Source organism: Cupressus sempervirens, chromosome 3 (genome assembly GCF_028749045.1).
Source record: "Cupressus sempervirens isolate cs-2001-9-10 chromosome 3, ASM2874904v1, whole genome shotgun sequence".
NCBI classification, from domain to species: domain Eukaryota; kingdom Viridiplantae; phylum Streptophyta; class Pinopsida; order Cupressales; family Cupressaceae; genus Cupressus; species Cupressus sempervirens.
In genome coordinates this window covers 4,231,364-4,303,452 of record NC_143120.1, presented here as the reverse complement: position 1 = coordinate 4,303,452, position 72,089 = coordinate 4,231,364, and the positions used below count along the sequence as shown (strand labels likewise).

Sequence of the window (72,089 nt, the reverse complement as noted above, 5' to 3'; positions counted from 1 at the left end):
AACTTAATAGCTTTGGGAGATTAGTGGCAAGTTATCTCAAAAAAGTTTGTCCTAAATCTAATGGAGGAAATTTTGACACCTAGAACATGGAGCTTCTTGGTAAGAGATCAGAATTGTGTATAGATCTGAGCATTGAGTTTCTAGATAGAGGCACAAGTAAAGATAGATCTAGATAATAAGAAGACATAAAGATAAAGGATGGTATTGATCTACTTATGAAAAGAGGAAAAGAAGGTATGGAAAATTTTGTTTGTTAGACATGTAAAGAGTTTGGTCATTTTTCAAGTAAATGTCCTAAGAGATTGAGAAAAGTTAGAAAAAATCTACTTTCTGATAAAGTTGAAGAATTTAGAGAAAGTATTGAAAGATCCCTAAAAGATTGTGTGAATAAGTCTAGATTGGTTAATGAAAAGCTCACATCAGAGGAAACAACTTTGGTGACTATTATGGAAAGTGCAAATGTGAGAATTGATAAGAAATTCAAAAAACAAAAGAGAATAGTTGATTACAATTTAGATGATGATTTTGTTACTAAGCTAAGGAATGATGTGGTATTTCTTGAGACTAAAAATGATTTTTAGAATGAAGGAGAGATAAGGTAGGAAGAAAGCTCAAAACCTTTAGTAGAACCAAGAGTTGAGGCAACAACTCCTACTTCAAGAAAGAATATGATAAAGAATCACCCATCCAAGAAAATCATCAGAAGAAAAGACAAAGATGTTATGAAAAGACATAGAGTCAATGAAGAACTATGCTTGATATCTCAAGTTGAGCCTAAGATTGGAGATGAAGCATGTAAAGATGATTATTGGAAACAATCCATGAAAGAGGAATTGGATCAGATAGTAAAAAATGAGACATGGGAAGTAGTGTCAAGAATTGTGTTCTCATGATATGTTGTGTTAGATTGAATAATCTCTCATGGTTGTTTTGTGTCCATAGAGGCCAACGGAATGGTAAGTTCATAGTCTCAGTTTTGGGATGTGAATCATCCGTAGGGAGTACGACATTGATTCATATAAAGGATTGTTCATCCAAACTATTTGACTAAATACTCACAAAAGGAATTCCAAATGATAAAGTCTTCAATATAACAAACTATTATTAATAAACAGTGACTACAAGAAAGATGTTTGACAAAATGCCCGAACGATGGGAAGGTGTTAGAAAAAGTCAGCATACATGTTACTCATATTAATTATTATTATCATCATCTCTATACTTCTAATTCTTTCCATTAGATCTATTATCTTGTGTCCTTTGATGATATTGTTTTCTTTTCATTACAAATGTTTGAGATTCACAATCAACAATAGAGGATTCTCTTTCTTTTATTTGATGTTTTTCTTCTTGAATTAACTTAGCACACAACTCATCAGATTTAATGGCTTTTAATTTATCAGCAGTGTCAAGTCCCCTTATAATTGATTATTTTTAAACATCACACATTAAGAACAATACATTAAACGATTGATTAGATTATATAGCTCTGTGGTGAGAGATATAATCCATACATCACCTGAATTTAGATACAAACTTTTCAGGATCTTCTATACTTGCACTCCACTTCTTTCATTTCAAACTTTTGGAAAAAATTCTTTTGAAAGTGTTAACTTTATCAAAGTTGTTGCCTTCTTGTCTCTCCTATCCCAATCATCACATTCTTTTCCAGAACCTGTTGGTGTCTACTCACTAGCATTAGCAAAATCATAACAATTTTTTAGAGTTAGAGAAATTTCAATTTGTGAAACCCAATCATTGTAATTCTTTCAATCTAAGAGGGTAGAGGAACACCAAGAGAATCCATTAATCAACTTCTCTTCTTTTTGAAAAGAAAATAGAACTTTTAGCACCTCAGAGTTAACAAGAACATGAAATTCTTACCAAACTTGTGTAGAGAATAGACATAGTGTTGCTCAACCAATGTTCAGCTTGCAACAAAGAAGATTAGATATTTTCTACAAAAAGGCACTTCCCAAAAATTAGATCTGCTTTGATAAAATGTAGAAAAATATAAATAAATCTAAGAGCAAAGAATAGCAACAGAAAGTAGATTGAAAGAAGGAAACATTTTATTGATTATGCTTTTTTTAAAACATATGTTATAGTTCCTTTATATAGAGATCTCTCATTTGGCAAAGAATTTTGGATGTAGTTGGAACTGATTGTTATCATAACTAGCTTCCACCACCTGGCTAAAGGGAAGGTGATGAAGGAAATAGTGTACTGAATATCATTGACAACACTGAATGTTTTATTTAAATATTCATAACAAACTGACAACAAAACATGAGTTCAACTGTAATAAATTTTTGATATGTATGCTGACTTTTTCTAACAGAAGGTAAATGCTCATAACTTGGCATATTTGCTGACAAATGCTCCCCTGGCTAACCTGACCAGCCTTGTCCTACTCGACCCTTTCCTTTTCTCTTATTTCTTCTCCTTCTCACACCAACAACTTCTTGGTAAAAAGATTTGTTCTTTTCGATTTTGATTCTTAGATGCCCTAATTTGTGAACAATATCTTATTATAATAGTTGGAAAGTTGCTTCTAAGAAAACTAACTTGCCTCTAAATTATTAGGTATAACTCTCCATTGCAAATTTGTAATGAATTTCGTTTGTTCCTAAATCTAATAGGGTGTGTTCTTAACCCAAAATTAGGAGAGGTAAACCGAGCTAAAACTACACAAGATTTAACTCGAGTAAGGAATGATTTCAAAATATTAACTAAGTTTATGAATTCACACATCCTATGAGCTCATAAGACTGAAAGATTCAATATTGCATGACAAAAAATGCTAATGAAATCAACGAGAAACTCAAAAGATGGAGGAAGGAAGATTAATTATGGGGGAACATCCTAAAGATATTTTTTGAGCCTATGATGACAATACTTATTAATCTTAGCTCACTGCCTCAAAAGAAGGGATGGAATTTTGTTCATTCCTTGTTTTAATTCAGATAAAAGAGAACAAGGAAACAAACAATTAACAACTACTACAATGAATACCCTTTAACTGACTTTGCAACATCCATTATGTCACACCAAAATTTGTTGACCTTTTATTAATTGTACATATAAGGTTTTGAAATGACTTACAAAGGAAGTTCAATCGGTTCATCTCCTCAAAAATAACAAATGGCAAGGAGTGAGTTTGTCTATTACACTGATTACATAAAAGGAATTGAAAGAGGCAGAATATGAATCACTTCACCTTCTTTCCTTTTTTTTCCATTTCCCTATAGGCCTTGGTGGAAACAATGATTGGGATTAGCTCTTTGTGTTTATGGATGTGTATGTTAGTGTATCTCAAGAGCCACTCAGAATGCTCTCGGGCTAGATCCTTGACAACACCAAACCAGTCTCATAACTCTTCCATGGCCATGTGCACACATCCACCCAAATTCTAAAGTTCAAAGACTCTATTTGGGCGACCAAAAGCTATTCTTGATAGAGCATCTATGAAATTGGAGAAATTTGTTTGCATGACAGCTACTTCAATGATCACTTTTTCTTTCCCACTAGACTATGAATCTATGTGCAAACCTTTTAATAGCTCATAAAGTTTATCTTGGTCCTTCTTCACTTTGGCTTCAATATTTTTAAATCCCTCTTCTTTCGCCATGATCATTTCAGACTTGAACTACATGCTTTGGAACCACTCGACTAAGGGTTCATCTCCTTTAGGCAGGATTTTTGCTTCAATAGCCTCCTTTTCTTTCATGTGGATGATCATCTTCAACAAGGAAACACAATCATCACTCTTGATTTTTTTTGCGGCCAAGGTGGCTCTATTTTTTTATATGTTATCTTTCTCTGTTTCCAATCTCAATATAGCATTGCCAATATGCTCTATTATAGAGTGTCCTTCTTCCTTGACTTTCCTGCTTCACTCTCTACTGATGTGTGCAAAATGCTTATCCTCCTAGAGTTGGGAGATAAGTGCCTGAACATCTGCAGTGGTGGGATCACTAGTAATGGGATCCCATACATGCTTGCAAATAGGGTGACCAACTGCCTGATGAAGCCATTCAATTTTTGTATTTCCTCTTTGGTCAAAACCTTTGATAATGTAAGGCTCTCCAATTGTCCTGCAATCACCTCATTTTTTGACTTCCACAAGCCAACTTTAGTATCATGTCTAGCCTCCCCAAGATCCAATGAATGCAAAATGAAATCGTTAGTAGACATATCCTTAATCCTTCTCTCCTTGGTAGGCTTTGCTATCTCCATTGTTTGATACCCTATTTTAGGGTCTTGTTTGAGGATGGACAAGGTCTTTTTCTTCTTAACCTTACTTGATGCAGACCCAAAGTGAACCACAAGAGATAAGGTATCATTTTTTGGGGCACCTTCATCCTTCCTCTTTCTCTTCCTATCTATAGTATCCTCCAACCATAAATCTATTCTTATCACTTTGGAGGCCATCCCTAGAGAATCTATACTAAAAAAAAATCTTTTGACCAGTGTGATTGCTTTCACGGCCGAGGAGAAGGGATTATTTTGGGCCTATGAAATGAGCTTTGAAGACTCTTGGCCTTCTTCAACCTTCAAAGTCTTCTTGGTTCCCTCATTACATTCAATGGATTCACTATCATTGGTTCCTCCATCTCCCAAATCTACTACTTGCACTTGAGGACTACTTGGCTGGAGAAGTGCAACACTAGCATATGGAACTGGACTACTATGAGATGAGGGGACTGGAGTAGCCACAACATCTTTAGGTTATTTTTCTTTCTTCTTCTCGGATTATATTTCAGTTCTAATGACTAGGAGGGAGCCATCATGGCAAGTTTTAGCCAAAGGAATATTCTTGTTAGAAGGTTGATCACCTCTACTTGATGCTTGAGCCGATCCCTGAGTTATAGCTAGGGTCACACCTGATGTACCTCCTTAAGAAGAAGGGGTAATTGTAGCTATTAGAGAAGCTTGAGAGAATGTACTTTTACTTTGACTTCTTCTAGCTATGGTCCATTCAACCCACTTTCCATTTCTTTTTATAATCTAGGCCATCATGATCTCTAGCTCTTCTCCATTATCTTCATAAGGTTCTAAGCTAATAGGAGTATTCCTTAGCTTGGTTAGATAGGTACTACTGTAGATATTTTATCCATCATCTTCCACTCCCTCAAAATTGATATCAACTTTATACATCTTCACTTGATCTACTATGAGTTTGGTGAATGCACGATCATGGCTTTCAAATTCATCACTATAGTAAACCTAGTAGTCTTCAATCATAGTGATGTGTTTGATAATGCTTCCAATCTGTAACAGCTCCCTTACATATCCATTAGGATCAAACATTGTTCTTAAAACCTCAAAAATCTCTAATTTATATTTTTATTCGAACTCGTTTAGTATGTTCTTTGCATTCGAACAAGATTCAAAATTGTAAGCTCCCACATTCATGGGGAGCTCATACCCTTTCTTCTTCAAATTGTTGCTCAGCACGTTCAACTAGATTTCCTACTACATGATCTTGCTCAATGTGATCATATCACTAGGATATCTCAATAGCTTCAAGGGAAAGCCATCAAATGTTGCAAGATGCAATTTTGAAAAGGATGATAACTTAATGAAATAACTCCCAAATTGGCTAATGGACACCATAGCTTCAGGACTATATTTCCTCCTAGACATCCCTGGAGTTCCCTACAAATTCTCATGCTGAATACATCACTAACTCTAATATATTCTGTATAACTATTTTCCAATTGTAAATATGGGTAGAATTCATAAGACTTTACATTATCAGGGAAGTTTTCCACTCTTGGGAGGCTTGGCCATAATTGTAAAGAAGATAACATGTAAATTAGGAAAGAGGACATGTAGAATGCAATGTAGAATTTTGCAGCACTAAGAGCATTGGATAGAATCTCACTTAGCTCATAGGACCAATCAATATATTGGGTATTAGAACATATGACTTGCACCAAAAAGAAATATTACTCAACAAAGTTTAAAGCTTCAACCTTACCTTTCAATCTATGTAAGAGGACTATGATGTCAACAATCTCAGGTTTGAGATTTGTCCCAAATAGGATTTTAGGAACCTTACTCTTGGCACCCTATGGTTTTTGGAACCATGATTGCATGATCTTTTTTGTCCAAATCATCTTCTTCATGGAGAACTCAAAAAAAGTTCCTCCAATTGTCAAGCCTAAAAATTCTTCCTACTCTAGGACTCAGAGAAAATTGACCACTGTTTGTTTATCAATGGAGATCAACACTTTGTCATCTAACAATACAATCTATCTGGTGTCTGGCTCGTAATGGTTGGTGCATTCATAGATTAATTTCAGAGCCTAGACTACAATAGGAAAACTACTTGCCTCCACAAGGTCGTATCCTTGGAGCTTCTAAATAATGGGATGTATTGACTCTAATCTCAATCTATTCTAAAAATATTACATGTCATAGAAAGAGAGAGAAGTATTCATGAAATTTTTTAGTGAGGACTTAATTCCATTCAAATCATCAAAACTCATGAATCTAGTTGCCATTTTTGTTTGAGAGTGAATTTTGAATCCAAAGAAATAGAAAGAATAGCAAATGCATAGATATTAGTTTTTTGACAATTTTTGCAATTTTAATAGAACAACAATTCAAGAAAGAGCGGTGGTTTTGTAACTACTCATGTTTCTACCTATATAGGAAACTTAATTCATCCATTAGTACTTAGGATTCATGCCACATGAGTGAATTAAAGGAGTGATCCATTGAGGTAGTAAATGCATGGTTTCAACAGATATCTTGGTGTCTTTTCACTGTTCTGTTGGCCCAATGGTAACTTCCTATTTTCTCATACTTACTTTCCTGTTTTCCTTTAATTTTTGGGAAGTTGCAAATAGAGTACTTCATGGAAAAATTTCTGCTGAGTCAAATTCTTCCTAATAACTCTTTCCCATGATAGTTAGAATGTTTCCTATCCTCATCTTGAGAAATTTTGTCCATAAATTTTGGGTTCAATCTATTCACAACTTGATTTTCTTTAAAATCCAGAAAATAGTCATTAAGGAAAAGGGAAGTGATCATAAAGCACTTCACTATGGCCTTATTTTGACCCATATGCATCAGCTGAAACTCTTTGCGAAAAATTGTCTTCATGGGTTGAAAACTTGCCAAGGAGAAAACAATGTCTAGATTTCCATAGGCTTCTATTTTACATTGAATAAACAACAATTCATAAGTACAATAACTTTGAAAATCATCTGTGCATGAGCAATGTGAGTTTTCATTGGATTAGGTGCTAAGCTACCCACAAAATCTCAACTTCGAAAAGGAAAACCACCTGACTGTGAAATTTAGGGAAGGGGAGAATGGAAAATTTGATGAAAACTCATTCCACCTAGGGGGCTTAGATCTAGACTCAAACACCTATGACTTTACTGAAACACAAATTTCTACTTTACTAATCAGGTAGAAGAAGAAAAGTGGGGGCAACACAACTATCGTTGTGGCTGCCTATATAGTAGTAAGTCCCACAAAACCACCAAGTGGTATTACATAAACTATGTGCTAAAACCATGTGCTACTTACCTAACCTATGGACCCCTCATTTAATATTAGAAATTTAATTATTTTTTGCAATATTAAATAATGACCTAAAATAGTTCCGCAATGTTACAATACAAGTCATCAAGAATATCACGTGAGAATCTTTACATGTTGCACATCCATCTAGGTGCAGTATTCCATAGTAAAATATAATAAAATTATGCAATGTATGTAACACCCATAATCTCAACAATCTACCACTTGTATACATTGGATAGGGTAGATTTGTAGCCACATAAATGACCAAAGGGACAATCCCTCCCAGGAAATCCACCATCATGAATCAAAGTACACCATGCGCTCCATCCTAGTACCCCAAAAAAATCAAAGTATCCAATATCTCAAACATGAATGATCTCACCTTCTATTATTCCATTGCCACTAGACATACATAAAGCCATCCAAAGAGAAAGCCACCCAACCTATCACATTAAAAAATCATAAAATCTTATAATAACTAAAATGCCAAGCACAAAAGACCTGATCCAAAGGTAATCACATGTATCCATAGTTGTCAAAATATCTATAGTTGAAATAACACCCACATTAAGTGCTAAACCCATCCAACTATCCATACCTCCAAATGTATACCAAGTGAATCTCACATCATCAAGATATCCAATCTATAACTTGTAATCACAAGCCTCAAGAGCAATACCTGCCACATATATACCAAGAAGCTCCCACTACAAAAGATAATGCAAAATCTATAACCAATCCACTCACAACATCTCAAAGAAGTAAATCCATATAGTCTCAATGACATCCACAACACATAAATCAATAACTTGCAAGAGAAACTCTCATAAAAAAATCTCCAATAGTCTCCCAAGCTCTCCACCACCAACAGAGGAAAGAGATAAAGGAAAAACCATGTCATCCTTTACATGACATATATGAACACAAAATAGTGATCACAATCTCTAACCAATCTCAAATACAATGTAAGTGAAAATCTAATGCAAAATATAATGCAAAATCTATAACCAATCTAATGCAAAATATAATCTAATGCAAAATATAATGCAAAATCTATAACCAATCCACTCACAACATCTCAAAGAAGTAAATCCATATAGTCTCAATGAAATCCACAACACATAAATCAATAACTTGCAAGAGAAACTCTCATAAAAAAATCTCCAATAGTCTCCCAAGCTCTCCACCACCAACAGAGGAAAGAGATAAAGGAAAAACCATGTCATCCTTTACATGACATATATGAACACAAAATAGTGATCACAATCTCTAACCAATCTCAAATACAATGTAAGTGAAAATTGAACATCCTAGAAGATAACCAAGAGCAAAGAGAAACTATGCACATCATAATCTATATCATGTCCTTCTACACACACCTCTTGATGTAAACTGTGCAAGTAGAATCTCCTCCATAAAACCCCAACCAAGATGATAAAACAACACCCAAACCATACCATATAACTAATCATGGATGTAAGCCTCTCACAAGAAGAAAAAAAATCATTAAACCATTCCTAAATCAAGGAATATTCCAATATAAACCATCTCCTAAACTCAACTAGCATAACAACAACATCTGCACATGGAGATAACCAATGCTATACCATCTCTTAAATGAACTCTCTAGAACTAATTGATGTTTTGTAGCTCAAGATCCATATCCATGTAAGAAAAGCATAAGCATAATGGACCTGAGAGAAACAATAGGCTATACCTCTCAAGTAGCAAACTGTCAAGTAGACCAAGAGTGGGGAATGAGAATGCTCATCAAGATATCCAAGTCTCCAACCAAGACTCATCTATGAGCAATCTAGTCTCAAGTATATATTAGGTGACTGCCCCCTAGACTTCCTACTAAAACCAAACAACTATCCATTACCACCCTTTCTAAGTATCCATGATCCTCTAATGAATTAATCCACACCAACTCCAAATGTAGCATAGCATTATCAGGAAGTATCCAGCTTATGATCAATGTACTCAACACCAAGAAACTAAACCAAGATCAACATCAAAGTTCCAACCATGGCCTCAGGAACATGAACATGACAACATGATCTAACCATCTCAAGCAAAGAGATAGCATGCTCCATATGAACATACTATAACATGTCAAAACTCTAAACATATATCAAGAATATATTATGACATAAAAATGAAACCATCCTCACACCAAGGATAACATGTCAAATCAAAGCATAAACCACACCTTTACCAGGAACCTCATGAGTCCTCAAGATGCAACCATCTCCACACACCATGAAGATAATTGAGAATCCCATGAGTCCTCAAGATCTAACCATATTCACACAGTATGAAGATAACCAAATGCACCATACAAATGTTAAAGATGTTTCTATAGAAATAGGATCTAAGACAAATCTCCAACATTTTCAAATTCTAAATAAATACATCGATGGAAATAACTCCCACTCAACTATGGTACCAAGTCACATATGGCATCATAAAATCCATCTTCTACATAAAGATCCTCTAGGTTTATACTCACACAACCAAAGTGTCAGTACTAAGTGAAACCAAGATCTCCAAACCCATCTTTATAGCCAATCACTTTCATAAACTTGAACTCCTTCTGCTTGTTCGATCTAAAATCCTAAGGCACCTGTGTTGAATCTTTCCATTAATAGCTGCATAAGATGAGGAACCTATTCCACTTCATGTGTCCAACCTCTGTATCTTCGACCTTTGTCTTCTCTCCAACTACCCTATCCTTCCTGGCATAAAACCAAGTGATCCAAATGATCAAATGTTTGAAACTTTTTCATATTATTTTACAAATTTTTCTAGGCATTTTTAATGGGTTTTTCAGAGGTCTTCTACTCAAAATTTCAGGTTTAAACTTTCATTGATCCCTAAAATTAGGTAGCCGAAGACTCACTATTTTAGGGGCTGAAATTAGATCTTCAATTCTTCTTTCCAAGGATGTAAGTGGTTCTGAATTCTGAGCTTCAAGTCAAAAGTTATGACCTCGACAAGTTGAGGATACCTTTTTTACCTAGAAAAAGAAGCAAACATTAGTCCAAAGAGATGAAAAAATACTTAATTTAAGGCAAACCTTAATGACACCAGAATAAAAAAAACTAAAAAATTAGTTGCGCGGTGCATTGTGGCATGTGCGGCGCATTTGACGTGCATGCATAGCTCAAATGAAGTGCACATGGTCTTGGTGTGCATGTGTAGGATGAATGAAGCACACATGCGGCACGTGTGGCACATTTTGGCATGCACACTGGGCCTTTTCGTGTGGACTATGTCTTTTGGCGGGCACACTGTGCATTTTCGTGCGTGCGACGCTTTTGGCCATGCGCACATTTGAAGCGTGTGCAGCACCTTTTCATAGGCGCAGTGCATTCTTGTGCATGTGGTGCTTTTTGGTGTGCACACGATGCTTTTTGGAGTTTTTTTCTTTTCTTTTTTGTATTTTTTTTATTTTATTTATTTTATTTTTTGACTCTAAAATTCTAACTTCTAACCAAATTTTCTTCTCCTGACTCCTAAACTATTAGTCCGAGAGTCAAAAAAAGTAGGGGATCCCCATTCCTAGTGAGGAATGGGGTGTGTGTTGTGGACACCACAACAAGTTTCCACATTAAATCTGGTGTCTCTTTTGTTCATTTTATTTAACCTTTGCATGCATATTAATAATTATGAATGCTAGATGATCAGTAACTAGTTAATCTACCGAGTTATAGCAATCTTATAGTGTTTACCGAGTATCAATAGTAAATATGTATTCAAGACATCTAAGGGATCTGTGGAATTTTTTTTGTGGTAACTGATTCACCCCCCTCTCCCCCCTCTCAGTTACTCCATCTATAATTCCAAAAATTGGTATCAGAGCTTTTGGTGCTTGTAGGAAAAGATTTCAAGGATCTAAGCCAAAGGTCAAGATGTCTTATAAAAGGGAAATTCCAAGACTTAATAGGGACAACTTCTCAGCAAGGCAGGGGTTGATGAGACTTCATCTGGCTTCTATTGGTGATACAAGGTTGAATTAACTTGATGAAAAATATGTAGAACCTTCTGGCACATTTTCTATCAATGATATTGCTGAAAAGAAGACTCACAACAACATGATGATAGATATAGCATCTCTTTTGAGTTATGAAGAATTTGATGACATCAAAGATTGCAAAACTGCCTTTGAAATGTGGGACAAGCTGAAAGAGATCTATGGAGGAGATGATAATGTGAGAAGAGCCAAAGCAAAAAGTTTGAGAGGATAGTTTGATCAAATGAGGATGAGAGAGGATGAAAACATTGCAAAATATGTTGAAAGAGTTAAAGCATGTGTTAGTGCAATAAAAGCATCTGGAGGAGATATCAAGGAGGAGACAGTCATAAGTAAAGTTTTTAGAACTCTACTTCCCATTTATGCAATCAGACTCTCTACAATTCAAGAAAGAAGATGTGAAGCAAATCATAAAATAAATTTAGAGGCCATAGTTGGAAGATTGACTACATTTGAGCTAGACAACTATGAAAATTATGTTCCAGCTGCCAAGAACATTGAATTAGCATTTGAAGCCAAGCTTTCACTCAAAGAAAAAGGCAAAAAGTTAAAGGATCCTCAATCAGACAGTAATGAAGAATCAGAACAGAGTTTAGATAGTGATCTTGAAGTGGTTGAAGCTCTGCTAGCAAAGAAATATTCAAGAGGCAAAGGAAAATAAAAAGGTAAGGTTCTTCTAATCTATTTTTCTTGTGAAGAAATTGGACATATTACTGCTAGGTGCTCAAATAAGCAGAACAAGGATGAGAAGAAAGGTCACAAGTGCAATGACAAGAAAGACTTCAAATCATTCAAGGATAAAGGTAGGAAAACATGTTTCATGGCTAAAGACTCTAATGATTTTGATGATGAAAAAGAAGATGAAATTGTCTACATTGTTGTAAAAGAATAGTTTGGTAATGATGAAGAAATGACACTTATTTCTCCTATGAGCATAAATGATACATGGATTATAGATAGTGGCTGTTCTCATCACATGACTGGTGATAAAACTAAGTTTGAACATTTTGAAGACTATGATGGTGGTAGTGTAAGATTTGGTAACAATGAACCTTGATGCATAAAAGGAAAATGAAGAATCTCTCTGACTAAGGAACTTGTATGTGATAATGCATATTAGGTAGAAAGACTAAAGCACAATCTATTGAGTGTGGCACAACTACTCAATAATGGATTTAAAGTAGAATTCATGCAAGGAAAAGCAAGATTGTTGAATGAAAAAGGTAAGCTAATTGGATCAGGAACTCAAACAAAAGGTAACTTGTTTTATCTTGAATTTGGTGAATGTTCATGTTTTATTGCTCAAATTAAAGAGAGTTGGTTATGGCATAGGAGGTTATGTCATGTAAACTTTGACAACTTGATAAAAATCAGTAAATTTAGGAAAGTAAGAGGCATTCCTAACATAAAGAAACCTGAGGTTGGTCTATGCAAGAATTGTCAAATTGGCAAAATGGAAAAAACTAGTTTTAGAAGCAAGAACTATCAGATTGAAGAAGTTCTAAAAATTGTGCATACTAATTTGTGTGGACCTATTGGCATTGAAAGTTATACTGATGAGAAATTCTCATTCTTTTTGTTGATAATTATTCAAGAATGATGACTGTCATTTACCTAAGAGAGAAATCAGAAGCATTTGAAAAGTTCAAATGGTATTTGGCCAAAGTGGAAAAGGAAACAGGCAAAAGACTAAAATGTTTAAGGTCTAATAGAGGTGGTGAATTTATTTCACATGAATTCAATAACTTTTGCATTGAAAGGGGAATCAAAAGACAACTTTCAGCACTTGGAACTCCTGAACAAAATGGAATAGCAGAAAGAAGGAACAGACCTATCATGGATTGTGCAAGAACCTTAATGATTGAGAAGAGCATTTCTATCAAATACTGGAAGAAAGCTATTAGCATTGTAGTTCATACCTTGAACTGAGTAAAGCTAAAAAAGGACTCATTCAAGACCCCCTATGAGTTATGGTATGGCTACAAACCCAATATAAGTTACCTAAAAGTATTTCGAAGAAAATGTTACATTTTGAAAGAATCTAGAAAAGGAAAATTTGATGTAAAAGGTGATGAAGGAATATTTTTGAGATACTCTTGCAAAAGCAAAGCATATAGATGTTTGAATTTATCTACTCACAAAGTCATAGAAAGTGTACATGTGAAAGTTGATGAGTTTGCAAAAAGAATTGAAGAAGAAAGAAAAAGGGAACTTGAAGATTACAGAAGATTTGTTTACATTAAATTTGATACAATGCCAAATACACCTGTCAATCAGGAATCTTCAACTCCTGAGTCTTTAGTAACTGAGTCACAAGAAGTTCAAACTGAGATAATACCTGCTAAGTTGAAAGAACTTGAGTTGCAAATAGAAGCTACTAAGTCAGCATCTACCGAGCCTGAGCAACCAGAATCAGAACCAGAAGTTGAGACACAGAAGGATAACAATGCAAGTCATTCAAAAGGCAAGGAGCCTATGTTAGCCAAGTATGTCAAGAAGCATCATGCACCAGATTAGGTCATTGGAGATAAATTAGAAGGAAAAATGATAAGAAGTAAGTTGAAAAGCCCTTGTTTACTTACTGATTTTGAACCTAGAAATGTTAAAGATGCATTAGAAAATGAATGTTGGATTGAAGCAATGAATGAAGAGATAGACCAAATAGAGAAAAATAAAACATGGACTCTTGTACCTAGACCTAAAGACAAAAATGTAATTGGAACTAAATGGGTATTCAGAAACAAGTTAAATGAAGATGGTAAGGTGTCAAAGAACAAAGCTAGACTGGTATGCAAAGGATACTCTCAAGAAGAAGGTGTAGACTATTGAGAAAATTTTGCCCTTGTTGCAAGATTGGAAGGTGTCAGAACCTTACTTGCATATGTTGCATTAAAAAGATTCAAAGTTTATCAGATGGATGTCAAGTCAACATTTCTCAATGGCATATTGGATGAAGAGGTTTGCATTGAACAACCTGAAGGTTTTGTTGATTCAAACAAGAAGGATATGGTCTGCAAATTGCACAAAGCATTATATGGTCTAAAACAAGCCCCTAGAGCACAGTATGAAAGATTGCATAACTATCTTATTCAAATTAGTTTTCAAAGAACTAATGATAATAGTAGTTTGTAAATAAAGGAAGGACCATATAATAAGATTATTTTAGCAGAGATTTTTGTAGATGATACTTTGTTCACAGGAAATGATGATCTTTGCAAAGAATTTTCAAAACAAATGAACAAGGAATTTGAAATGTCAATGTTTGGTGAAATCATATTCTTTGTTGGTCTTCAAATTCAATAGAGTAAGAATGGCATCTACATAACTCAATCTAAATACATCAAGGAGATACTGAAAATTTTTGGTATGGAAGACTGCAAACTAGTTGGGACTCCTATGTGTACTGGATTGAAGCTTGCCAAAGATGATGAATCAAAGGAAGTAGATCAGACATTGTATAGATCTATGATTGGAAAGTTGCAGTATGTAGTGCATACAAGACCAAACATTGCTCTTGTAGTGGGAATTGTAGCAAGATTCTCAGCAAAACCAAAAGAAAATCACATGATGGCAATCAAAAGAATCATGAGATACTTAAAATGAACTAAAGATTATGGATTATGGTATAAACTTGGAGGAAATCTGAATTTAAAGGTGTTCACTAATGCAGATTGGGCAAAGAATGTTGATGACAGAAAGAGCACAAGTGGAGGAGCTTTCTTTCTTGGAAAGAGGTTAGTTTCTTGGACAAGTAAAAAGTAGAACTATACATCTCAATCCACACTAGAGGCTGAATATGTTGCAGCAGTAGTAAACTACTCAAACATTGTGTGGTTCAAACAATTATTGGAAGGTATGAAGCATGAAATAAAAGAACCTATTGTTATGTTTTGTGACAACACAAGTGCAATAAACATATCCAAGAATCCAGTAATGCATTCAAAGACCAAACATATTGATATAAAGTATCACTTTGTTAGAGAATTGGTATAAGAAAAGGAAATCAAATTGGAATAGTCCATACAAAGGAACAAATTGCTGACATATTCACAAAGCCTTTACCTAAGGATGATTTCTTGTATCTAAGAGGTAAGTTAGGGGTAATCCTCTATCTGAAGCTCACTAAAATATAGTTTTAGTGATGCATCAACAGAAATAGAATTGAAGATCTATCAGTTGATGCAGCAAAGTAATGAATACATTTCATATGAATTAGTACATCAGGTACAATGCTATTCATTTGATTGTCGTTGTCTTTGGCATGTGTTGTCAAAGAGGGAGAGTATGTTGTCATATCTTTTGAAATTTGCAATATAATAAGAGTTTGTGTAAGAGGGAGAGATTATTATGAAAGAGGGAGTTTGCTATGTTTGAAGAAGAAAGTGAAGTATTCTATTAGTAAAGACTTGTTTTCAAATTTCATTCTTAAATGACATATTGTGTTGCCATCAATGCTAAAGAGGGAGATTGTTGGATACAATTGTTCAATTGTGTGTTGTCTTTGATGTTACACAAATGTCATATCAGTAATCAGACAGGGCCTACCGAGCTTAGATGGTTAGCAAGGAAAAAGATAGAGTCTATTGAGCTCAAATGGTCAACAAAGCAAACGATAGAGTCTACTGAGCTCAGATGGTTAAGTAGAAGGTTAGTAAAGAAAAGTTGTAGTGTCTATCGAGTAGATAGTTGTTATTGAGCTTTCATGGTTAAACAAATGAAATTCAATTGTTACCAAGCTCACTCAGTCATCAAAGGGAAATATGGAATAAATAGTTCTTATCGAGCTCTCACAAATAATGAAAGAATTTAGTTCTTATCGAGTAAACTCAGTAGCCAAAGGATATTGCAGATGTTGCAATGTTAACCGTGTCAAGATGATGAACTCAAGAAATTTTTGGAAGGAGTATTTACTAAGGAGGGTCGGCCAGTGAAGGATTTCATTGATTTAAGAAATATTGTTTATTTGTCTAAAGTAATATTTGTAGCTGACTGATGTATGGTTTATTGATAAATGTAACATGTGAATGAGCTGACTTGATAATCTGAATGGTATAAATAAGAGGTCAAGTTGTGAATTCTAAGTGTGGTAGTGAAATTGATGTGATATAAGGTCTGATTATTGTGTATGCGAATTTGAAGGATGATCAGAGATCATTGAGGAGTAGCAAAGCCATATTTGATCAAGAAGGATCTAATGATGTAGAACAGAGACCTATAATCAGCAATTCAGTTGCATCTTGTTCAGGTCAATTCATTGTTGTTTTCTAACAATTGTAGTAGTGATTTCAAATCTCTTAACAAATTTGGTTTAACAGCCATTTTGTAAATCCTCTAACAAGGTGACAGTTCAGTTGAATTGTTCTAAAGACCTCTAGCAAGGCCACTCCTAACAGGGTGATTAAATCCTCTAATAGGGTCACACCTAATAGTTTGTATTATAACCTTTAATAGGGTTGGCTCCTAATAGGGCTCACTTCAAAAGAGTGAAAAATTGGTAGCTAGTTACTTGGTGATGTTTCCCATATTGGGTTTCCATGTTAAATCTAGTGTCTCTTGTGTTCATTTTATTTAACCTTTTCATGCATATTAATAATTATGAATGCTAGATGATTAGTAACTAGTTAATCTATTGAGTTACAATAATCTTACAGTGTTTACCAAGTATCAGCAATAAATAGGTATTTAAGACATCTAAGGGATTTGTGGATTTGTTTTTATGGTAACTGATTCACCACCCTCTTCACCCCCCACCCACCCCCCCCCCCCCTCCCCCCCCTCAGTTACTCCATATATAATTCCAACAAGTTGATCATGTAGCTGATCCGTGCATTATCAATTGGGCAATTCTTCAAATTAAACACATTCATCTATGATATTAGTGACATATTTCACACACCCAAATATTACATCTATCTTATCACTTTGTGAATCAGACATCGGTGTTCATAAAGACCTCATTCTTATGAAGTATCTTTCTCAAATAACTAGCCACCTTGTCAAACACATCAAGCATTTACTTAGCCCTTTTTTCTAATAGCAAAATATATCAAACATATGACTTTAAGGGGATGCAAATGGGTCTCAGTTCTCTATACTTAAACCATATAAGAGTGTAGATTACAGAGATGGGAGATGAAAATCAAAATGAAACTAAGAAATTTCTTTTTATTTGTATTCATTTCTTTGAAACTATGCCTTCAGATGCATGAAATTAAAACATAGAAATGTCTAACAAATCAAAACTATCTATATTATCTTCACTACTACTATTCATATAAGAGAAAATATTCTAAAGAATGTGGTGTTATAGTGATGAGAACACATCAAAATTGGAACCTAGTTTCACAAATTTGAGAAATCTCAAGATTGGAACACACATGGTATCACAGTAATGAGTAATTTTTCTCCAAAACTAGAACCAACACTTACAATGAATGAGAAAGAAGAAGATATAGACAAGGAATGAATTCTCAAATCTGATCTAAAAATGACATGTGTCCACTTGATTCTCCATTCGTTACTATTGTAAGACATCTCTCCTCTTTCTACCCCTAAAATCTGATTTAGTTTTCATCATTATTTTGCTACCAACTTGGAAATATCTCTTATGAATGATGAAAACCCTTGTGTCACCAAAATATCTGGGATGCATCATGAAAATGTTGATAAAATCTAGATTTAACTAACTTGAAGGTGACCAAACTCATCCATAGCTACATTTATAGTGTCTTTTATGTTCATTTTTTTCGTCATTATACTAGAAATTAGATCTAAACTACCTCAAATGAACAAATTTGTAAATCAAGTACTTGAAAAAAATCCCTACATAACTTGAACCAGTGGCCTCCTATAAAAATGAAAACTCTAGAAACAGAAAGTTTGTCTTCTCCCGATTCTGGAGATATATAATACTCCTATATTAGCCTATCAGAAATGCCTAAAATACCATTTTGAAAAATATACCTTTAGCAACTGTCTCTGCTTTGCACTTGGTTACAAATATTCAAACTTCTTCAAAGTTCCAACTATAGGTTTAAAACAAATTTTATTTAAAAATAATCCTATATGCATCAGCCAAGAGAAAAAATTAAAATATTAACTTTTTAAGCTTTTTGAAAATTTCCCTCTGGTTTTCATTCTAGGTCAAACCTATTTGACTGTCATTACTACATGTCATGCCCCAATTGGTTAGATTTTTGTAGAGTCACCATCCACTTGAGTGCTACATGGCACCCTTCGACAAACTGACATGTTAGCACCACGTGTTAGCATTTCATTCATTCTCAAACAACTCTATCACTACCACATCATCATGCTCATTGTGGCTTGTTGCCATGTGTTAGCTAGGCACTTTGCTACATTATAGTCAGTAGGCTGCTGACTGGGATGTGCCTTTGTGACACGTATCCCCTATGCCACATCAGCACACTAGAGTTTGCACCTAGTTGGAGTCTTCTTCACCACTTGTCATCTCATGACTAGTTCTTAGGTAACATGTCAAATTTGGATTCGTTCTTGGGTTCCACATCATCTGATGATGTCAACACTCTATTTTGCATCTTTGTTCAAAATTTGCATTATTGTTTCCAGCTGGCTAGTATCCATGGGTCCCACATGTGAAACCTTGGCTTATAAAAGCCAATTATCTTTAGAACATCTTACTAACTATGGGCTCATGTATTTAAATACATGAAAAAGGCTCACCACAATGAATGTGGGATAATGTTTTTTCATTGTTTTCTCTCTAGACCAAGTTGCTTATGGTGTTCTTTGTGTTGTAGAGGACGAGCTGATAAAATGCTTTCCCAAGACCATCTCTACTGCTCTGCAATCACTCAAATCAAAATTCACCAACGTTTTTGCTTTTTGGAAGAGAGTAAAGAGTGCGGTTTGATTGTTGAGTAGGTTTCTCAAGTGGATGTTTTGACCCGTTCTTCTGTCACTTCCTCCTCCCGTCATTTTCTTGCAAAGAATACAAACATCTCCCTGTTATTTCAACGACCTCTCTTCAATGGGCTTCATCCACTATTTTAATGTGGAATTCCTTTGCAACATTATGGAATGGGGGTAGTATTCCTCTTCACATGCAGCCTCTAGTATTGTGGGCCTCTGCCTTTGGTGTGGCTACCCAACTCTTCCTATCGTCTCCAACTCTCTCCCACATGCAATATGCATTATTGCTTCATCTGGTGGCCTTCTTCCCTGTCGTGAGTAAACTCCAAGGCGGCTCCCCCTATAAGGGTTCATTATATGATGCCTCCCCTACGGATTCTACTCTTTTGCCACTATTGTGATGATCTTCCCCTTTACATGAGAGCTTCCATCTTTCATGCTGCAACCTCTTGTTAGCATTAGATATATGAAACACTTGGTTATGTCTCAAATTTATAATGGTGTTGGAGAACAACCCATGCTTTGAACAGCTATAGTCACAGGCATGTTTTTGAATACTACTTTGGAGCTTTTTTTTCATTCTTCCTCTTTTGTTGGGTGTGAAAGACTTTTAGCCCTTAGACAGAGTTTTCTATTTATGAAGTATCAATATTCTATCGTTAATAGGCGAGCCATCTATTTTGAGAGTCGTATTCATAGGCATTTGGAGTCTTTAAAAACTTACTATAGATTTTATATAAAGTGTTGACCCTGGATTAAGGAAATCAATGAATTAACTCTCTGTCCTGGTACGCTAGACTAGAAATGACCCCACGTTAGGCTCTACCACTCCATCCTTTCAAACATCAACTATTTGTCTACAATCGCACATCAATCTGCAGCAAGAGCAATTTCTTCTACTCAAAACATGGTCAAGATGACTTTGACTTTAACTCTCTTCAGTTAACATATAGAGGAAATATATGCCTCCCATGTGGTCTTAATCCATTCATTTCTTGCTTCACACGGAGGTCATTGAGGAGCTCACAACCTTTTTCGCAAAGGTTTAGCCAGCAAGCTTCATAGCCATGCCTGCAATCGATGTCTTCCCCACCTTTTTTGTTTAAGTCTTTCACAAAGAGTCGATGAGTAATGTCATCTTTGCATTCATTAAATTTTAGTTCCCTCCGTTCTTTATTAAAGTACGTTGACTTGTGCATTCAACACATTAAGTGAAGACATGGACATTTTTAACACATTCGAGTCAATTTTGAAACTATTTTGATTCTTTTAACTTTAAGCATTATGGGTATGTCATTCTTATAAGGATAATTGACTCTACAGGTAAAATCTCTCGATTTGGTATAATGTACTTCACCAAACCCTCATATTTTATATGTTTCACTCTAAAATCACATTGAAAAAATCGATGTGACCTATTTTCTTTGAAAAACACAAAATTCATTTTGATTGTCCTCATGATACATAAAATCAGACATTGATTTGATCTTGGTTGATAGAAAACATATTGAAGACTTATAACGATAGGAAACATTATAATCCTTTTCTACGATCTTTAGTTTGATACCATTTAGTTGGGCCCCAATGTGTATCTAACTAAAAAAAAATCATTTTCAAACAACTAAACTATCACATTGATCCATTAATCATCTGATACAAATCCAAATCAAAATCCATCACTGAACTACCAATTAAAACTCATTTTATCACTTCCTTGTGAATTGTCAACTTTGTGCTAGGAGGTTCTTTTAATGGCTTTAAAAACTAACTGAAACACCTATCCAAGCTCTGAAATCTAACACACTAATTTTATGTTCCACATATTTTTACCCTGTTGAATATCAACTCATAAAAGATTCTTAGTCAAAAGATATTGATAGTCAAAGTTGTCCTCTCAGAACTACCTCCAAGAAAATGTGTTTGAAAACCATAAAACGCATTGGATTTGGCTTTGAAAATAGGGCAAACTGACACTTGGGGAAACAAAAACTGGGGCATTAGTTCACTATCATGAGGAGAATATGAATCTTTGATTAGGGATCATGACTAATAACAGGGCAAGAATAGTGAATGGTCAAAGTAGGCTGCTCAAAATTTGCAAACTAGAAACACTGGCAGAAAAGTGACTTTTTGCACATAGAATGGACCTGGAAAATTGTGTAGATGGATTCGTCAAGACTTGCAAACTAGCACACTTAAAGTATTTTTAGAGCAAAATATAGTGGTACAATCCATTCAATCCCACGTATCACGAATTCAAATATATGACATCATGAACAAGGGTACTGACAACTCCGCACTTCTTGACACCAGTGAAAAGTTATAAATTGCATATAGAATCGCATTCAAAAACTGATCAAATGGATTTGTCATAAGCTCAAAATTAAAACATAACATGTATCCGACCTCTAGAATGCAATGCAAAATGAATTTTCTCATTTTGGTCAATTAAGTCAAAGTTATAATTGGTCAAACAAGGCCTCCCAGAATTCTAAACAATTTGCATCAGCATAACAACAATAAATGACCAACTTTGAAGGATTCAAAACCTAGTCAAAACATATCAAAATAACTTCAAATCTGAAACATAGGCTCTCTAGTATAGACATTAAATACTCTCAAAGTGGTGAGTCATAAAACATTATTAGGTGCAAGATATTAGAGTGGTGAGTCATGAAATATTACTGGGTGTGAGATATTCAAATGCAAACAAGGCCTCTTGTTGCTATTTGACACTTAGGCAAAAATGCAAATTTGGTCATTGCTCAAAATGGAACCTCACAGAATGACTTGGAATGGAAATTTATCTTTATAGGATGAGTAGAATTCAAGGTGTTAGAAACATCAAACACCTCTTAGGCCTCAAATGGATAGCTAGGTACACATGCATTAAAAAGTGCTTGTAGGGTTTGATTTTTTAGATGGTACTCAAAATGAGGACTTAATAGATCTTCTGAATTTGGTTCTGATTCTCATCTAGTCAATTGGTGTAATAAAAATAGTCTTCAACTTTGTTCATCTTTTTTATCCTCATCTACATTTGTCATGTAACAATCTTCAACTCCCTCTTTCTTTATGATCTTCATCAACATTAGTGTTTATCTCCCTCTTTGAAAACAATGTCAAACACACCTTAGTCACCATAAAAAACCATAAAAACATCAGGAACATTGTGATACATCTTCTTCATGTAGACATCATCAATCTCACTTGTATATTATTTGCCTCTATCATCAGGTTGATCTTCAAAATCAACACTTTACATCATTTCATGGCTTTAGTCAGATCCCAACGTGTGATCTTCTACATCAATGTGTATGATATTCTAATAATAATATTTGATGCATTTACACATTCCTCCTTAGTCATCCTTAGAGAGGGTAATGACCCCTAACTTGTCTCTCAAATACTCATGTGCTTCCTTTGCTAATATCTTAGTAAATATGTTAGCTATCTATTCCTTATTGTTCACATATTCAAGCCTCTTTTTTGTGTCTTGTACCAACTCTCTTAGGTAATGATAAAGTGAATATGTTTTTTCTTAGTATGCATCATAGGTTTCTTTGAAATATTTAGAGCACTATATTTTCATAATAGATTACTACAGGATTAGTAATATCTTCCTTCATACATTGTAACAATTTTTTGATCCAAAAAATATTAGAACAATTTACTGCTACAACAACATATTCAGCTTCTTCTTTGGATTGAGAAATGTATTTTTGTTTCTTGCTTGTCCAAGAAATCATCCTCTTTCCAAGAAATAAAGCACCTCTACTAGTAATTTTCCTATCATCAACATTTTCAGCCCAATCTACATCGCTATAAACCTTCAGCTCAAATTTGTCATTCTTCTTATGCCATAGGCCATGGTCTTCTATTCCTTTCAGATATCTTAGTATCCTTTTCATAGGAACCATCTGATTCTCCTTAGGATTAGCTTGCAACTATTCCAACTGCTAATGTAAAGTTAGGTCTACTATGAACTGCATACTACAATTTTCCAATCATTGACCTGTACAATGTCTAGTTCACCTCTTTAGAATCATCATTCTTTGAAATTTTATGTCTAGTATTCATGAGAGTTCCAACTGGTCTTAAATATTCCATACCAAAATTTTTAAGTATCTCCTTGATATATTTGGATTGTGTAATATAGATACCTTTCTTTATCTGATATACTTACAAGCCAACAAAGAATTTGATCTCTCCTAACATAGACGTTTCAAATTCTTTGTTCATTTCATCAACAAATTATTTACACAATTCATCTTTTCCTCTAAATACGATGTCATCCACACAAAAATTCAGCCAACAATATCTTGCTCTCAAATTTTTTTTTCAAGTATATATTATTGTTGTCATTTGTCTTTGCAAAACTAATTTTCACCAAGTATGCATGGAGTTTGAAGAATTTGAGAAAATAAATTCAAAACAAATCCATAAAGACCTCAAATACCTGCATGTAGAAAACCTACCACAAAGAAGAATAAGACAAAAGGAGGCAAGGGTTAACTCTGAAAAATATGAAAATGTATTCTCAGATAAAGAAAAGATGTAGATTATTACAAAAGATCAATCCTTATAAAAGAAGATCAAAACTCAAAAGGGTAACCTAAAAATTTACAAAGGATAACCTAAAAGGTAAAAGCTATTTAATAATTACTAATTAATTATTAAATAGAGATGCAGAAGATTCATAAAGTGAAATCTTAGGAAGGGAATAAAGAAAATTTTAAAAAGTAATTTAAATTAATGCTTTACTCTAACACCCCCTTTAAGATGAGCAACAATGCAACTACAAACAATGTAGAGAGAGCAAGGAAACTACAATAAAATGCTAAAAGCAAACTTGGGTCCCGACAACAAGGCCTGATGAGGTAGCCAATCACAACCAAATCTTTATGAAATGGAGAAATAGAGAAAACTCAGTGGGAAAAACTCTACTCCAAAAAGATATAGCTAAAAACCTAGTGAAGGACTATGGAAGCCTCCAACTAGAGGATTGTTCTAGAAAATAGGAACAAAGAAAAATCATGAAGAAAACCAATGAAGCATGTAGAAGTTGCAAAGCTCTATCAAAAGTAACTCTTGATAAGAAGAACCTCCATTGAAATAGAACCTAACCAGATAGAGAAGATTGTAATCTACATTGAATTAGGAGGCACAAAAAGGCAAACAACTAACTTGAAGATATAGATGGCATGACACACCAAAACCTAAAGAGTTGATCAATCGAACATGGAAGGTTGCAACTAAAGTAGGAATGAAAAGAATAGTGTCTATATGGTAAATGATCCATCTCACCAAAATGCATAGGTACCTAGCCACTACATCCGCCTAGTACATAAGAACACAAATTGAATAGATAGTTCACTCCATCGAACCAAGGAAGCATGAGAAACAAAAGAAGAACCCCTCTAATGCAAACAAGGGTGAGGTGATAAGCAACTCGAAGACTAGGCCAAAAGAACTACAAGTCAAGGAACCATGATCAAGATGCACAAAAGAGTGCATATGTGTGTATTGAGGTGATCAATCTTAGACATGTCATGAGGTTAATGTCTTAGAAGGGAAGCTCACTAGACAAAGGAAGATGGCAAAAAAATGCAATACATCAACCCCCCATGGCATTTCAATTATGAGTAGTGCATGTACAATAAGGCACAAGATATAATGAATCCCAAGAATACAATAATCTGCATGAGTGACCTCAGATGAAACTGCTCGAATCAAAAGGCAAAACAAGGCAAAAAATATTGAAACAAAAATACAGATGCAACATGGCACTTTATCTCAATGCATTTGCAAGAATTCATCCAAATGATACCAACAATGATCAGAAAGGGAAAAGAGTTGTTACAATAGATAGTACTTAACCCAAAAGAAGAAATCTTATGCCACAAAAATGATCCCTGAACCTAAAACACCCAAGATATCCACCATAGTACAATAAAGAAAAAACTATAATAGAAAGATATTGTTGTAGAATCTAGAAACTAACCAACATTTTTGGAAATAGTATTGAACAAGCTTTCCAAAAATATAACATTTTCAAAAAATGAATTTGGGATGCTCAAGATATGTCCTCTGGAGTGAAAAATAGAACATCCATCTTTGACTACCCAAATAGGTGACCAAACTATATCAAATCCAAAAATTCTTGCAACATTGTCTTTGTCTCAAAACTAGCTTTTCAACACTTCTTTTGGATCGAAAAAAGACCTCTGTATGCTCAAGATATGGCCAAAAAACTAATAGTATGTCAAAAGAGGACTTGAAGGGCAAGCAGGAGTGATGATGTAGTGCTGATGTCATGTTGATGTTAGTATTTCACTACTTTAAAATTGATGGCCTAGTGGTCGTCGCAGCAAAATAGAATGCTGCATGGCATCAATGTGGCAGTGGGCCCATAAAAGGTGACGTGGCACCTAACACATGGCAGGTGCTAATGTGGCACCAATGCCACATGGCAAGTGCCAGTGATGCCATGTGGGCAGAGGAGGGTTGGTAGAAGATGCCACATGGTTGGTGTGTAGAGTTTTTGGTGGAGTGGTGCTTGAATGAGAGAAGGAGGCGGCACAGCTTGTGATCAGGCTATGGTGGCAGCAGATTGGATACTGCAGGCAACGGAGGCAGCGCATATGACAATTGGAGGAGAGTCGTGACAGAGTGGTCATGAGTGGCAACGATGCGGTGGCCATGGAGTGACACTCGAAAAATGATAGGTCGGTAGTTAGGAAAGGACTTGCGAGCAGAAAAAATGCCTGCGAACTGGCAAATTTTAAAAAAATCACTGCTCGTGCTAGAATGAGGCAGCGGTGCCGAAAAATGGGTCCACGGGCTAAAAAATTGGTATGTGGTCCTTTTTTTAAATTGTTGAAAAAATCTTCTCGATTTGTGTGTAGGAGGTCATACGACCTTGTACGCAAAAAAATTGCCTTCCAAATCAACGTTGTCAAAAATAGATGAACTTTATATGAAAATGGGGTTTTGAAAAATACCAGATCTGATCTGCTAAACCCTCCTCCTTTTTTCTCCAAATACCAAACAAGTTACAATAGATCTAGCTTTCATACCATGAAGGATTTGAGTAAATATGCAAAAAAAAACCCATGAAGCCCTCAAATACCTGCATATAGAAAACCTATCACAAAGAAGAAAAAGACAAGAGAAGAAAACCTGTCACATGGTTGAAGGCATGGATCCTTTTTATATATCTTATTATGTTAGGTTGGCTATTACAGCTAATAAATGTTTGTTTTTGTAATTGATATAAATATGAGACCAATTTGAGACCAATTTGTAGTTGTAAGTGTGAATGATATATGGATATTGTTAGTTGGGTAGGTGGGTGAATTAATTTTATGCTTGATCAAATCAAACTTAACTTATCAAATCTAATTTTAATAACCACTAATATGAACAAGGCAAAGAGATAGAGCATACACAATGACACAATGATTTGTTAGCTAGGGAAACCCTTGATTAGATGAAAAATCCTTATGGGGATGGAACCCAGAATATCATGTACTCATATGAAAGTTTGATAGAAGTTACTTTAATACCACAATACTTTCACATGTTACTGCATTGTGCCCATGTAGTTCATTCACGTTCTAAGTTTTACATTTGTGCATGTAAAAAATACATCATGTATCTTAAGTTATGCCTTCCCCTCTTGGATGTTCTATTAGGGTATAAATCGATTTATTGTTTTACCATGCTTGAATAGGTGTTTATGAACATTGAGGACTATTTCACTAATTATAGTATAGAAATTGTTTCCATACTATAATTACAAAAATAAAACTATTTATTTTAAAATTTTAAATTTATACATATATAAACATTTACCTTCACATAAATTAATAATAATGTTTTATCCATATATTAGTAGATTAAAATATTTGCCAAATTTAAATTAATTGCAATATTTATATATAGAAATTCTTACACTAGGATACGTCGTCCTGCTTTCCTTCACAACACGAGTGACTTCCACTGAAAAATGTAAAATGAAACTTTAGACCCGAGAAAATCGCCGGAGATATTTACTTCTGCCGCCGTGTTTGACAAGCCACTTTCGTAGCTTCAATTTTCTCCTCATTTTCTTTAAAACCGAGACTGACTTGGAAATTTTGTTAGCCTCATCTTTCGACGCAACAGCCTTCCACATACTTCCAGTTTGAATGATCTATAAATCTGCCTCACCTTCCAATCCCCATTTCATCATCAGACGAGAAGATAAGAGAAGCCTCTGATATTTGCAGAGTAAAGCAACTCATTCGTAGTGAGAATTCTAATATTGTATTGCTTTTCTCTATTTCTGGAAGGCAATATAAAATGGGTTTGGGGATTCGGGTGCTGTTCTTATTTCTCCCATGTATTATTTTCTGCTCTGCCTGTTTGGAAGGGGAACGAAATTCTCTCATGGATTTCAAGCAAGGCATTAACTTCACTTATTCCAGAGAAGAGCAGTTGATCGAGCCACTGGAGTCGTGGAGAGGGTTGAACTGCTGCAGTTGGGAAGGAGTTGGCTGCCACCCACGCACCGCCCACGTCATCACCCTCGAAATCTCTCGGTCAGAGTATGAAATTCGGTGGAATGAAGTTCGAGGGGGTCTTTTCCAACTCCTCCATTTGGAGCGCTTGGACCTCTCTGGCAATTACTTCTACCCTCTTTCCATCCCTCCACAAATTGGAGAGCTCAGGAGGCTCAAGTACCTCAGCTTACTTGGCCAAATTCCAAGAGAACTGACTAAGCTGCAGAAATTGGAGCACTTGGACCTCAGCGACAATGAGCTCCATGGTGCCATTCCAAGGGAGATGGGCAACATCTCCACCTTGAAATTCCTGGACCTCAGCGATAATGATGGTTTGCAGAGCACCAAGTTGGGTGAGTGGATAACACGTCTGAGAGGGCTGGAGCATCTTGGACTGAGCAGCATGAATCTCACAATGGCAGAAGATATTTGGTTGAGAGGATACTTGCTCTCTCTCGCCAATCTCACCGCACTTTCCATGGGCAATTGCGGGCTTTCAGGAGAAATTCCTCCCTTCTTTGCAAATCTCTCACGCCTTCAGCAGTTGGACCATTGGGGGAATTCATTCAGAGGTAAGATTACTACATTTCTTGGAACTCCCCTTCTGTCATGTCTTGATCTTTCTCGGAAAAGTTTGGAAGGTTCTATTCCCTCCTCTTTAAGCACCCTCTCCAATCTGGAGTACCTTGATCTGAGTTCAAACAAATTAAATGGCAGCATTGCGCGTGCTCTAGGGAATCTCTCAGTCCTGAAAAATCTTGATTTGAAGAATAATTCTTTGAGCGGTTCAATCCCAACTTCCTTTGCTAAGCTATCCAACCTACATATTCTTGATTTATCCAACAATAGATTAAATGGAACTTTCTCATTTTTCATTTTGAACAATTGCACCAAGCTGTATATGTTGGATCTCTCAAGCAATACGTTGACCGTAAAATCAGCGCCTATATCATTCCCAAATTTCAGCCTAGGTACTTAGCTTTACGTGAGTGTAATGTTCGAGGAAGTTTCCCTGCATTCATTTCAACTCAATATTCCATTCGTTATTTAGATCTGTCAAACAATTCTCATAGTAGCTTTATTCCAAATTGGCTTTGGGGATTCACAGATATTCAGTACATAGATCTTTCAGATAACTTATTTGATGGATCAATTATAAAATCAATAGATAATTATACACAAAATCTCTGATTTCTTTCTTTAGCTGGAAATAATCTTTACTCCTACATTCCAGCTTTTATTTTTAAACTAAAGAGTTTGGAAATTTTAGATTTGTCAAATGATAAGTTCAATAGAAAAATACCTCAATGTCTCCAGAACTGTTCTAAATTAACTGTCTTAAATTTAGAGAAGAATAATTTACAAAGGATGATACCAAAGATATGTAAGGGAATGGATTCTCTTGAGACATTGAAACTAGAAGAAAATGTTCTTGAAGGGTATATTCCATCATCTCTTGGAAATTGTAGAAATTTACAAATCCTTGATTTGAGAACCAATAATTTGCAAGGTAACATTTCAAGATGGGTTGAAATCTTGGGCAATCTCCAAATTTTAATTTTAAAAAACAATAGTTTTAATGGTCCAATCCCATTACAATTAACCAAATTATAAAATCTTCAGATTTTAGATATGTCCATAAATAAATTTTCAGGGACCATTCCAAAAGACTTTGTGAAGTTAACCACAATGGCAAATCAATTAGAAAATACAAACATGCTTGAACATTAGACTCATAGTTTTCTAACAATATTGAAATTTTATATAGATGAAATAACAGATTACAATAAAGGGCAAAATATGGAGTTTGTGAAAATTTTGAGATTAGTGAAATGTCTAGATCTTTCTAGCAATAATTTATCAGGTAGCATTCCTTGGGATATTGGATCCCTCAAAGGTTTGATTATTTTAAACATTTCAAGAAATCATTTTAGTAGAGAGATTCCCGTGTCTATTGGAGAGATGACACTACTTCAATCACTTGATCTTTCTCAAAATAACCTATCAGGGGCAATTCTCTCTGAGCTAGAACATCTCACATCCTTAAGTTACTTTAATGTCTCCTACAATAACCTATCAGGGATGATACCACAAGGAGGAAAAATGATGACATTTGATTCTACATTCTTCAACAACAATCCAGGTCTATGTGGTCTACAAATATATGTGGCATGTTCAAGTACTCTTCCTAATTCTTCAAAGGTACAGCAAGAAGATGATCAAGATTTTGATGAAGATTTAGAGGATGACATATGGTGGGATATAGGAATGGCAACATGATTCGTAGTAGGCTTCTCAATTGTAATAGGAATGTTGTGTCTCAACAAAACATGGAGTATCCCATGCATTAAATCATGGATGCTATTATTCTCTCTCTATTTTAAATATAAAGAAAGCATTTATATTCAGCAAAATATTGTTAGAATTTGTGACTTAATAACTCATATATATTATAGTATAAGTTTATTTATGATAAAATATTTAGATTATGAAACACAATTCCAGTATTAATAATGTTAATTAATATTAATATCTCAAATACTCTAGAAAAAAATATAGAATTTTATTCATGAATATCTAAAGAAAGACTTTGAAGTAAATAAATCTTAATATATTTTATTTTCTTATTATTATAATATTTTCTTAAGTCTCTGGAACTATGATACATTGTTTAAATTGATCATCTACTGCAAAAAAAATTACTTAAATATAAGCATGTGTGGCCTATTGAAATACAATACTATCATCTAAAAACTCTTCTATTTTATTTTAACAAGGCATGAATTTGGGGAAGGTTGTGAAATAAGTTCATTAGAAAAAGGTATGGCAAAGAATGTCATACTATCAAGAAAGGACAATACATTAAAAAAAAACTTGTGGGAATTTATGCCATCTGAAAACAAATTAATGCAATATTTGTTTAGCTTGAAGGAAATCAAATGGTGTGCAAATATTATTGTTTGAAGTCTCCATACTTTTCTTCATTTATGACTGTCAAATAATATGATCTTTATGTTAGTTAATCAATACAAAATTTTAAAATAATTTATTTTAAATATTGAATATAATCTAAATGAGTAGAGAACACAGTACAAAAATGAGTTTGATGAATTTAAAAAAAGCACTCTCACACATAGAAGTTGTTCTAATCAAACAATTAACATTATAGAAATCAAAGGAAATTTCTATGACATATGCTAATATTTCATAATCAGATCACACTATGATTACAAACAAATCTTTCAAAATTATCAACAACTAATTTGTACTATTACTCTGGAGCTATTTTCAATTGCACAACACACTCCTCTTTACTAATCATTGTTGAGATATATGCTCAAAAGAAATGTGCGCAAAGTCAATGGTAGATCCATGAGAACTTATTTGATTAGTATTGAGATATATGCTCAAAAGAAATGTCCACAAGGTCAATTGTAGTTCCATGACAACTTGTTTAATTTGCCTATGTTGTCAATGTAATTTTCAAATTTATATGAAATCTGTCGAGTCTCTTAGATGTATAAATATGTATATCTGCTAATGGATATGAATTACATAATACTATGGACATTTAAGCTATGCCCTTTTTGTGCAGCAATCTTTCCTCTTTCAAATGACATCTAAACAAAAATGGAAAACTTCACAAATTCCATAGTTCCATAAGATGGGATTCATACACATCTGTTGAAAAGAAACCACTTTAATATGAAATCTTCAGAATAGATATTACAATTTACAGTCAAAGGTTTACATTGTCAAATTTTCATATGTAAGTTGTGAAGTATAAATATCTGGTTTAATGAATTGGCTAGTTAGGTCAATGAAGAATAGAAAAAGATAGAGCATGTTTGATATTTAGATAGCCCTAAGAGTTTTTTTTTTTCAATTTTCAATTTTTAAAACAAAAAATGTGAGTTATAAGATCTTTAAAAACAAGTGTTGCAAGCATCAAAGTTTCAGTCTTTAGTGTGGTGGGGTTGAGATAAGAGTTGAGTCAAACTGTACATGTAGAATCATATTGTAAGGGTGTCATATTCATAAACTATAATCTTCAATGGGTAGCTTGAAAAGAAAAATTGAACAAAAACATTAATTGCATAAGAATTTTGGTTTGATTAAAGAAAGATTGACGAAGAAAAAAATGACATGTTGTTTCCTGGGTTCCTCCAATGTTGCTATCACTCCTCACCAAGGAGCACAACTTAAAAACTTACTTTTTAAAATGTTTCTATTTTCCATTAGAAATAGTTTAATATTACTCTAATTTTAGAATCTAAATTAACTATTGCATTAATTCATAACTTAAATTGAAAACTAATAAATTAAAATGATTTAAACCTAAAATAATAAATAATGTTAATAGTAGAATAATATAGTTTATTGTGAGAGCTATTTTTTTAAATATTGTAAATTCTTTTATCTAAAGTTAATAAGATACATTTTTAAAAAAATTATTTATTTATTCTCTATTTAGGTGAAAAAATATGTTTATTGACAGTTTGTCTTCCTTGGATTTTGATTTATACCCTTACTCTTAATGTACCCAATGTGGTGAAAGACAAAGTTGTTAGCAATAAAATGGGTCAATGTAGGCATTCTATCAAGAACCCCTAAATTGAAAGGCACATCTCCCTTGTGTGCAAATATTTGCAATGACTATTTTTTTATTAGATCAAAAATTTAAGAGGTATGCTTTTGAACATAGAGTAGAAGCGGTATAACTAGATTGTCCAACACTTCAAGCAATCCAGGCATATGTGAGTGAATTTAAAGGTTTTATAACACCTACAATGTAGTCTATCCTATATACTGAATGTGAGATGTGAAATGCAAGACAATTTACTGATGCATATTGTATAAGAAGAGAGTTCATATGATCAACTAAACAATACCTAGATTGTCCAAGTTATTGAGATTTTGCAACAACCATTTGCTTCCTACTTAACACCTTATATTAACCAAATCCAAAACTTCCAATACAACCATGAAAATGCACATGAAACTAGCTTGCATAGAACAAAGGAAATGAAGAAATATTGTGAATGATGGCAATATGTCATATAACCACTAAAAGAAAAGAAACAAAACCCAGTTTATTTTGAATCCCACAACTTTCATTAACAACACATTTCACTCCACACACCATGAAAGAGCTATAACTAAAATAACATGAACAACAAAATCAAAATGTAGATGTTGAGTATTACACAATAGTTCTAGCTACATCAGTTTTCCCACATAGAAATTTTGCCGATCTTATTCACTTCTCAAAAAGTTACATTTATAAGCACTTTAGAACTGGCCAGTTACATTTCATGATTACCACATAGAGCATCTTTGAACAGATGTATTCCAAAAATAGGATTGACTAGTGTTGCCCCACTTTTTATCATAGTCAAATTTTGCAAAGTGGATTATTTAACTCGTATTGTGTTTAGGCAGTCGAGTTAGTTGGTCCTTCCTTCCTCAAGTGTTAAGTTTCTCCATCGGGTTTCCATCTTTTTCCTTTTCCCTCATTAATAGTTGGGTAGGTGTTTCTTATTGTCATGAGTCAGGCGAGTAGTCTAGATCCCTACTTGATGGAGATTCTTGAATAATGCTACCTCAGATGAATCTACTTGTAGCTCATTTGATCCAAGTATAAAGAAAGTTGAACTAGCAGAAAATCAAGTTTTGTCTTCTCCGTAGCGAGTTTCCGCACCCCGAAGGTGAAACTCCATAGAGATCTATAAATGCTATTTGCAGGCTGAAACAAGGAAAGGGTGAGTCATAATATGGATGGATCATTCAAATACTATCATGTTTTCATAGTGGGAATCACTCAGAACTCACCAGGATGATCAGAATAAGCGTCGATGGAAAACTCAAAAACAGCTTCTCCTTTGGCAGGTTTTGAACCAAGAAGTAATTTTTCCAAAAAAGCCTAAATAGAAGGGTAAAGTTACTGGTGGGCCCCATTTTATTTTGTCCTTGCAAAGCCCTTTTTATGTTTTCTGAAGGCTTATAGTAAAGTTCTTAAGGCATAAAAGGTAAAACTAAAGCATAAGCGAAAAAATGGAAATCGCCTTCTCCATTGCGAGTTTTCTACCCTTGAGAGCAATTTTTTGCATCTAATGAAAAATCACTCCTACAAGCATAATAAGTGTTTGAATTGATCAAAAGATGTGTTTGGAATAGAAGTGGAAGCAAATTAGTTAAAATTGTAAGGATATTTTGAGCGGAATCTAGCCAAGCGAGTTTTTCCCTAGGAGGTACTCCACTCTTGTTTTTCTGAAATTGGGTGAAAATAGAAAGGTAAGTCAGTAATAAAGGAGAAGTTACTGTTGGGCCAATGGGAACAGTGAAATGACAAGGAGAAATCTGTTAGAACCCTTATATTTACTAATCCAACGGATTTATCCTTAAATTCACTCGTGTGGTGCAGATTGTGGAATTTAATGGGCAAATTAAGGGTTCTTCTATAAAGAAGACAATAACAAAATTTCAAATAACTACTTTACTGTTATGATGTTATATTTAATAATGCTTTCGAAAAACTTCAAAGTTTAGGGTTCATTCTTCATTATCACAATTGTTGAATTTCTATCATTCTATAACAGGCAAGATGGCATCAAGCTTCTCTAGTTTTGATGGGCTGGGTGGAATCAAGTCAACATTGTAGAGTATCTCTGATCCTTCACTACGTTTCTTTGATATGCAAGATTTTTAGAGAAGGCTGAGAACTGAGCCAATTCACCCTATAACGAAGAAACTCTAAGGAAGTGGACTGGTGGAGGCATTCGGGTTTCCTGTCACACTACAAACTCCATAACTAATTGTAGAATGTATCAATCATTACAACCCAGACACTAAGAAGATCCTATTGCTTGATCAAATGGTATTGATTTCAATTGACAGGCAAGTGGTGGTGAACTGTCTACAAATTCTGGAATGAGAGGAGTTCTCTAAGCTAACAATCAGAGGAGCCATGTCCAAATTCTCCCTTAAGAAGATGGTGTGACAGAAGGAGATCATGATGTCCTAGTTCCAAAAGCCCAGGGGAGAAAAGAGTAAGGTCCCTAAAACCTTGTTTGGCATGGATCTTAAGCTCAAAATTGTGGATATTTTGGTCCTCTTGCATTGGCTAAAAGGTGAGGTAGAAGCACTCAATTTTATAGAATCATACTTCTTTATGGTGCAAAGTATCTGCTCAGACAAACAGTATGTTGACTGGGCGTATGAAGTTAGTGAACATCTTTCTAGGGCTCTCAGTGTAGCCAAGTTTTATAAGTCATTTTCTATGTCATCTTTCTTGATATATATGTTGGCTTCCCTACAATTGTGGCTGGGACTCCCCAGAATAGAGAATTTTCTCAAAAATGTAAAAAGCTATGAGTTTTATCCATGCTTGCAGTTACAAAATAGCTATGCGGAGTATATTAGGGTTAATGATGCATTCACTATGAGAATCTGTAGGGAACTCCAAGGATGTTTGAAGCAGAGGTTCAACCTAGAAGTGATGGCGGTCATCAGCCAATTTGGCTGTTATTTTATTCAATTCTCATCTTTCTCCTATTTGTGTCTTGCAGTGTTTGATAGATTTCCCCTGAAGCTGCCTAGATATCCGGATGATATGATCGTGCTTATTGAGATAGTTAGGAAAGAAATTCAAGTAAAATGTGATGAGCGACAATTTGAGAAAGAAGGGGTATGAATTCCCCATAAAAGTTGGAGCTTATAGTTGTGAATCCAAACTTGATGCAAAGAACATATTCAAAGTGTTCAAGAACAAATATAGACTGGAGGAGTATGAAGTGGTAAGGCCCATGTTTGATCCAAATGGGTATGCTAGAGATGTGCTTCAAATTGGAAGTGTCATCAAACATGTAACTACTATAGAAGATTATTGGGTTGATTGCAAAGATGAGGTAGAGAGCTGAGACTGTGCCTTTTCTAGACTCACAATAGATCAAATAAAGACCTATGGAATTGACTTGGATGTGGAAGGGCTAGAAGATGATGGGAAAAATATGTATAGTAATACATATTTGACCAAATTGAGAAATGTTCCAATCATTTCTGAGCCGTGTGTAAATATAGACGAAGATATTGATGTTATGATGGCCCGGGTCATCAAGAGAACTGGGAAATGGGTTGAGTGGACAGCAAAAAAGAGCTAGAGTAGGAGCAAGACTACTCAAGCTTCTCCAAGCGTTGGTACTCCCACTTCCTCCCAAAGTGCCCCACCCAGTGTCACAACTTCGGCTACTCAAGGGCCAGCTCAATTTGCAGGAGGAGGTGATCAACCCCCAGAGAAGAATATTTCAATAGCTCCAACTTGCCAAGGAGGTTCTCTACCAGTGATTGGAGCTCAGGCTGGTACTGAAGAAAAAGGGATAGAAGAGCTGAAAGATGGAACCACTGCTCCAACCTCATCTCCTCACACCACTCCAATTCCATCTCCAAATGTTGCCCCAATTCCATCTCCATGTGTTACCCTAGTTTCATCTCCTCATCATAGCCCTACTACATCTGCATGTGCTTCTCTTTCATCTCAGCTCCTCTCTAAAGATTTGAAGAACCCCTTCTCTACAACAATAGTAGCCATGACTCCAGTAAAGAAGAAAATGTTCAGCATAGAGTCACTTGGAACTTCTTCTAAGGTGATTGGTATGCAGTCCTAGATTGAAGGCACCTTAGAAAGAAAAAGAATTAGGAAAGATGAATGTTCCTACAAAGGATGTTGTGTCTCAAGCGGTACGCTCTGGGTCAGCCATAGTAAAAGCTAAGAAGCAGAAAACTTTGTCCATACTTGGATAGGATCTAGAGACTAGACATTTGACTATGTAGATTGCAAAACGAAATAAAGCAAGGAAGATTGAGGATATGAATCCTGAAGACTTCACTCTACATTCAATTGATCTTGGAGAGGCCAGGCATGATACAAAAGTTGGCTTATGGAGATTAGGCAATGAGATAATAGAAGGTCACTTAAAAAACCTCAAATTATCAAAGATTAAGATGAAAGTTAATACAGAAGAACTCCAAAGATTCATTAGGAAGCTAGTTGTTCCATTGGAAACCATTACTGGTGTGCCTGCTACTGAAAATCCTACAATAGAGGAAGTGCAAGCTTTCATCTCACAGCTCTAGAAAGATAGACATTTTGGAAAATCCTACAACAGAGTAAGTGCAAGCTTTCATCTCACAGCTTTAGAAAGATAAACATTTTGGTTAGATTGGGAAAGAGTGGATTGATAAACTCAATGCAGATGGAGTTGCTCTGATTGGTCAAATTGGGAATGTTATCCTTCGATTGGAGAATGAGAAAGATAATATCTCATCTAATCAACACACTTTGACTACAGAGAAAGCAAGATGTGATGAGTGTATTTCTCTCCTAAAAATGATTATCCAGATGAAGGCCAAGGAGGCGGTTGAAGTAAAATTTTTGAAGAAAGGAACTGAACCCCTGTTTGAATGGCTCTAGGGTATGCATTTCAAGCTAGAGATGATTCAAGAAGCTAAAAAAGGACTCAAGGAAATAGAAGATAAAGTGAAGAGAACTCAAGATAGGGCATTCAAATTGATGAAAGGATTACAGATTGATCCACAAACTAGCGGTCAAGGGAGAGCCCTTATTGGAGTGGAGATAATGAAGAAAAACTTCTCCATGTATTTAAATAACTTTTCAAGAATGGATTCAAGCATTCAAAATAGAGTGACAGAGCTACAAACATTAGGTGGATGCATACACGTAGCTGCTGAAGAATTGACAGGACATCTAAATTCTGTGAAAGAGTTGGCTCGAGAACATTCAAAATGGCTCTTAAGATTCACTAATATACAGTGCCTAGTCATGAGGAATTAGTTCCCATTATAATTGCTGCTAAGGAATTTAGGGAAAAATTTGAAAAGGGAAATAAGTCTAAATGATTCGATGATGTCTCCTTTTCACCTTCTTTTGCAGCTTCTCCTGATTTTGTAAATTTTGTAATATCATAAACTAGCATCTTTCCATTTGTCTCCTCAGAAGATGAACCGATTAAAATTCCTATTGTAATGGTCATCTCTCAAAATCTATATGTATGAAGTTGAATGATTAATGAAAGGTTGGCAAAATTTTGGTGTGAAGTACTATTTGTTGCAGAGACAATTGAATGGTATTTTATTTCAATCATTTTTTGTTCCAGTACGTATTGTGATTAGTTAGTATTTCCTTTCTGTATTATAGAGAACTAAGGAAGAATAGAGTTTCATTTCCCCTGTTTTCCTGAATATAAATAAATGTAATAAGTATTTTTATAATTCATTTGACAAAAGGATTTTGTTAGTTTTTTTCGATTCATTAGTTGTAATTCAAATTTGAGTTTGGCTTAGCTTAGCATCAGTCGACTATGCAAATGGATTTATGGATTCATAAGATGTGTGGGTACATGAATCTATTTCAGTATTGAGAGGTTATTATTTTCCTAAGTTGGATTTAATTTAGGTCTAACTTGGTTATTCCTCTACTGCTCTCGAGTTAAGAACATACCACAGAGTAGTTTAGGAAGAAAGCAAAATTCATTGCAAAATTGTTTTAGGGAGTTGTACCTATCAATTCAGAGGAAAGCTAAATTATTCACAAGAGGCTTTCCAACTATTTGTGATCAGATAGTGTTCTTAATTGGGTAATAAAGAGTAATAATATAAAAGAACAATCTGTTTACCAACAACTAGTTAGTCATCTGTTACAAAGCCTTAACCTATGAGGAGAATTCTATTTATGGCTGCTGTAAGAATTTAGTATAGCTCTTATACCATGTAAGAATTTTTCTAAGGCAATAATTCAACACCAAGATCAATAAGCTCAATAGATAGCACAAGAGAGACTAATGATGGTCAAATGAGAATGGATATAAGATGATTGGATATCATATAATTAGATATCAGATGAACACACACTAGAAGTGCCTATATATAAAGGCAACTAGAATGACTAGGAGTTAGTAAAGAGATAAACATCACAACTAAGCACATGTCCACCAGGAATGGATTATCCTCCATTGAGCACAGGAGTTTGTGTGATGATGAGAGGATAATTTTACATAGGTGTATCTCATAAAGAGATGTTGTACACATCATGTGCTCAAATAAGTTGCTAGCTCCTGTGTTGTCAATAAGACAACTCATATGTCTATGCATATTCCTAAGTGTCTACATGAAAACTAATATAAAAATGCATTATCCTAAGTAAACTTAAGTAAAGTGTAATAATAATTAATTATTTACACTAACAACCCCTTGAAGTACAACTTAGGGGAATGCACTTAAGTTCACAAAGCTAAATGCAAGATGCAATATGGGTCCCGATTATTAGGACATGTTAGGTACCCATAAATGAAATTCTCTACACATAATGCTATGCAATGAAATGCAATGCAATCTCTCTGAAAAGAGAGAAAGAGGAAAAACCTGATGGGAAAAACCTCCTCCAAAAAGAGAGATGAAGAAATACAAGATGCATGCAAGGATGGAGTGATCAAGACCCCCCTAGTATGACATACATCATGTATGTACAAGCATATATCCCCCATAAGAAAAAATATCTAATGCTAGCCCCCCATATTAAATAATCTCCTGTAAGGATGTCATGAAGACAAAAAAGTATCCAATGCCTACAAATGACATTTCTCCCTTTAGGAATAAGATACACCAAGTATAGGTGAAAGTATACTTCCCATTGTGGATTGGAAGATGTATGAGAATACATATGTAGTATGCTATGGATGTTGCCTCTAAAGTCTACTCACATGTTGACAAGTCCTTGATAAATGCAGATGTCACAAGAAAATCTGGTGGATGCCCAAAAGAAGATGGCAAACAAGGTAACATGTCCATGTACGAAAGTGAATCAAACTCCAAAGACAAGGAATCATCTTTATAGGAAGATATGGGAAGAGAAGCAATGTAGCCTTCCCTCAATGATGAATGCACACCCATGAAAGAAGCTCCTTGATGACTGAAGAAGTGGTGCCATAGGTGTAGTAGAGAATGCTCCCCAACTAGTAGGAAGAATCCTCAAAAGATATGATGTTTGAGGAAACTAGAATACAATCTCCAAAGACTAATATGTCTCCTTTGAAGTAAAAGAGTCCTCCTTGAACTACTGAAAAGAAGTTTCCACAATCATGTCAGTCTTAAAAGAAAGATCAAGTGATTGAGGGTTAGAATGTTCCCTCTCAACAAGTGGAGAAGAATTCTCCTTAACAAAGAGAAGATGGATGTCATCAATAATGTCTCCCACATCTTCAATGTAAGAAACCACAAACAACACTACAATGTCTAGAAAGAAGTCATCCCATGAAGCTGATGTTCGAAATATTCTTAACTAGTCTAAGTTACTGAGAGGGGAGGGGGGAATTAGTAACTTCTAAAACTTCTACAATTTTAACTCTTAATCCAACAATCCTATTATGTACACCCTATTTTTCAAAGTGCTAGGATCAACATCAGTGTAGCATTAAAAATATTCATCCAATTTTGGGTGGAAGTTGGGGAATTTTGTGGGAGCATGTTTGTCCAATTCTCATAAAAAAAATGTGATTTCATCTTTTCCACTCACATTAGGGCTAAAGGTGGGTTGTATTTAGCATAGGTGAAATGCCAAGATAGTCTAGATTTAAAGAACTAGGAACTAGTTGCATCATAATTGTTTCAACATGATGCCATTAAAGTATTCCTCTTCAAAGTTCTTCTCCTCCTTAGTTGCAAAAAGTTTGATTCGACAACTTGCTATGGGATGGATCATGTTGTTCTTTATGGGATAATATTTTGATATGCCCAAACATAATGAATCAATGATAATAGCTCTTTGTATTTAGATAGGGAATTAGAAGTTAAATTTCTTTGTCTTGCATTTAAGTAGTTCAAAATCGATTTCATTTGTTTCTATTGATTTTTTCGCACATTCGAATTGTGGTTAACTTTTTCAAAGGTAATTCTTACCATTTGGAAACACATATAAATACTTTACAATTCTTTAAAAAATGGTAAAAAAACTATTGATGACTAGAACTACCATATAAATTTTATATATTAGTTTGTTAACAACAAGGAATTATTTTCTTTAATGTTTCATCCTAAGAAGTTGTATTAAAAATCACATATTGTTGAATTGATTGCTTTATTATTTGTTTCACTGGCAATAATGTACAACAATTTAGTATCAATACTAAATAGAATAAAACTAAAAAATTACTTGTGTGTAATTTTAATCATTTTATAATCATAAGAAAGTGTTACTTATATATATTTAGTTGGTCAAATTCATTTGGATTGGTTAATGGATTCATGTCGAGCTTCCAATTGTTGACCAATAGCCATTAAATGAGACCAAGCTAGTTAAAAGTTTGTTGGGGAAACTTTTGGAGGACTTTATGACATTATTGAAACTCCCATCCCCAACTCATAAATAAGGAAAAATATGGAAAAGATGACATGATCTTGGGTTGAAGTAAAATCTCAAGAATCGATGCACTTAATGAGCCATATGAAACCTACGTGTACATTCCCCAACTTATAACGAATGGTTGGATATAAAGGCTCCATATGCTGGCCCAAAAATGGAAGCCAAGGATGTAACCATGCATGTATTGGCATAGTCTCCCTGGGAGGATCCCAAGTATCTACTGTTGTTATTAATTTGGGCGTCACTATATGATCTAGAATGTTATGAAGTACTAAAGCATGTAGTAACTTCTCCTATGTCTCTTGAAAATGTAGCATAGGTTCAGGGTCCCTTGGCTCCCAAGAATTTGTAGCAACTATTCTCAGTACTATAAGATTAACTTCAATGAAGAGTTGAGTGTAAGGAGTTGAAGAAGCAAGTTCTGCTTCTGTGTAAATGCAAAAATCATGAGGCTCGTTCACTTGCATTAAGCCTTTTCCATAATGACATTACCTCTAAACCATGGAAAGGATGTTGAAGTGGTTCCCAACCTTGAAACACTCTTATAAACAATGCCAGAGCTAAACATTATGCATAATAGAGAACATCTTATCTAGTGTAGTACAAGATTGAGTAATTCTGCCTATAAAATTCTATCTTCTATAAGGTACAACATTGACCAATTGTGCATATAAGGAAATATATGCATTGGAATACATGTGAGTGCCCATTACAATTGGTATTCTATAATGGCAGATCTAACATATGGAATTAATGAAACCTTGAGAATCCTATTAGGCTCTACAACAATCTTAACAAATTTAGTAATCATGCGTAATAGAATAGAAGACATTTAGTACTATTTATAGTAGGAATAATAAATTAAAATGTTTCAAAGATCTTTTAACAAAACATCTAGTTCTATACGTGCAAGATGACTCACAATCAAATACTACAATGAGTTGTAAAGTTGTGAGTTAGTTCATAAAGGGATAACCGCAAAGGAACAATCTCAGTTCTAAAGCTATGAAGAGGAGCTCCAAATGCCATTTAGGTGGTGGTAGGTTGCTAGTTTGAGGGAACTTGTTAAATCTACTCCTATTTTTTCAATGTTGAACTTGATTAGAATAAATTTACAAGTTTCACCTACCATGAACTGAGAATTCAACAAAGTCTTTCAAATATTTTTGCATAAATGTCAGTGCACTAGTGATATATGGTGATTTTGAGGTTACACTATAGGTGTACAAAAAACACCGAGATCCACATATAATATACAAAATTGCATGGGGATGGGGGTACTTGGGGTATGTGTATGGGTACGGGTACAGGTACAACTATTTTTTATAATAGGGACGAGGGTACTTGGGTATGTCAAACATTTATAGAAAACCTAAATTTATGAGTCATGACAATGAGTTTTCAAATCAAGAACAGTGATAAATTTTGCAAATGTAATGTATTTTTTTCAGTTTCAAATTTGTTGTATGTTTGTAATAATAATTTATGATAAATGTTTAGATGCATAACATAGAGGGCAGGCTTTAAAACTGAACAAGAAGATCATAAATCAATATGACAATGACATATTCCAAATGATAAATTTATGGCTTTAACACTGATAACATTTTATTGCTGATCAATATTGTATCAAAATTTCAAACTGATTGGGTATTGAATTAAGCTTGATAAACAAATGATAGAGAAGGAAAACTTTAAACATGAACAAGATCATAAATCATATGATGATGACATATTGGAAATGATAAACTTATGCTTAAATAGTGATAAATTTTATTGTTAAACAATATTCTATCAAAGCTTTTAATTGATTAGGTATTGAATTTAATGTCATACATGAACATATCTAATTTGATGTCATACATGAACATATCTAATTTAATGTCATACATGAACAAACATATCATATAGTAACCAATAATGTCATAAGTCTAATAATTTCATGCATCAAATAAATGTCATACATCAAATATAAAATGTCATATATACATCAAATGTATATCAAATATGTCTAGTGATATAAAATCCAACATATATGTTTGCTAATGCCTATACATGTACATGTCTATCAACTATATCTTCTCCTTACCACGAGGGGAAGGAAACAAATCTCTAGAGATATTTGGTTGTCGTGTGGAGGGAGACAGTGGTGATGATGGGGTCTTCCTCACACACTCACTCGTCCTCTTGTTGAGGCTCTTCTCTAACTTGAGCTGACACAAAATAACTAGATATGAAACAATAATTATTATACATTGAAATCAAATATATGTAGACACAAAATTAATTATTTTCTTACTACCATCAAATATTTGCTCTGCAAGTCCACCTCGAAGGCTCGTGGACGATTAGGTGTAACAAGACCCTACAACAATTCAATCAATATAATCACTTATAAATAACATTAGAAATTTTGATACTAACTATTATAAACAACAACTAAAACCAAGAAAATTCTTTCATACCTCAGCCAATGGCTATGAACTAGCCATAGCTGAAGCCACTCCATGATCGATGGACTGCTGAAGATAAGGAGTCGTCTCTGATGTCAAGAGTTGCATGTCATACAATACACATTACATGTAACATGAAACATGAAACAAATATAATCAAATGAATTAAATTAACATGAAACAAATGTAGCTCTATGAAGCTTATATCACATCTAGGCTCGGAGTCTGTAGTAAATGTTGATGGTTCTATAGAGAACTGATGCACAAGCATTTTTTTTGTCAATCCTTAATATGATTACTTAATAAATATATGTATTAATTCAAATGGTTAAATTGATACATATCTCTAGACTCATCAACAGGACAAAAAATGGGGTCGTGGGATCGCTACTAAGGCAACCAACCCTCTGACCCTGAATTTTAAACAATGTCAATAGATGCTAATTAATTATTCATTCACTATACATATGAAATGTGATCAAATTAGTTTAAATTATAATTGTAATTTACTTATGTGTTAATGCCAAATGTCTCATTCAAGAACTGATTAGTGACGAGCCCATCATCTGCACCATCTCCAGCATGACTGCCAAATGTGCATAAGGATTCACATGATGTGCATATGTGACCATGATGCATAGAAGGCTCCCCCTCAACTAATGAACTCCTGCAGTGAATGAGGGTCTATGTGAAAGCATTAATAGTCCTTAGAGCATTGACCTCTACATGTTCCTTTACAACTGAAGGAATAGTCACATGCTCACCCTGTGGCTTGACCACATGTGCCCTAACTACATTAGGGTCATGACGTGCCCCCGACCTCTCAAATAATGACCCACCACCTCTACCCTGAGAGTTTAATTTATCAAAATAATTGGGGATCTCCCCAAGGACAAACTAACAGTGTAATTTTCTTAAGAAATACATGGGGACCTTGTGATTATTTCAAGGAGGGGCATCAAAAACCATCCATTATCTATCCAAAAAATTATTTCTAATAGCATCGTGTATGCACCAATGGATGACAAATTGTTTATTACTCTCTCTAACAGTATCTTGTTCACCAAGTTTTCTAAATAATGCACATATTATACCTTCTGGTATATATATTTTTTAACATCTTGATATGATAATTTATTTGCATAATATCTTTTTTGTTCATCCCTCTGAACTTGTCAAACATCTAACTAAACACTAACAGAAGCTATGTAGGTCTTAATGGATTTGAGGGATAATGCCAATTGAGCTCTCATTGGATTGATTTGTCCACATTATTTCAACCAACCAATGAGACCTTCTAATTCAGTTTTGCCTCTTTCTATTTCATTTATTATATTTTCTTGTGTGCTAGGTGGAGGTCTTGCAATTGGTTCAAATTGTGGAATTTGTTGTTCTTCTTGTGGAGGGTTTTAGTTTTGATCTTCTTGAGAGTTTTGGCTTTGACCTTCTTGGGGATTTCCCAGCTCATTATTGACATTTCTTGATAAGAATTCAATTGAAATCTAAATAAATAAACAAATCTAAAGAAAAATTGAAAAAAACCTACAAAACAATATAAAAAACATATCAAACAATGCAAAAAGAAAGTTAGATAACATATGGTGTGCTTGTGATCTCGAACTTCGATTGTGTCAACTTTTTGGCACCACAAATTGGTGCACTTACTCACATGTAGAAGTTGCAAAGCTCTGTCAAAAGCAACTCTTGATATAAGGAGCCTCCACTAAAATAGAACCTGACGAGGTAGAGAAGACTGTAATCTACATCAAATTAGGAGGCACAGAAAGGCAAACAACTAACTTGAAGATAAAAATGGCATGACACACCAAAGCCTAAAGAGTTGATTAATTGAAAATGGAAGGGTATAACTAAAGCAGGAATGAAAAGAAGAGTGTTTATATGGTAAATGATCCATCTCACCAAAATGCATAGGTACCTAGCCACTACATCCGCCTAGTACATAGGAAATTTTTTTGAATAGATAGTTCACTCCATTGAGCCAAGTAAGCATGATAAAAAGAAGAAGAACCCCTCTAATGCAAACAAGGGTGACGTGATATGCAACTCGAAAACTAGGCCAAAAGAACTACAAGTCAATGAACCAATGAACCATGATCAAGATGCATAAAAGAGTACATGTGTGTGTAATGAGGTGATCAAATTTCAAAAATGTCATGAGGCTAATGTCTTAGAAGGGAAGCTCATTGGACAAAGGAAAATGGAAAACAAACACAATACATCAATCCCCCATGGCACTTTAATCATGAGTAGTGCATGTACAATAAGGCACAAGATATAATGAGTCCCAAGAATACAATAATCTGCACGAGCGTCCTCAGATGACACTACTCGAATCAAAAGGCAAAAACTATTGAAACAAAAATACAGATGCAATATGGCACTTTATCTCAATGCATTTGTGAGAATTCATACAAATGATATCAACAATGATCAGAAATGGAAAAGAGTTGTTACAACATATAGTACTTAACCTAGAAGAATAAATCTTATGCCATGAAATTGATCCCGGGACTTGAAATACCCAAGATTTCCACCATAATACAATAAACAAGAAACCATAATAAAAAGAGATTGTTTTAGAATCTAGAAGATAAACCATCATTTTTGGAAAGAGTATTGAACACGATTTTCAAAAATATAATGTTTTCAAAAAATAGAGTTGGGATACTCAAGATATGCCCTCCAGAGTGAAAAATAGAAAATTCACCTTTGACTACCCAAATAGGTGACCAAACTATATCAAAACCCAAAAATTATTATGACATTGTCTCTGTCTTGAAACCAGCTTTTCGATGCTTCTTTCTGATCAGAAAAAGACCTCTATATGCTTAAGATACAACCAAAAGATGTTAGTATTTCACTACTTTAAAATTGACGGCCTAGTGACCGTCACAGCAAAAGAGAATGCCACATGGTAGTGGGTCCATAAAGGTTGACGTGGCACCTAACACATGGCAGGTGTTGATGTGGCACCAATGCCACATGGCAAGCATTAGTGATGCCATGTGGGCAGAGGAGGGCCGGTAGAAGATGCCACATTGTCGATGTATAGAGCTATTGGTGAAGTGGTGCTCGAATGACAGAGGTGGCGTAGCTTGTGGCTGGGCCATGGTGGCAACGGAACAAAGATTGCAGGCGATGGAGGTAGTGCATGCAACAGTTGGAGGAGAGTCTCGACGAAGTGGTGATGAGTGGCAACAACATGGTGGCCATGGAGTGACACTCAAGAAATGAAAGGTCGATAGTCGAGAAAGGGCCAGTGGGTCAGAAAAATGCCTATCGGCTGACAAATTTTAAAAAATCATCGCTAGTGCCAGAATGAGGCAGTGGTGCTGGAAAATGGGTCAATGAACTGAAAAATTGGTCTGTGGTCTATTTTTTAAAATCGTTGAAAAATCTTCTCAATCTGCGTGCAGGAGGTCATATGACCTTGTAGGCAAAAAAATTGCCTTTCGAATCAACATTGTCAAAAATAGATGAACTTTATATGGAAATGGGAGTTTTGACATCTTCTGAATCCAACTATGAGGTTGGTTTGGCCTCAAAGTGCTCCAAAATTCAAATATCACCTCCCTCCCCCCTAATAAAAAATATTTGAAAAACACTAGATTTGCTCTGTTAAACCCTCATTCTCCTTTTTTCTCCAAATACCAAACAAGCTACAATAGATCTAGCTTTGATACCATGAAGGATTTGAGCAAATATGTAAAAAAAATCCACGAAGCCCTCAAATACCTACATGTAGAAAACCTGTCACAAATGAGAAAAAGATAAGAGAAGAAAACCTGTCACATGGTTGAAGACATGGGTCCTATCTAAGTATTAATTGACTTAATTTGGATCATAGTGGTGATTGAGCATAATTTTTATATATCTGTATTATGTTAGGTTGGCTATTACACCTAATAGATGTTTGTTTTTGTAATTGATATAAATATGAGACCAATTTGTAGTTGTAAGTGTGAGTGATATATAGATATTGTTAGTTGGGTAGGTGGGTGAATTAATTGTATGCTTGATCAAATCAGACTTAACTTATTAAATCCAATTTCAATAACCACTAATATGAAGAAGGCAAAGAGATAGAGCATGCACAATGACACAATGATTTCTTAGCTACAGAAACTCTTGATCAAATACAAGATGCCACATGGTCGGTATGCAAAGCCGTTGGCAGAGTGGTGCTCAAATGATAGAAGGAGGCAGTGCAGCTTGTAGTCAGGCCATGGTGGTGGCAGAGCAGAGACTGCAAGCGACAGAGGCAAGGCATGCGATAGTTGGAGGAGAGTCTTAGTGAAGTGGTGACAAGTGGCAGCGGCACAGTGGCCATGGAGCGATGCTCGAAAAATTAAAGGGCGGTAGTCAGGAAAGGGCCTATGGGCCAAAAAATTCTTGCGGGCTGACAAATTTTTAAAAAATCACCACCAATGCCAAAATGAGGTACTGGTGTTGGAAAATGGGTCCACAAGTTGAAAAATTAGTCTATGGTCCTTTTTTTTTTTAATTGTTGAAAAAATCTTCTTGATCTACATGTAGGAGGTTGTACGGCCTTGTAGGCAAAAAAATTGCCTTTTGAATCAATGTTGTCAAAAATAGACGAACTTTATATGAAAATGGGGTTTTGACACCTTCTGAATCCAACTATGAGGTCAGTTTGGCCTCAAAGTGCTCCAAAATTCAGAGAACTGCCGCCCCCCACCCTCTCCCCCAAAAAAAAAAAAAAAATCTAAAAAACACCAGATCTAATTTGTCAAACCCTCATTCTCCTTTTTTCTCCAAATACCAAACAAGTTACAACAAATCTAGCTTTGATACCATGAAGGATTTGAGCAAATATGCAAAAAAAATCCATAAAGCCCTCAAATACCTGCATGTAGAAAACCTATCACAAAGAAGAAAAAGACAAGAGAAGAAACCCTGTCACATGGTTGAAGGCATGGGTCCTATCTAAGTATTAATTGACTTATTTTGGATCATAGTGGTGATTGAGCATAATTTTTATATATTTTATTATGTTAGGTTGGCTAGTACACCTAATAGATGTTTTTTTTTGTAATCAATATAAATATGAGACCAATTTGTAGTTGTAAGTGTGAGTGATATATGGATATTGTTAACTGGGTAGGTGGGTGAATCAGTTGCATGCTTGATCAAATGAAACTTAACTTATCAAATCCAATTTCAATAACCAGTAATATGAACAAGGCGAAGAGATAAAGCAAACACAATGACACAATGATTTGTTAGCTAGGGAAACCCCTGATTAGAGGGAAAATCCTTATGGGGATGGAAACCAGAATATCATGTACTTATATGAAAGTTTGATAGAAGTTACTTTAATACCACAATACTTTCACATGTTACTCTATTGTGCTCGCGTAGTTCATTCATGTTCTAAGTTTTACATTTGTGCATGTAAAAAATACATCATGTATCTAAAGTTATGCCTTTCCCTCTTGGATGTTCTATTAGGGGATAAATCGATTTAATGTTTTACCATGCTTGAATAGGTGTTTATTGACATTGAGGACTACTTCACTAATTTCTTTAATACATTTCAGGGGCATTTAAGAGTTTTCAAAAAAAAAAAAAAAGTGTATCTATACCACACATACATTTTGCATGCTTTATTATCATATATGTTTACATGCCCATTTCATCATGTATGTATTAATGCTTATACTTTACTTGAGAACATGCTCACATTCTTTATCTAGATATTGTTAATCCTTTAAACATTTGAATATTTTTATATGTACAAGATATTTGTCCTTAAACTTGTTTCCATACTATTATTACAAAAATAAAAGTATTTATTTTTAATTTTTAATTTATTATATTTAATATATATAGTTATTTTAAAATATTTACCACATATTAATAAAAACATTTACCTTCACTGTTCATTTATATAAATTAATAATAATGTTTTATCCATATATTAGTAGATGAAAATACGTCGTCCTGCTTTTCTTTGCGACATGAGTGATTTTCTTCCGCTCAAAAAAGTCGTGAAACTTTAGACCCGAGAAAATCGCAGGAGATATTTTATTCTGCCGCCGTGTTTGACAAGCCACTTTCGTCGCTCAATTTTCTCTTCATTTTCTTTAAATACGAGACTGACTTGGAAATTTTGTTAGCCTGCTCTTTCGACGCAACAGCCTTCCATCTCGTGGATGGACTTTTCCACATACTTCCAGTTTGAATGATCTATAAATCTGCCTCACCTTCCAATCCCCATTTCATCATCAGACAAGAGAAGATAAGAGAAGCCTCTGATATTTGCAGAGTAAAGCAACTCATTCCTAGTGAGAATTCTAATATTGTATTGCTTTTCTCTATTTCTGGAAGGCAATACAAAATGGGTTTGGGGATTCGGGTGCTGTTCTTATTTCTCCCATCTATTATTTCTGCTCTGCCTGTTTGGAAGGGGAACGTAATTCTCTCATGGATTTCAAGCAAGGCATTAACTTCACTTATTCCAGAGAAGAGCAGTTGATCGAGCCACTGGAGTCGTGGAGAGGGTTGAACTGCTGCAGTTGGGAAGGAGTTGGCTGCCACCCACGCACCGCCCACGTCATCACCCTCGACCTCAGTCACTTGGAGTATCCCATCCAGTGGAGTGAAGTTCGAGGGGGCCTTTTCCAACTCCTCCATTTGGAGCACTTGGACCTCTCTTACAATTACTTCTACCCTCTTTCCATCCCTCCACAAATTGGAGAGCTCAGGAGGCTCAAGTACCTCAGCTTAGATGACTGTGGATTTAGTGGCCAAATTCCAAGAGAAGTGACTAATCTGCAGCAATTGGAGCACTTGGACCTCAGCTACAATCAGCTCCACGGCGCAATTCCAATGGAGATGGGCAACATCTCCACCTTGAAATTCCTCGACCTCAGCGATAATGATGGTTTGGAGAGCGACAAGTTGGGTGAGTGGATAACACGTCTGAGAGGGCTGGAGCATCTTGGACTGAGCAGCATGAATCTCACAATGGCAGAAGATACTTGGTTGAGAGGATACTTGCTCTCTCTCGCCAATCTCACCGCACTTTCCATGGGCAATTGCGGGCTTTCAGGAGAAATTCCTCCCTTCTTTGCAAATCTCTCACGCCTTCAGCAGTTGGACCATTGGGGGAATTCATTCAGAGGTAACATTCCTACATTTCTTCGAACTCCCCTTCTGTCATCGCTTGATCTTTCTTGGAACAATTTGGAAGGTTCTATTCCGTCCTCTTTAAGCACCCTCTCCAATCTGAAGTCCCTTTATCTCAGTTCAAACAAATTAAATGGCAGCATTCCGCCTGCTCTAGGGAATCTCTCAGCCCTGAAACTTCTTGATTTGAAGAATAATTCTTTGAGCGGTCCTATCCCAACTTCCTTTGCTAAGCTATCCAACCTACATATGCTTGATTTATCCAACAATAGATTAAATGAAACTTTCTCATTTTTCATTTTGAACAATTGCACCAAGCTGTACATGTTGGATCTCTCAAGCAATACGTTGACCATAAAAATCAGCGCCTCTATCATTCCCAAATTTCAGTTTGAGTACTTAGCTTTACGTGAGTGTAATGTTGGAGGAAGTTTCCCTGCTTTCATTTCAACACAATATTCCATTAGATATTTAGATCTGTCAAACAATTCTCATAGTGGCTTTATTCCAGATTGGCTTTGGGGATTCACATATATTGAGTACATAGATCTTTCAGATAACTTATTTGATGGATCAATTATAAAATTAATAGATAAATATACACAAAATTTCCGATTTCTTTCTTTAGCTGGAAATAATCTTTACGGCTATATTCCAGCTTCTATTTTTAAACTGAAGAATTTGGATATTTTAGATTTGTCAAATAATAAGTTCAATGGAAAAATACCCCAATGTCTCCAGAATTGTTCTAAATTGACTGTCTTAAATTTGGAGAAGAATAATTTAGAAGGGATGATTCCAAATATATGTAAAGGAATGGATTCTCTTGAGAGATTGAAATTAGGAGACAATTCATTTGAAGGGTAAATTCTAGCATCTTTTGGAAAATGTAGAAATTTACAACTCCTTGATTTGAGAAACAATAATTTGCATGGTAACATTTCAAGATGGGTTGAAACCTTGGAAAATCTCAAAATTTTAATTTTAAAAAATAACAGTTTTAAGGGTCCAATCCCATTACAATTAACCAAATTACAAAATCTTCAGATTTTAGATATGTCCATAAATAAATTTTCAGGGACCATTCCAAAAGATTTTATGAAGTTAGCCAAAATGGCAAATCAATTAGAAAATACAAACATGCTCGAGCATCAGGCTGATAATTTTCTAACATTGAAATATTATATAGATGAAATAACGGTTTACAATAAAGGGCAAAATATGGAGTTTACAAAAATTTTGACATTAGTGAAATGTCTAGATCTTTCTAGCAATAATTTATCGGGTAGCATTCCTTGGGATATTGGATCCCTCAAAGGTTTGATTATTCTCAACATTTCAAGAAATCATTTCAGTGGAGAGATTCCCGTGTCTATTGGAGAGATGACACTACTTCAATCACTTGATCTTTCTCAAAATAACCTATCAGGGGCAATTCTTACTGAGCTACAACTTCTCACATCCTTAAGTTACTTTAATGTCTCCTACAATAACCTATCAGGGATGATACCACAAGGAGGACAAATGATGACATTTGATTCTACATTCTTCAACAACAATCCAGGTCTATCTGGTCTACAAATATATGTGGCATGTTCAAGTACTCTTCCTAATTCTTCAAAGGCACACCAGGAAGATGATCAAGATTTTGATGAAGATTTAGAGGATGACATGTGGTGGGATATGGGATTGGCAACAGGATTTGTAGTAGGCTTCTCAATTGTAATAGGAATGTTGTGTCTCAACAAAACATGGAGTATCCCATGCATTAAAATCATGGATGATATTATTCTCTCTCTATTTTAAATATAAAGAGAGCATTTGTATTCAGCAAAATATTGTTAGAATTTGTGACTTAATAGCTCATATATATTATAGTATAAGTTTATTTATGATAAAATATTTAGATTATGAAACACATTTCTAGTATTAATAATGTTAATTAATATTAATATCTCAAATACTCTAGAAAAATTATAGAATTTTATTCATGAATATCTATAAAAATACTTTGAAGTAAATAAATCTTAATATATTTTATTAAGGCTCTGGAATTATGATATGTTGTTTAAATTGATCATCTATTGCAAAAAATTTTACTTAAATATAAGCATGTGTGGCCTATTGAAATACAATACCATCATCTGAAAACTCTACTATTTTATTTTAACAAGGCTCGAACTTGGGGAAGGTTGTGAAATGAGTTCATTCAAAAAAGGTATGGCAAAGAATATCATACTATCAAGAAAAGACAATACATTAAAAGAAAACTTGTGGGAATTTATACCATCTAAAAACAAATTAATGCAATATTTGTTTAGCTTGAAGGAAATCAAATAGTGTGCAAATATTATTGTTTGAAGTCTCAATACCTTTCTTTATTTATGATTGTCAAATAATATGATCTTTATGTTAGTTAATCAGTACAAAATTTTCAACTGCACAACACACTCCTTTTTACTAATCACTATTGAGATATATGCTCAAAATAAATGTGCACAAGGTCAATGGTAGATCCATGACAACTTATTTGATTAGTATTGAGATATATGCTCAAAAGAAATGTGCACAAGGTCAATGGTAGTTTCATGACAACTTGTTTAATTTGCCTATGTTGTCAATATAATTTTCATATTTATAGGAAATCTCTCAAGTCTCTTAGATGTATAAATATGTATAATTGCTAATGGATATGAATTAAAGAATACTATGGACATTTAAGCTATGCCCTTTTTGTGCAGCAATCTTTCCTCTTTAAAATGACATCTAAACAAAAATGGAAAACTTCACAAATTCCATAGTTTCATAAGATGGGATTCATTCACATCTGTTGAAAAGAAAGCACTTCAATATCAAATCTTTAGAATAGATATTACAATTTACAATCAAAGATTTACATTGTCGAATTTTCATATGTAAGTTGTGAACTATAAATATCTCGTTTAATGAATTGGCTAGTTAGGTCAATAACGAATAGAAAGAAATAGAGCATGTTTCACATTTAGATAGCTCTGAGAATTTTTTTTTTCAATTTTTAATTTTTAAAATGAAAGATGTGAGTTATAAGATCTTTAAAAACAAGGGTTGCAAGCATCAAAGTTTTTGTCTTTAGCGTGGTGGGGTTTGAGATAAGAGTTGAGTCAAACTGTACATGTAGAATTTTCATCAGATTGTGAGGTTTTCATATTCATAAACTATAATCTTCGATGGGTAGCTTGAAAAGGAAAATTGAACAAAAAAATTAATTGCATAAGAATTTTGGTTTGATCAAAGAAAGTTTGACAAAGAAAAAAATGACATGTTGTTTCCCAGGTTCCTCTAATGTTGCTCTCACTCCTCACCAAGAGCAGAAATTTTAGAGGTATGCTCTTAACTAGAGAGTAGAAGCGGTATAACCAGATTTCCCAACAATTCAAGCAATCTAGGCATATTTAAGATAATGACTCACAACCTTCGCAACTATGAATGTATGCGAGTTACTTTAAGCCTTTTCCAACTCCTCCATTTGGAGCACTTAGACCTCTCTAATTACAATAACTTCAACCCTCTTTCCATTCATCCACAAATTAGAGAGCTCAGGAGGCTCAAGTAGCTCAGCTTATTTGGCTGTCAATTTAGTGGCCAAATTCCAAGAGAAGTGACTAAGCTGCAGAAATTAGAGCACTTGGACCTCAGCCACAATGATCTCCATGGTGCCATTCCAAGGGAGATGGGTAACATCTCCACCTTGAAATTCCTCGATCTCTCTTTTAATGAAGGTTTGCAGAGCAACAAGTTGGGTGAGTGGATAACACGTCTGAGAGGGCTAGAGCATCTTGGACAGAGCAACATGAATCCCATAATGGCAAAAGATACTTGGTTGGGAGGATACTTGCTCTCTCTCGCCAATCTCACTGCACCTTCCATGGCCAATTGCTAAGCTATCCAACCTAAATATGCTTGATTTGGCCAACAATAGATTAAATGGAACTTTCTCATTTTTCAATTTGAACAATTGCCCCAAACTTTATGGTTTGGATCTCTCAAGCAATATGTTGACCGTAAAAGTCAATGCTTCTATCATTTCCAAATTTTAGCTTGAGTACTTAGCTTTATGTGGGTGTAATGTTGGAGGAAGTTTCCCTACATTCATTTCAACTCAATTTTCCATTAGTTATTTAAAATTTTCAAATAATTCTCTTAGAGGCTTTATTCCAAATTGGCTTTGGGGATTCACAGATATCGAGTACATAGATCTTTCAGATAACTTATTTGATGGATCAATTTCAAAATCAATACATAAAGATACACAAAATATTTAGTTTCTTTCTCTGGTGGGAAATAATCTTGATGGTTATATTCTAACTTCTATTTTTAAACTGGAGAGTTTGGATATTTTAGATTTCTCAAATAATAAGCTCAATGGAAAAATACCCCAATGTCTCCAGCATTGTTCTATATTGATTGTCGTAAATTTAGAGAAGAAGAATTTACAAGAGAAGATTCCAAATATATGTAAGGGAATGGATTCTCTTGAGACATTGAAATTAGGAGACAATGCATTTGAAGGGTATATTCCATCATCTTTTGGAAAATGTAGAAATTTAAAAATCCTTGATTTGAGAAACAATAATTTGCAAGGTAACATTACAGGATGGGTTGAAACCTTGGGCAATCTCCAAATTTTAATTTTAAAAAATAATAGTTTTAAGGGTCCAATCCCATTACAATTAACCAAATTACAAAATCTTCAGATTTTAGAGCCATCAAAAAATAAATTTTTAAAAACCATTCCAAATGACTTTATGAAGTTAACCACAATGGCAAATCAATCAAAAAATACAAACATGCTTGAATATTGGGCACCTAGGTTTGAAACATCGAACTATTATATAGATGAAATAACAGTTTACAGTAAAGGGCAGATTATGGAGCTTATGAAAATTTTGAGATTAGTGAAATGTCTTGATCTTTCTAGCAATAATTTGTTAGCTAGAATTCCTTGGGATATTGGATCGCTCAAAGGTTGACTATTCTCAACATTTCAAGAAATAATTTCTATGGAGATATTCCTAAGTCTATTGGAAATATGACACTACTCCAATCACTTGATCTTTCTCAAAATTATCTATTAGGGGCAATTCTTACTGAGCTACAACTTCTGACATCCTTAAGTTACTTTAATGTCTCCTACAATAACCTATCAGGGATGATACCGCAAGGAGGACAAATGATGACATTTGATTCTACATTCTTCAGTAACAATCCATGTTTATGTGGTCTACAAATATATGTGTCATGTTCAAGTACTCTTCCTAATTCTTCAAAGGTACACCAAGAAGATGATCAATAATCTAATGAAGATTCAGAGGATGATATATGGTGGGATATGGGAATGGCAATAGGGTTTGCAGTTGGATTTTCAATTGTAATAGGAATGTTGTGTCTCAACAAAACATGGAGTATCCCATGCATTAAAATCATGGATGATATTATTCTCTCTCTATTTAAAATACAAAGAGAGCATTTATATTCAACATAATATTGTTAGAATTTGTGGTTCAATACATTATATATTATAATATAAGTTTATTTATGATAAAATATTTAGATTGTGAAACACATTTCCAGTATTAATAACATTAATAAATATTAATATCTCAAGTGCTCCAAAAAAAAAGAGAATATTTTTATCATGAATCTTTATAAAAATGCTTTGAAGTAAATAAATCTTAAAATATTTTATCTTCCTATTATTATATTGTTTTCATAAGGTTCTAGAATTATGATACATTGTTCAAATTGATCATCTATTGCATTGAAATATACTAAAATATAAGCATGCATGGCCTATTGATATACAATACTACAAACTGAAAACTTTTTTTTTTTTTTTAACAAGGCATGAATTTGAGGAAGGTTGCAAAATGGCTCCATTCGAAAAATGTATGGCAAAGAATGGCATATTGTCAAGTAAGGATAGTATATCAAAACAAACTTGTGAGAATTTATGCCATTTGAAAGAAAATTAATACAATATTTATTTAGCTTGAAGGAAATCAAACAGTGTGCAAATATTATTGTTTGAAGTGTCAATACCTTTCTTCATTTACAATTGTAAGCTAATATGAACTTTACATTAGTTATTCAATATGAAATTTTAAAATAATTAATTTTAAATATCAAATATAATCTAAACAAGTAGAGAATGTAGTACAAAATGAGTTTGATGGATTAAAAGAAAATACACTCTCACATGTAGAAATTGTTCTAATCAAATAATTAACATTATAAAAATCAAAGGAAATTTCCATGACATTTGTTAACATTTCATAATCAGATCACACAATGATTACAAATAAATCTTTCACAATTGTCAATAGCTGATTTGTACTATTACTCTGGAGCTATTTTCAACTGCACAACACACTCTTCTTTACTAATCACTTTTGAGATATATGCTCAAAAGATATGTGCACAAGGTCAATGGTAGTTCTGTGGCAACTTATTTAATTTTCATATTTATAGGAAATCTGTTGAGTCTCTTAGATGTATAAGTATGTATATCTGTTATTGGATATGAATTTAACATTTATGTTTTACCTTTTATGTGTAGTAAAGTTTCCTCTTTAAAAGGACAACTCAACAGAAATGGAAAACTTCGTAAATTCGAGCACTTTTGGTGGAGTGATTGGGGTTTTTCTTGTTGGCATTCTTCATCTTTTCCTGAGTTCTAGGCTCACTTGGGGAGTTCTCCCTCCAAGGATCCTCCTCTCCATGCTGCTTGGATTGTTGGCCCTCATTTATTCTTTGACATAACTGACTGGAAAGGAATCGACAAGTCTTTCAAGAAGTCTGAATTAGTGTTTTTATTTCCTACTCTGTCTGTTCACTAGAGGAACAAAATTCTCTCCTGGGTTTCAAGCAAGGCATTGAATTAAATTTTTACAGAGAATACCAGTTGGTAATGTCGCTGGAGTCATGGAGTGGGTTGAACTGCTGCAGTTGGGAAGGAGTGGGCTGCCACCCACACTCCACCAACGTCATCACCCTTGACTTGAGTTACTTGGAGTATGAGTACTCCATCCAGTGGAGTGAGGTTCGGATGGGGTTGTTCCAACTCCTCCATTTGGAGCGCTTGGACCTCCCTCCACAAATTGGAGCGCTCAGGCGGCTCAAGTACCTCGGCTTACTTGACTATGAATTTAGAGGCCAAATTCCAAGAGAAGTGGCTAAGCTATAGAAAATGGAGCACTTGGACCTCAGCTACAATCATATCCATGGTGCCATTCCAAGGGAGATGGGTAGCATCTTCTTGAAATGCAACACAATCTCCATATAAAAAAACTTAACAATGTTAGTTTAAAAGCATATTAAAAGTACAAATTGTACAAATTTATAAATCTGGCATAAAAATTTAAAAAGAATAAAGACCTAAACTTTTGTAACCTAAAACATGCTAACTTATGAAATGGTTTCAGATGTGGTCTTATCATTGCCAATCACAGAACACAAACTATGTCAGTGAGACAAAGATTTACAAAAACTGCGTGAGATCAAAACCTATGGTTTGAAGGTGAGACAAGGTTTGAGTGTGGGACAATAAATGTTGTGTACTGTAGGAGATCCCCTCCAAGGAAAAACCTATCAGCTTAATTATCATTTTTATTTATTAATATATTGTTTTCTGAAGGCTCTAGAATTATGATACGACATTCAAATTGATCATCTACTACATTAAAATATATTGTAATATAAGCATGTATGGACTGTTGAACTACAATACTATCATTTGAAAAAATTTCCTATTTTATGTTAACAAGTTGTGATTTTGGGGAAGGTTGCCAAATGAGCTCATTCAAAAAAGGTATGGAAAATAAGGGTGTGTCAAGAAAGGAAGCTACATTAAAAAAAAGAGCTTTGGAAGAGCTTGAGTCCCTACCTTGTGCAAAGTGGAATGTATGTCATGTATGTGAATTTGACTTTGTTGAGATCATTGAGCCCTAAATAGTAAGAGGTCACAAATTTTTGTGAATGTACTAAAATCCTTAGAAATCTTACACTAAGATTTTAAAGCCTGAGTCCCTAGCTCTTGTAAAAACTAAGAGGTAGATTTGTGTGATGGTCAAATTTTTTTTTAAGAGATATATTTGTGTGGTAGTTAAATCATAATTAGTAAGTAGTGAAAAGCATAAAGAGAGGTCACATTAGTCTTTGAATGGTTTTGACTCTAAATGCTCAATTTTCAAGAACTCCTTGACCTAGTCTATGTGGGCTTTTGTATTCTAGGAAGCTCTAGCTTTGGATTATCCTAATAAAATATTTCAATCAAAATTAAATTTGCATCAACAAAACAAAAGAGTTTACTATGCAAAGTATGAGACCAACATCTATTATACATGAAATCATGATAGCAATATCAAATTATACTTCTTGTGCAACATATCTTGTACTTAAAACATGTTAAATGTAAATTCTTAATTTTATAAATAATTATAAACTATATTTTAACCATAAATACTTATTATTTTATTAATATTTTAAAAAAATCATTATCTATATTACAAAAATTTAGAAATGAATTTCAAATTAAATATTTATAATAAAAATAAACAATATGATAAAAAATTAAATTTAAATTTCACATGAAAATTTATAATATATTTAAAAAATAAGAGAACAATAGTATTTATAATTAAATTTAAATTTTTTGTATTTCTTAAATGAAATTTTCAATAAATATTAGAAATGAATTTCAAATTAGATATTTATAGTGTGTGTGTGTGTGTGTATGTATATACATATACATATATATGTATATATGTATATCTATATATACATATATACATATATGTATATGTATATATATGTATATACATATATAAACATATATATATATATACATATATGTATATATATACACACATATATACATATATATATATATGTATATATACATATATGTATATATATATATATATACATATATGTATATATATATATATACATATATATATATATACATATATGTATATATACATATATATATATATATATACATATATGTATATATGTATATCTATACATACATACATACATACATACATACATACAGATATATATATGTGTGTGTGTGTGTATAATAAAAAATTATTTTTTAATTAAATTTAAATTTCACATGAAAATTTATAAGATATTAAAAAATAAGAGAACAATGATATTTGTAATTAAAATAAAAATATTTATATTTCTTAAAAAAAAAATTCAATGAATAAGGCTTTTTAAGAGTAAAATAAAATAAAATAATATATAAATGACCCAAAGCTCTGAAAAATCATTTAACACTGAAATGATCGTTAAAATTTCCTTTCATAGCCAAAAACTAATACTAATAATAGTAATGAAAATAAATGTGCCCTTAAAACTATAAACATAAGAGACACATTTTAGATTTACAATGTATTACAATTGGACACATTGACATATCACCTAGCAACTATCACATTATTCAGCCCAAAACAAAATGCACCATTACTTCTAGCTCAAAATAGTTATTCAAAATTGAAACAAGAAGAAGAAGAAAAATTAGGGCAAACCATGTTATATCATTATCAGTAATGAAGTATAGTGACATTGTAATAAATGGTTGCATTGCCAGATTTTCTATCGAATGAGTGAGTGCGGGTGAGTGTGTACCCTTGAGCCAGACTAAATTTCCTACTTCCTCCCAAAATTGACATCTCTCTAACCTTGACAAAGACAACTGTCTAAATTTATGAGTTATTCTAATGAATTGATTGCCATGTTTATAGTGATTTTTAGATCTAGTTGTCGTGTTTATAGTGATTTCTACAACTAATTGCCATGCTTCAAAATCAACACAGGAGACTTGTCCTAGAGATGATCGTTTCCATCGCGGGTGTCTTCAAACCTTTTTGATAGTAAACCAAATTCCTATCGAGAAAAATGTCTTCTTTTAACTAAAAATCTTTAGGATAGTAGAATAGATTCGTTAGACTCAAAGTTACATTCATCCCTATTATGTAATCTGAAACTGACTTCTACTCATTTATGTTAGTGTTGTAATTCCTAAGGCCCTGTTTGGTTGGGGAAGATGAATTTGTCACATAACCAAGTTTTCGAATACCCGGCTATGCATTTTAGGAAGATAATTGGACCGTTTGGTTGACACAGAAGATAAATATACAAATCCATATTATGCGTTTGGTTGCTAATTTAGAAATTGGAATTGGAAAGGAATATGACTGTGAATATCTTTTTCTTGCATTTGGTTGTTCATTTTTGAATTGGAATTGGAATTTGAAGTAAAAATGTTTAATCTTATTTTATTAGTGAAACACAAGTATTATAATGAGTAAAGCATTAATATTTAATTTAATATTTATGATTACTAATTTATTTATAATTAGACTATATTATTATTATTTTTATTCTTGAATATTCACAGTTTTATTTTGTTAGTAAAGAATACATAAAATAATAATTATTTTTATTTTTATTCTATTTATTAGCAAAGAAAAGTAAAAAATGATCATACTTGCAATCATTTCTACAAAGTTATAAATTGTCCCATAGTTGGGAATTATGATCATATGTATTTATATATTTTTGGAAAATTATATAAGACAAATTTATCGTTGATTTTTTTCAATCTTTTTTCCTTGTCGAGCTTCATCTAAACTTCATAATTGTTGAACTTGAACTCGAACCTTGTGACTTAGCCATTAAATATGAGAACACTTGGAAATCCACACTCTATACCATTATGCCCCACATTTGGCGAGAAACCCTCTTATGCTGCTCATTCTTCTCATTACTGTCTATATTGTTAGATGGTCAATCCTGCATATATAAACTATGTATAGATCAAACATATACCAATATTCAAATAACAATGTCATCAAAGTATGTTCAAATTATCAATGTGATCCAAATATGTTTAAATTAGCTATGTGATCAATAATTCAATGTTGCATATGTAGCATAAGATAGAAGATAGAAAAATAATATCCATGAACTGATGAGAAAGAACAATATCCATGATCTAAATGGTGGTGTGAAAATGCACCATTAAATACAAAAACACTAGGAAATCCATGCTCTATACCCTTATGCCCCATATTCGATGAGAAACCCTCTCATGTTGCTCAATCTTTCCATTACTATCTATATTATTAGATGGTCAATCTTGCATTTACTAACTAAACATGCTTGAAAAATTAAAAGCTAATTATTTTTTAATGGAATACACCAAGGAGTAGCATAAAAAATATTGACCATTTACAAACATGTACAGTAAACAATCATCAGATAGCTCATTTTTATTAGCATGTGTGGTCTTGCAATATCAACAAATTAAGAGCAATAAAAAAAATATACAAAAGAAAGACACTTTGTCAATACCAATGACAATCTTGTCAGGAAGCACATACATAGGAAACCAAATTGTGGAAAAAAGACAAGAAATTAAAAAATATATCCAAGAAAATTAGGAATATACATATAACATGGGACATAATCATGAACTATACAATCATCTACCAGAAATCCTCAATACTTTTGATAATCTTGTCAGCAAGAACATACATAGGATATCAAATAGGGACAAAATGACAAGAAATAAAAACATATGCAAGAAAATTAGGACTATAGATATAACAATGGACATTATCATGAACTATACAATCATCTACCAAATCACATTTCTATCAGCATATGTTCTCAAGTTCTACAATGGAGCATTCATTATTTGCCACTCCTTGTGTATTCCCCATATGTATAGTTCAATTATAGCTCTAATTAACAATGCAATGAATAACTATACCAAACATTTGCAAGATCACAAAATATGTATAGATTAGGTATGTATACATCAAGTATGCTTAGAAAAATAGTAAAAATGTGCTCAGTAATGAGTTCCAATATAGTGTTGTGAGAGATCAATGCAATACTATTAAACAAAGGCAACTAACCATCTGGGATTCCTTCACATGCCAATTGTGTGAATGTCAATGAAATGAACAACTAAACTGTGTATTGACCAATGCCAATCATGCCAATGAAATGGACAACTAAACTATGCATAGATCAAGTATGTATACAGATGTACATACATGTGTGTACATACATATGCACATACATACATATATACATACATACATACATACATACATGTGTACATATATACATCAATGCAATACCACTAAACAAAGCCAAGTCAAAATCTGGAATTACTTCAGATGAAAATCATGCAAATGCCACTAAAATGAATGACTAAACTATGTATTGACCAATACTAATCATGCCAATGAAATGAACAACTAAACTATGCATAGATCAAGTATTCCAATTTAGTGCTATGAGAGATCAATGCAATGCCATTAAACAAAGCCAAGTCATAAACTATGTATGGATCCACTATGTATAGATCAATGGAAATCATGGCTTTTATCTATACATGGTCAATATGTGCTCAATATGTGCTCAATAATAAGTTCCAGAATGTGCTCATGCGAATACCTCTGATTACCTGTATATATCATAGTGCCAATCATAAAATAGAATTACTTCAGATGCTAATCATACCAAAGGAAACTCATAAAATAGAATTGCTTCACATGCCAATCATACCAATGCCAATGAAATAGTCAAAATGTACTCATTAATAAGTTCCAGTATAGTGTAGTGAGAGATCAATGCAATACCATTAAATAAAGCCAAGTGGTAAACTATGTATGGATCAAATATCTATAGATCAATGGCAATAATGGCTTTTATCTATACATAGTTGACATATACATAGTTTATCATGGTTCTATTTCTATTTGCTATCTGCTTAGCAAAATAGTCAATATATGTTGTAACTATTTGTTTCGAATCTGTTTATCAAAACAATCAATATATATTGTAACAGTTTGTTTAGAATCTGTTTAGCAAAATAGTCAATATGTGCTCACTAATAAGTTCTAGTATAGTGTTGTGAGAGATCAATGCAATACCATTAATTAAAGAAAATCATGCCAATGAAATAAGCAACTAAACTATCTATATATCAAGTATGTATAGATCCATGTAAAACCATTCAACATACTTATAAGGTCATAAACTATGTAGAGATCAATGCAATACCATTAAATGCAACCAATTCATAAACTATGTATGGATGTCCATCATATATTTATGTAGTATACATGAAAGATCAATGACAATCATGGATTTTATCTATACATAGTTGACCTCTACATACTTTATCATGGTCTATTTCTATCTACTCTCTGCTTAGGAAAACAATCAATATATATGCTGTAACTATTTGTTTTGAATTTGTTCAACAAAAATATGTTGTAATAGTTTTTTAGAATCTATTTAGCAAAATAGTAAATATGTGCTCACTAATGAGTTCTAGTATAGTGTTGTGAGAGATCAATGCAATACCGTTAATCAAAGAAAATCATGCCAATGAAATGAACAATTAAACTATGGATATATCAAGTATGTATAGATCCATGCAAAACCATTCAACATAGGAAATTCATAAACTAGAATTACTTTAGATGCCAATCATACCAATGCCAATGAAATGAACAACTAAACTAAGCATTCATCAATGCCAATCATGCCATGCTAATGAAATGAATAGATAAACTATGTATTGATCAATGCCAATCATGCCAATGAAATGAACAACTAAACTATGGATATATATCAAGTATGTATAGATCCATGCAAAACCATTAAACATAGGAAACTCATTAACTAGAATTACTTTAGATGTTAATCATGCCAATGCCAATGCCATGAAAAACTACACTATGTAACATTTTCTTGCCAATAATTAGTTCCATTTTACTGGTGTGAGAGATGAATGCAATTCCATTAAATAAAGCCAAGTGGAAAACTATGTATGGATCAAATATGTATAGATCAATGGAAATCATGGCTTTTATCTCTACATAGCTCACCTATACATAGTTTATCATGGTTATATTTCTATTTTCTATTTTCTTAGCAAAAATGTCAATATATGTTGTAATAGTTTGAACAACTAAACTATGGATTTATCAAGTACATATAGATCCATACAAAAACATTCAAAATAGGAAACTCATAAACTAGAATTACTTTAGATGTCAATCATACCAATGCCAACGAAATGAACAATTGAACTATGTAAAATTTTCTTGCCAATCTACTTAGAAAAATAGTCAAAATGTACTCAGCAATGAGTTCTAGTATAGTGCTATAATAGATCCAATGGCAATAAAATGAACAACTAAACTATGTATTGATCACTGCCAATCATGCTAATGAAATGAAAAAAAAAACTATGTTGTGATCAATGCCAATCATGCCAATGAAATGAACAACTAAACTATGTATTGATCAATGCCAAACATTAAACAGAGGCAACTCATAAATTAATCCATGTATAAAAAATAAAAGAGGCAACTCATAAATGAGAATTACTTCAAATGCCAATCATACCAATGCCAATAAAATAGTCAAAATGTGCTCAGTAATGAGTTCCAATATAGAGTTGTAAGATCAATATAGTTCTAGTTTAGTGCTATAAGAGATTAATGCAAAACCATTGAACAAAGAAATCATGCAGCATATGTCATTGCACTCCAGTCAGTAGTTGAAATAGCTAAATCATACCAAATGTGATTGCAATCTAGTCTACTCTCTCTACCTCATCCATCATCAGGAACAATTTGGCTCTTTCACATTTAAGCACAAAGGTATCATGTGATTTTAGGAAAACTACTTGACTCAGTTCAAGGATAGCTTTGAGAGCGGTATATGCAACACTCAAAACATTATCCTCTTTAAATTTATCCATTTTTACAATCTAAGGCTTACCGAGGCCATCTTTTAGTTCCTTCATAGTTTCACATATCACATCCAATGATGCAACCAGAGTTATATTCTTCCTCTTTCCCTTCCTTGATGATGATGGTGGAGGAGTCCCTCTACCACTTGCACTCATATTATTGGAATGACATAACTCTTCATCAAAATCTAGTTGGCTATTAAGAGGTGTACCACAATTGGTATCACCCTTATCAAGCACATGGAATGCATCATTCATAGGGTGACCTTATTTAGCATCAAGGGGCGTTGTAGCTACAAACCCTTCAACAATGTCATTTCTAACAATTATAGCCAACTCATTGAAATATTGGAAAGGTGACCTCTTATACATTTTTGCATTTTTGAATTCTCTCCTCTACATGTAAGCATTAATAGATGGAATAGGTTGTTAGTCTTTCATTACTAAAATAAGAAGGGAAAATTTCTTCAATCAAAAGAGTACAAAGATCATCCTACCTTTAAAAGGTCATCCCACATAGAATCCTCAGCATCCACAATTTGAGTTTCTTCCTTCCAAGCTAACCCACTTGTATTTTTAAAGTCCTTCATTACTCTACTTTCCATATTTTCAACTTATTCTTAAGATGATCTCATGATAGATTCAAGTTCATCCTAGCATCGAATGCCCTCTCTATGGCAGTCCAAGCTTCTTTTTTAAAACCATCTTCAATTTTTTGTTCGAGATGAACTTGTTCAAGGAGCAAGTCTAGAAACTTGTGTTCCTTAAGTTTTGTCCATATTTTCTTCTTTGAAGAAGAAAATTTGTTGCTCACAATGAGGGATCCATCTATATCACTCAAACTAATGGGAGAACACATCTAGTTCACATGATCAGATCCATCCATGCTAATCATGAGCACAGTATATGCCATTGTGTACTCCTTCCTATATTTCATTTAAATTTGAAGGTGATAAACTTTAAATATCAATTTGTAATACATCGTAATGGAATGAGGTGAACATATTGAATATGTAAACGTATTACAATTTAAAGTAATCATGCAATTAAAATTAAACATTATTGCTTTTTGAATTTAAATGGAATGCAGCAAGGAGTGACATTAGAAAAATAGGACTTTCAGCAAATTCAATGTTCTCTTGTTACTAGTGGGCTTATGATCTTCATCATTTGGTACTCCTTGTTGTATTTCATTTAAAATTGAAGATGATAAACTTTAAATATCATTTTTTAATACATCCTAATGCAATGAGGCTAACATTTAATAAACTTGAAAGCATTTAAGTGAACATGATAAAAATTATTCAACTACAACATGTGATAGTTTGAGTGGTTTTGAGGCAGCGGATAGGAGGAATAGTTGGGAGACATTTAAACTACTCTTATAAAATGAAACACATCATCAGTTTGCTATACTAGTCAATTCAAACTTTTCCAAATCATCAGATACTATAAATTTAATTGTAACTATGGTGGTGGATGGAATATTTGTGCCCAAAATATCATTTACAGAGTATTGGTGTGCAAGTTGCAATAATTGATGATAACACATCATCATCAACAAAACTACCAGAAAGACAAAATGGTTATATCAATGGCAGGTAAATAGTTGTGAGCCCTGTTATGAAGCATGTAATTTTACTTTCTCGATGCAAAGATGTATAATAATTTTTCTTTCTTACATTTAAAATAATGTAATCTACATTTCAAGTTTGATTGTGTATAGTAGATATGATCAAGATTTTTTGTACATAAAGTAGGTGTGAAATTGAAAGTCAATGCTCTTTTTATTTGATTGGAATGTAGCAAGGACTGATATCAGAATAACAAAATCACACACCATCATTATATATGCCTACATCAATTTAATCATATAGAGCACATTTCCTTCTAATAAATCATTTATTCTTAGGATCTATAATCTTCCCACATCCTAGTTGCTATATCTTCTCCAAATTGGGCCCACTTATTTCTATCCTCTTGAGACAACCCATATGTCTCAAGTAGTGGTACCTCTATCCCATCATGATCATCTTCCTCTTCAATATCTACTTTTTATGGAAGGCCATCCTCTATAGTAATAAAATTGTGAAGTATGAAACATGCTAAAACAATATCAGATTGTGTCATGATATCATAAGACGTTGCATGTCTTAATATTAGAAAACACTTCTTTAGAATACCAAACATACATTCTACTGCATTTCTAAGAGAGGAGTCTAAATGGTTGAACAACTCATGTGTAGAGTTTATTGGGTTATCTCTTGACCACTCTTTCAAGTGGTAGCAAGTACATCGATAAGGAGCAAGAAATTGAGGTGCATTTGGATATCTAGCATCCACTAGAAATTATTTTCCTACATAAAGAAAGTATATTGTCAATACTTGAACAATTTTAAATACCCTTGAGTATATTAAAATGTGATGTGGCTTACCAAGGCAAACTACAAGTGGATCTGATCTAGATAGAGCTAAGGCTAGAACATGACTATTTGTACCAGAACCTTCCCAACAAACAAGGCAATACCAAAACTTACAATCAAAGGAGCAGATACCCATAACATTTTGTGAAAGGTTCCCTTTTCTATCAGAATATTTACCCTGTATGTCGACATTGACTTGCACTGGAATATGGGTTCTGTCGATAGCTCCAATGCAATCCTATGGGATATGATACATTGATCAAATGTATTCTCAAGTAATAATAAGATAAGGACAACAATCTAGACAATAAACTTGTAACAATGCATAATTTACCTTAAAGAATGGTTCAAAGCGATCCTTCCCACTAATTTTGGGAAGAGTGCATATGATGTAATCCTTGTGAAGGGCTAAGATAGTTGTCAACACCTTGTGGAAGTATCGATTAACTTTCTCTCCTGAGTGCCCAAAGTTATGGGCAATCTTGATATTCCTTAGATTTTACCCAAGGGTGTGGAGGAACATCACTAGTTGTTCCTCTAACTTCAAGTGGATCATATCTCTCAAGCTTCCTTTCAGCCTGAGAATACAAGCTAGAGAAAAGGTTGCCCTACTCATTCAAATCTGATCATGAAAATCCACCTCATTGGAATGAATAATGTCTCTACAAAAGAAATTTCCTTTTCTTATTAGTTTACCCATTTGACTTCCTTCTCAGGCTACCGTTACTTTGGCTATGCCAACAAAAGAAAAAATAATTGTGAGAATGCGGGTGTATGTGGTCTTCCTAACTATGCCTCCTTGAACCTCTATACTATCCATAGGATACATCAATGGTTTGAAACATGGAAAAATTATACAGTATTAGTTATGAGATACAAAATGATTATTTTCTAGCCTCATTTCATTAAGAAGTAAATTATTTATTCAAATATAACAAGGAGTACCAAATACTGAGGATCATAAGTTCATAATGAACAAATTACAATAACGTGTCATTCTACTTCATGTAATTTGTCTACCAATTAAAGCATAATAATGATTCCATTTGTTTATATGTACACAAATATACATATGTATGTATGTATGTACACACACAAATGTATGTATGTATTTATGTACACACACATGCATCTATGTATGTACATACATACACACACATGTATGTACATACATACACACACATGTATGTATGTATGAATTTGGGGTTTTATGAATGTGTTTTAATAAACCATTGGGCCGTCGAAACTGAGGCTCATCTTTTAGAAGATGAAAAGGAGCATTGTTGGCATGTGGGTATAGGGTTTCTTTATGCATTTATCTATACATAGTTTATGACCTCATAAACTATGTATAGTTGATGTATACATAGTTTAGTTTCTCATTTCATTGGCATGATTTGCATTGATATTATTACTAAGCATATGTTTACTATTTTCCTAAGTATATTTGAAATAAACTATTATAACATATATTAATTATTTTTCTAAGTAGATAGCAGATAGAAATAGAACCATTATAAACTATCTATAGGTCAACTATGTATAGATAAAAGTTATGATTGTCATTGATCTGCCATGTATACTACACAAATATAGGCCAAATTTATTATCCACCCTTTAACAATGCAAAACCAAAACATGTGAATAGAGTCATGGGAATAAACATTTTAGTTAGGTACATCCATACATAGTTTATGAGCAGGCTATGTTTAATGAAATTGTAATGCTCTATACATATTTTATGACTTCATTGTGTTTAATGGAATTGCAATGATCTATACATAGTTTATGACCTCATAAACTGTGTGCATGAACTATGTATAGATCAGAGCCAAGATTAGCATTGATCTATACATAGTGTACGACCTCATAAACTATGTATAGATAAAAGCGCTGATTGGAATTGATCTATACATAATTGATCCATATAGATTTTACAACTTGCTCTATTTAATGGTATTGCATTGATCTCTCACAACACTATACTGGAACTCATTACTGGTAAGAAATTTTTTGGTGTAAATAAGTATTTACTTATTACACTTTACTAATGTTTACTTAGGTTAATGTATTATTTTATTATTATGCATTATTTTATTATTTCTTTGGTGAGACACTTAGGAGTTTGCATACTTTTATGAGTTGTCATGTTGACAACAAAGAAGTAAGAAACTCTAATTCAATACATGGTGTCTACAACACTAGAATTTGCATAATTAACTGAGTTATCATGTATACAACATGGTTATTCACAATCCTATTTTAGCCCAAGGTGTCTACAACATAAATTTACATGCTACACCTTTGTAGGCTTATCCTCTCATCATCATAGTTACTCATGTGCTTAATGGAGGATAACCCACACTTGGTGGACATGTGCCTAGTTGTATGACTTATTATGTTGTTGATTCTAAGGCATTCTAGAAGCATTCTAGAGGCCTTTAGATACAGGCACTCCTAGTGTACCTTTACATTGGATGAATATCATATTGTGATTCTAATCATACTCTTTTGGTCTACTATTGTGCTTGTGCTTGAGTTCCTTGATCTTGGGTGAATTTTTTCCTAAGACAAATTTTTACATGGTATTAGAGCTTGGAGAATTTCTCTTCACATAGCCATTCGAGACCATCCTATTGCTTCAGCACCTCAACCCAAATTTGGAGTATTGCTATCATTAGGAGTGTCTAGAGCTAGAACGGACCTCGCCATTACATCCAAAATGTCGATTCAGTGAAAATTGACTATAAATTTTCCTACTCTAGGCCAAATTTGATTTTGAGGCAATTTTTTTTGCAAACCAAAATCCGAAGGCCCGATTTGGAAGATGGGTATGATCTATTAGATATATAATTTAATTTAATTTAGATCAGTATTTTAATTTTCCTTGTATTTTTGTTAGTATTCTACTACAATTTTTGGAAGAATTTCTGCAGATAATTTTTTTGTAAGAACCATGCAGTGACACCTCGACCCCTACAAGCCAAATATTCCATCAACATCTTAATTAATCAGTAGGCACAATCAATTTTTTGTTGACTAGCCAACAGTTCGGTGGCTAAATTTTCATCTCACGACAAGAAAACTACAATGATACTAGTGGGCTTGGCTTTGTTAATTAACCTCCATAGGCTCAAGTTTTTAAAACACACATAGTTTTTTTTTCTCATCGATGTGAGACTAAAACCCAAAAACCTGAAGGCTCTTTCATCGACTAGATTTTTTATTTTTGGTTGCTTTGTGCTTTTTTGGACCGAGCTCTAAAAATAGTGATGGTGAAATAGGTTTTTTTAGCCATGGCAGTTTCAATCTGGTGACGATCTCATTTAAAGATTTTGACTGCCCCTATTTCTGAGCTTTTGGCACAATAGTTCCCAGTGTTTATAAATTCTAGTCTTCATTTTCTAGTTATTGATGGTGAGCTACAATAACTCCAACATTTGGCAAACACTCCTCCACATGGGCCAATCCACAACTAGAGCATATGAGTCAGCTTTGCCACTTTAGCTAGCTACAACCCTATCTACACAAACCTCCACATGGACTCAGACACATCACCGAAGGCCATGTCAACACATGACATCATAGACAGCCACAACAAGCTCTGACTCATTAGGTCATAAACCTCTGTATAGACCCGTGTCATTCAACTACCAGTCCATATGCACAGTCAACCGTCACGTCAGCAGAGGGGACTTTTTACTAATGTTATCATTTCATGGCATTAAATTTGATAGCCATTTGACTATCATTTC

The 72,089-nt window shown here is 33.8% G+C and overlaps 1 protein-coding gene and 2 pseudogenes across 1 annotated transcript; all 3 read left to right on the top strand.

Moving 5' to 3' along the window:
• The first annotated feature begins 27,711 nt into the window (after positions 1-27,711).
• LOC149564437 (receptor-like protein 49) lies at positions 27,712-30,434 on the top strand. The gene has a single exon (XM_089816841.1). It carries the CDS (start codon positions 27,821-27,823, stop codon positions 28,997-28,999), a length of 1,179 nt encoding a protein of 392 aa, XP_089672967.1. The 5' UTR covers positions 27,712-27,820; the 3' UTR covers positions 29,000-30,434.
• A 19,755-nt stretch (positions 30,435-50,189) lies between these two features.
• LOC149564436 (receptor-like protein 37) lies at positions 50,190-52,978 on the top strand (annotated as a pseudogene).
• Positions 52,192-56,599, top strand: LOC149564435 (uncharacterized; annotated as a pseudogene).
• Positions 56,600-72,089: the final 15,490 nt, after the last annotated feature.

Bases quoted from the DNA above. Each gene is read 5' to 3' on its own strand.
- LOC149564437 (XM_089816841.1), top strand. From the start codon at position 27,821: ATGGGTTTGGGGATTCGGGTGCTGTTCTTATTTCTCCCATGTATTATT.